The sequence below is a fragment of the Cololabis saira genome, chromosome 8, assembly GCF_033807715.1.
Source record: "Cololabis saira isolate AMF1-May2022 chromosome 8, fColSai1.1, whole genome shotgun sequence".
NCBI classification, from domain to species: domain Eukaryota; kingdom Metazoa; phylum Chordata; class Actinopteri; order Beloniformes; family Belonidae; genus Cololabis; species Cololabis saira.
In genome coordinates this window covers 5,903,418-5,975,278 of record NC_084594.1, presented here as the reverse complement: position 1 = coordinate 5,975,278, position 71,861 = coordinate 5,903,418, and the positions used below count along the sequence as shown (strand labels likewise).

At 37.6% G+C, this 71,861-nt stretch overlaps 3 protein-coding genes and 4 non-coding genes across 8 annotated transcripts; all 7 read right to left on the bottom strand.

The window, feature by feature from the left end:
- Nucleotides 1-3,725: 3,725 nt before the first annotated feature.
- Nucleotides 3,726-23,905, bottom strand: ahcy (adenosylhomocysteinase). Its single transcript, XM_061726622.1, has 11 exons — nt 23,747-23,905; nt 20,609-20,799; nt 17,326-17,401; nt 16,939-17,091; nt 14,629-14,741; nt 14,331-14,538; nt 10,890-10,977; nt 10,686-10,803; nt 8,246-8,368; nt 8,040-8,111; nt 3,726-4,839 (listed from the first exon to the last, which is right to left on the bottom strand). Exons 1-11 carry the CDS (start codon nt 23,772-23,774, stop codon nt 4,708-4,710), a joined length of 1,302 nt encoding a protein of 433 aa, XP_061582606.1. The 5' UTR covers nt 23,775-23,905; the 3' UTR covers nt 3,726-4,707.
- Nucleotides 6,244-6,376, bottom strand: LOC133449663 (small nucleolar RNA SNORA17). The gene has a single exon (XR_009783101.1). It is a non-coding gene; the product is annotated as a small nucleolar RNA SNORA17 (small nucleolar RNA).
- On the bottom strand, nt 10,487-10,618 carry LOC133449662 (small nucleolar RNA SNORA17). The gene has a single exon (XR_009783100.1). It is a non-coding gene; the product is annotated as a small nucleolar RNA SNORA17 (small nucleolar RNA).
- On the bottom strand, nt 15,800-15,933 carry LOC133449665 (small nucleolar RNA SNORA17). Its single transcript, XR_009783102.1, has one exon. It is a non-coding gene; the product is annotated as a small nucleolar RNA SNORA17 (small nucleolar RNA).
- LOC133449666 (small nucleolar RNA SNORA17) lies at nt 18,623-18,753 on the bottom strand. Its single transcript, XR_009783103.1, has one exon. It is a non-coding gene; the product is annotated as a small nucleolar RNA SNORA17 (small nucleolar RNA).
- Nucleotides 23,906-33,387: 9,482 nt separating the features above from the next.
- On the bottom strand, nt 33,388-55,427 carry LOC133448258 (charged multivesicular body protein 4b-like). Its single transcript, XM_061726621.1, has 5 exons — nt 55,099-55,427; nt 42,880-43,057; nt 40,696-40,810; nt 38,799-38,925; nt 33,388-36,984 (listed from the first exon to the last, which is right to left on the bottom strand). Exons 1-5 carry the CDS (start codon nt 55,280-55,282, stop codon nt 36,923-36,925), a joined length of 666 nt encoding a protein of 221 aa, XP_061582605.1. The 5' UTR covers nt 55,283-55,427; the 3' UTR covers nt 33,388-36,922.
- A 1,982-nt stretch (nt 55,428-57,409) lies between these two features.
- On the bottom strand, nt 57,410-61,630 carry LOC133449241 (ciliary microtubule inner protein 1-like). 2 transcript variants are annotated; one of them, XM_061728370.1, is made up of 4 exons: nt 61,544-61,630; nt 59,009-59,090; nt 58,414-58,512; nt 57,410-57,591 (listed from the first exon to the last, which is right to left on the bottom strand). In XM_061728370.1, the coding sequence occupies exons 1-4, from the start codon at nt 61,588-61,590 to the stop codon at nt 57,436-57,438; spliced, it is 384 nt and encodes a 127-aa protein (XP_061584354.1). In that variant the 5' UTR covers nt 61,591-61,630; the 3' UTR covers nt 57,410-57,435. The 2 variants fall into 2 exon arrangements, with proteins under 2 accessions (XP_061584354.1, XP_061584355.1); XM_061728371.1 differs by having other exon boundaries at nt 58,474-58,512.
- Nucleotides 61,631-71,861: the final 10,231 nt, after the last annotated feature.

Genomic DNA, 71,861 nt, shown 5'->3' with positions numbered 1-71,861 from the left:
AGCACAAACGAAATTTCTTTCTGCGCAAACCAGCACTAACGATTGAGAATATTTTCACTGAATTTTGCGTGGGGTGGGGGGCCAGCTTCACGCAGATTATTTTGATGCTTTTTTTTGCAGCAAACATGGTGCTGAGTTTTCTTCCATTATTCCAGACTTATTTCCCCTAGGAGTGTCCTACATTTCCAAGGTGCTCTTCGCCAAACTTCAGGCATGCAGCAATGTCTTTGGAGATCAGCAGCTTTTCCTTCTCAACCGCTTGCACATGGTGGACTCGTGAGCGGGAGACGTTTCCAGTTGCAGTGATTAGGAACATTGTATTCATCTGCTACTGTGACTCGGATGAAGATCAGCTCTCATTCGATGGCAAATGAAAGCAGAAGGCTAATTGATTAATTAACTACAAAGGTTCAGGGATTTTTATTCAAGGACTTAAAGCCTGTTACTGCTCTGGAAACAGAAAAGAAACAGAGAAGATTAAAAGCCTTAACCTTTATGCATTCTGCAGGAAAAAAAAAGAGATCTCAACGTCCCGACTGGATCACATCTGCTTCCCGGACATCTGGCTTGTGTCAGCCGACTGGTTTCACAGTAACAGGCGGTCTGGGTGACGCCTGTGGGCCTTCAGACTGATCCGGGGCTTTTAGCTGCAAACGTCCATTAAGCTCTGAGTCTGGACAGTGTAGTCGGTCTGACGCACAGAAATGTTGCTCTGAAAACTGTGATGTCAGTAAGTGAGTTAGGCTTCGTCACGAGGACGTAGGAGCAGCCAGAACCACCGTTGAACATCCTGAGTAGAGCTGGGTATCGATTCAAATGTCAAGAATCGATTCGATTCCGATTCTTAAGATTCAGAATCGATTATCACCATTTGATTCGATCCGATTCAATATTGATTTGGGTTTGTGTTTCATGGATTATATGACTGTAAAATAACTATTGAAATAATAATTTCACAATAATTATTGTGAAATAACTAAGAAATAAATAACTTAAATAGGCCTTTCAATATCCATTTAAAGTGCAAAAAAAGAAAGAAATTGCAACAGCTCAAGCAGTAAACAAATTATTTTAGCTTGTCTGATTTATTCTGTCACCAGACACAGCTGGACATGAAGCACCAGCATTTTTCAGGTATTTCATGACAAACCGTGTCCGATAACAGAGAAACCAAACAAGCTCTAGTAAATATAGATAATATGAACTTCATTGAACTAATATAACATTTAGAAATTTAAGCTGAAATGTCCAGCATTTTCTCTAAAGAAAAGTTAATTTAGTTCAGGAGTTTTCAAAACTACTGGGATTAAAGTTCACCAGGCAAAAATGTAATGATGAAAAAAAAAAAAAAATGTAATAAAAAAAATTCCAAGAACGTAACGGACATCTCCTTATATGGACATCACGCTATAGGTTCATCTTCCAGCTTTACAAACTGCCTTTTTTCCCCTTTTAGTGTTTCTAGTCAACGGTATGATTCATTTTATATTTCCAGTACTGGAGTTGAGGGGGGATGAGGGGGATGGCATCCCCCCCTGAAATAAAAACAGTCCAAATCATCCCCCCCTGTAAAACTGCCATCCCCCCTTTCCATCCCTTATGTCATTTCATCAATGAATGTGGTTTTACTGCTATTTCAACATTTAGAGTCATCACCAGAAAAATAACATCAGAAAAATAACTTATTTGACAATTTTCACCTGTTTCAAGTACATTTTCACTTGAAATAAGTAGAAAAATCTGCCAGTTGAACAAGATTTATCTTCTCATTACAAGCAAAAAAAAAATCTTGTTCCACTGGCAGATTTTTCTACTTATTTTAAGTGAAAATCTACTTGAAACAGGTGAAAATTGTTGTTTTTTCCAGTGATGAGTCTGGTTTTAAGTGTAATGAGATTTCTTTACTAAAATGAGACATTTTAACTAGAAATAAGACAAATATTCTTGTTAAGATTGTGAGTTTTTGCAGTGATCCATTTTACTTATCCTGTGAAGGACAGAATCATATTCATAAGTTCAGAAAAGTGTTTTTTATTGTTGTGTTTTGATGTATTTGATGTAAGCCCAGTGGATATTTAAAGCTTACAGAAGGCTGCATTTAACTGCTGCTATGTCATTCCTGCAGTATTTCTGCAGGTGTTTTGGTCACTGCTATTATTTGTAATATATTATATTATTTGTAATCAGCACAAATTATCTGTCCCCATATGATAAAATCCACCATCCCCCCTGATTCTTTTTTTTTTACAACTCGAGTACTGTATATTTCTATCTTTCTTAAAAAACAAGCTGAGTGAACTTTAAACTGAAACTATTTTGACAATAAGAAATAAAACTGTTCGCTCAACTGTGTTCATATCAGTTTGTGGGATGACCAAAACATTTAAATAATTTCAACATATGGATGTGTTATAGGTTAAAGTTCAGGTTTAAATGAGTTACCACTTCCTTCTAACTATTGCTTTAATGTAAATATTTAATATTAGAGTTGGTCAATTTTATTTATCCACTATCATCAGTCTCTTAATTAGTTTGAAAAGAAAAACGGCTAAAGATGACAGAATCTTTGCACGTCCCTTAATGTGTACAAGACCTCATTGTGATGTTTATACAAGATTAGAAGTGAACTTCTTCCCTGGCTGTCAAGAATGTCCGGTTGCCAGAGGTGGGTACTAACGAGTTACATTTACTCCGTTACATTTACTTGAGTAAGTTTTGGGAAATTTTGTACTTTTAGGAGTAGTTTTGAATCACTATACTTTTTACTTTTACTTGAGCAGATTTGTGAAGAAGAAACTGTTCCTCTTACTCCGCTACATTAGGCTACGTTGAGCTGTTACTTTTCTTTTATCCCTTTTATCCACGTACGCGTCAATCTCATGACATCACTGGGTGATTCTTTGGGAAAAATGTTTGTTTTTGCATGTTTTGTCACATTTACACAGACTCAAACACACACAGAGTTTCTATGAGTTCATGTTTGTTCTAGTTCTGCCTGGTTAAAAAAGAAAAGTACAAAGGCTTGAAATTTTATGCTACTTGTGCTTAATTTGTTTTTTTTTTATTCTGTTATTTTATTATTTATTAAAGCACTGGAATTTACTTTAAGATTATTTTAATTTAAGCATTTTTTTTAATTAATTTTATTGATGTAATTTGCCTGAAGATGATTATTTTGTACTTTTATATTTGAATGGCTGTGTTATTAAAATAAATCAGACGTTACTCAACAGTTACTCAGTACTTGAGTAGTTTTTTCACATGGTACTTTTTTTACTTTTACTCAATTATTTGGATGACTACTTTTTACTTCTACTTGAGTCATATTATTCTGAAGTAACAGTACTTTTACTTGAGTACAATTTTTGGCTACTCTACCCAGCTCTGCCGGTTGCACCTCCCCAGTTGCCATGGTTACTGATCCACCCCGATGCTGGGAGGGGCCTCCAAGTAAAGCTGAAGCACAGCAGAGAGGGACGGCTCTGCAAGCTGCATTCACTGGTAAAATCAGTGTTTTATTTTTACTTTTTTTTCTGTTTATCCTTTGCGTGGCTCCATTTTTATTTTTTTTCCCCCCAGTGTTTTATTTTAAAAACACAGATTTTACCAGCAACTTCACACCTTTGTTCAATCCCAAAACTTTATCAGATTCTTTTAGATGGTATAAAATGTATATTTCTATAAATAATCACAATCATATGAAGGGAAAACAGATGAACAGTTAATTCATTTCAGGTATTTTTTTATTTCTCTTCACATTTAACAGTTTCAACATCGAACCCTCACTCGTGAATGGCTGAACTCTTATTTCAGGCCGTAACCGTTGACAACCGTGACACTTTGACCTCGACCTGAGCCGTTTACATCCACGATCAGAAAAAACCCAAATGGATTTCACACAGACCAATGAGAGAGAAAATAAACCGAGAGAAGGAAGGATGGTGTGCATATTTGGCCCTCCGAGTCAAATTAAATAAAATCACAAAGAAAAGAAAAAGTAGGAAACAAAAAAAGAATAAGACTTTTACAGGTGAGGCAAGAACTGAAAAGGCTTTGGTGTCTTTGGCAGCGCCGCCTCTCGTCTCTCCTGGACCTGGATGAGCGGTGAAACGCCCGGGGAGCCGTTAATGAGCACGCCCACACAGTTCAAGTACAACGTTTATCTGACTAAGTGCTAACAGAAGGCAGCGTAGGAATAAATGCCTCACAGAAACGACGTTCTAACCTCCGATCCTTAAGCCTGGTACCAGGGTTTCTACTGTTCCACAAATGAAGAGGGAATGACAGACAACGAGAGGAATTATCATGAAAAACATCCACGTAGCACTTGATGGCGTTTCAGAAGAGCTTTGAGGCGAGAGAGACGGTGACGGTCGGTGCGTCGCTGAGCAGAAGACGAGGTGAACGTGTCTTAAAGCTGAAAAGCATCGCAAACTTTATCTTTACTAGGTCCATTTTTTAGGGAGGTTTTATGCTTTAAATGGCAAATAAAGATTTGCAAAAAATCACCTCAAATCAATAGATGAAAGTACATTTGTTACAAAAGGCCATTTATTGGGGGGAAGACACAACCGTCCCTGAATCTGAGATAAAACAGCTACAGTGCAACCTGGTTAAAAGCTCAAAGTGCTCCCAGCGACACCGGGACCCCGACCCCGTCGTGGCCTCTTCCTCCTCTTCCTCCTCCTCTTCCTCAGACTCCGGGGCTCAGTAGCGGTAGTGGTCCGGTTTGAAGGGCCCCTCGGCGGGCAGGCCCAGGTACTTGGCCTGCTTGTCCGACAGCTTGGTGAGCTTCACCCCGAGTTTGTCCAGGTGAGCGGCCGCCACCTGCTCGTCCAGCTGAGAGAGAGAGAGAGAGAGAGAGAGAAAACGGTTAGACGAGCCCGAACTCCCGGTAGCGCTTCGTTCCCCCGGTTACAAACGCTTAATTACAATTCCCTAGGGCTGAAATGATTCCTCGAATAATTCGATTACAAAAAATTATCGAGGAATTTTCTCTGCCTCGAGGAATCGTTTAATTTTGCAGCTCAAAGCAGGTATTTCGCCTGGGCTACGTTTAATGCGGCACAACGCGCTGACGCCGCGTACGTAAAGAAAGAGGCGGCGGATATGTTTGGTTTTAACTAAAAAAAAAGGCAGAAAATGTCAAAAGTGTGGCAGCATTTCAAGCGGGACACCAAGGCAACAGCAGGTCTCATTTTATTTTGAACACTGCCAAAACTCAAAATCTTATCAAGACTTTAACTTAAAACTTAACTAGAACTTAAAATGTGCTTGACACAAATGAAAGTTCAATTGAAACACGTGGGAAAACACCTAACCTTTTAAGGTATGTGTGTTATCAGGTGTAATGGCATTTTTAGGTTAGAAATAAGAACATTTCTTGGTAAGATCCTTAGTTTTTTAAGTGAAAGAAGTGAATATGGTCGACTGGTTTTTAAATGCACAGCCATGAACCTACTGGATTATATAATTTAGTCTTAGTAATGTCAATTAACATGTAATGTATAATTATAATTGCTCTTTGAACAAAAATATGTTTTATCCAATTACTTGATTAAACAATGGAATTTTCAATAGAATACTCGATTACTAAACTATTCGATAGCTGCAGCCCAAACAATCCCCTACATCTGGAAGGCTGACTGATCTCAGTTTCACCAGGAACAGGATTTACAGGGCGACCCACTGGTAATCTCTCCCCCATAAAACCGTTCACAATACGAACGCTTTTTGTTGGATTTCTCAGCTCGTCGCGTTTTATAATCTGGAAATCATCACCGAGACCTTCAAGAGTTTCATTAACTCGTCCTCTTGGTTTTATATCTGGGTTCCAGCATAAAATTTGCAGCCAAATTTACCCCCTTTAACAAAATTAAGATAATTAACACCCATTTAAAAAGTAAGGACAAATGTTTTTTTTTTTTTACACAGCCAACATCGTTTTAATCCTATTATGTCTAAACGCTCCTTCATTTATCACTCACACCGTGAGACGGGGGTTTGTGCATCCAGTGGGGATGGTTGTTGTTCTGGTTCGATTTTACCGTCGGCACGGTCAAATCAAACTGAAACGTCATCTGGCAGATGGACTGAAAGTACCGTTACCACGGTAACTGATGTGGGAGAGTCGAATAACTGTCAGAAATACAACTGTCGTACAAGGCAGTCGGTATATTTTTACGAGATGATGGGAGCAGAAACTGTTGACAGAAACTGAGCTGTGTGTTTTGTCCTAGTTATTTTATCGGTGGTTGGAATCTCCCCGGTACTCGGAGCGTGGAGTCCCGGTGCAGACCGACCACCGCTCGCTCTCTGCCGCCTCATGACACAGCCGCAACACTCACAGTCGGGCTGCAACGCCTCGAGGGGCATTTCAACAATCACGCAGTCATTTTCCCTACTGAAAAGCATCCCTTAGTCTCTTTAAATAAATTTTTTAAAAAGACTCTTTTTACTTGAGTCTGTTGGAAAGAAGGATAAATGTGGATCTGTGTGTTTTGAAGGAGATTTGAACGGGTTTTACAGGGTGTTTACAGGTTTGGCCAAGTTAAATTTAAGACTTTTTAAATACCATTTACAGAAACGATGAAAAAACAGCCCGAATCCTACATTTTCTATGTTAAAACCTTCAATTATTAAATGCGGAATAAATTTCAAGTCATAAGCAAAAAAAAAACGTTCAGGCTCCAAACAAAGATTACAATTAAATTGAGTAGCTCAAAGCAAATAAAATATCAGTGAGTTTATGGTGTACGTTTCTACGTTTCTCTACAATAATGGAAACTTTGTTGAAAATTTCTCCAAAATATTTAGTAAAAACCAGGAAAAGCAGCACAAATTTTATCAACCCGCCCAATTGGGCTGAAACCCGCTCAACCTGGCAACCCTGACTGAGGCGTCTAACAACTGTAAACAGGTTTATTTCTCCTCAAAACGATTTAATAAACTTTTCCCTTTTCAAAGTCTAAAAACTTTTTAATGACGATGCCATGATGGCAACTTTTTTGTTGATAATTTCTCCTAAATAGAAGATTTAGAACCACTGCAGGAGATTCTCCTCAAAACGATAAAATAAACTTTTTAATGATGACTGGATACATCCTCTCTAAAATTAAGACCCTTGGATTGAAATTTAAGACATTTAAAGGCCTTATTTTAGCAAAAATGGGATTTAAGATTTCTTAAGGAACCGCGGCCGTACTGATTTACAAACTTTTTTTTTCCTTTGTCAAATTTAATCATGAAACAATGACATCCACAGTTGGCCTCAGTGACCCACCAGTATGAACATAGAGCGGCTGATCTGATGCTACTGCATCAAAAATCAATAAATATTTATATACACACACATTAGGGCTGGGCGATATATCGAGATTTTAATATATATCGATATATTTTCAAACGCGATATGGTACGAGACAATATCGTTTATATAGATTAAAAAAAAAAAAAAATTTATTTCCTTTTTTATTTTATGATTTTGATATAGCTTATTTTGTGACAAACTGACTTGAATGTTTTATTTGAGATTTGCACAAATGTTTTGTTATTTGCACAACTGTCAACCTCAGTGGAAAAGTCTGCCTGTTACTGTCTACATTGTATTAATTGCACAGTGTATTTTAATTGTTAGGTAGGAAAGGGACATTTGTTTTATTTTATTCAAGAAGCATTTTTATTCTATATATGCAGGCAGTTTATTTTTATTTCATTTGTTTTATACATTTTGATATTGTGCAGACCTCTGTTAATAAAGGAACCTGTGTGACATTTGGCACGAGGCTTTGTATTAAAACTGACTGTTTTTTTAAGGGTTTGCCTCAGAAAAAAATGAAGCTAACAGAGATGCTATGCTATAATGCTTTGGGGGAAACCCCAATTATGGCACAGGAAAAATATCAATATATATCGATTATCTCCATTCAGCTAGAAAATATCGAGATATGACTTTTGGTCCATAACGCCCAGCCCTAACACACGTTAAATATTTTTTTCATGCATTTTTTGAAAAGAGACAATATAGTCAAGCTTCTTACCTTCTTGGGCAGGAAGTAAACTCCCAGGGGGTATTTGGCTGTGTTCGTCCACAACTCAATCTGAGCCAGCACCTGCAGGAGTGAGGAGTAAGAAAACGATCAACACAATGTTCTGGTAGTTTACAGTAAAACGGAGGATCAACACAGCTGTTAGCTGGTAGTTTACAGCCGGCAGCGTAAATGCTGAACCTCACACGCTCTCGTACCTGGTTGGTGAAGGAGTTGCTCATGACGAATGATGGGTGTCCCATGGCACAGCCGAGGTTCACCAGCCGTCCCTCGGCCAGGACGATGATGTGGCGGCCGTTCTTCATACGGAAGCGATCGACCTGAGTGAGAGAATCGTTTTAGACGCAGAGCAGACAAACAGACGGCCAGCTGATCCTGAGAGAGCGGTTCTCAACCTTCGTGGGTCCTGGACCCCCAAAAACGTCTGATCAACTGTTAGGACCTTTTTAATAATCGTCTTCCTTTCTTCTTTATGTGTTACTGTGCATATCTTCTGTTTTTTATACAAAAATGCAATTTCGAGCACCAACTTCAACTTTGCAAGTTAATGAGCGTTACCCCCAACAGCTTCCTGCAAATATTTCATAATAAAAGCATTTTTTAAGAAATGAAGGGGGTGTATGCCCACTGAAACTAGGGGGCTCTGAATTTGAAAAGGATGCAGATCCTGTAAGTTTGTATTAACAGTGTCAGGCAGGAACAGACTTAGTCTGTCCCCCTCTCTCTACCTACACTCTAAATAAAGGCCACTAGAGCCACAAAAACCTTTATTAAAAAAATTTACAAAGAATGATGATTGTGAAAGAACATGGTCATTTAGTTTAGGTGGATAAAGGTCTCGTTCACATTTGAGTAAAATATTAATCTATTTCTATAAATGTCAAGAGGATCTTTTAAAAAAAAAATATTTTATCACAGAACCTCTACGGCAGCGGTTCTCAACCTATTTGGGGGATTTCTTCTTAGGACCTCTTAATAATCTTCCTTGTGTTACTGTGCTTATCGTGTTCTTTGTTTAGTTTTTTTTATACATTACTGCAATTTCGAGCACCAACTTGAACTTTGCAAGTTAATGAGCATTCCCAACAGCTTCCTGCAAATACTTCACAATAAAAACATTTTTTAAGAAATGAAGGGGGCGTATGCCCACTGAAACTAGGGAGCTCTAAATTTGAAAAGGATTCTGATCCTGTACGTTTGTATTAGGGGTGTAACAATATATCGTGCCACGAAATTTCACGATACAAAAACATCACGAAACGTGTCGTGGAGGTGACAAAGTGTATCACGATATTTTGGTTATTAATATAGTGTTGACTAGTAACGCGCATCCGACCACACCTCGACCCGCGGACCAAAATCTGACTCCGCTCAGAAAAACTAGTACCGTTTTGCGGTCCCGCTTTGAGCTCTGAACTTTTACTAATGTAAGTCTGGTGTAGAGTTAAGCCTTACCTTATTAAATTAAACCTTTTTGGGGTGGTGAGTAGGATAAACACGGGGACAACTTCTGCTGAGTTCCAGTGTACTTTAATGTCCCTCAACAGTGTAGGATTTTAGAACATCAACACAGCACCTAGTGCCGTACTGTGGCGTATCACTCCGCCCAATCTAAAACAGACTAATCACTACAGATAAACTGACTAGTGTAATTATAGTCCCTGATTTACATCAGAATATAAAGAATATATTTATAAAATAATGAACCCTGAATTACCAAAATAACCTTCTTAACAAAAATAAATCTCCTCTTACACTTATAAGGTGAGCAGGAATCAATCTTTTTTATGATGTAAAAATGTATTTATTTACTTTTAGTTGTTAAATTTCTGGAAAAGAAAAAAGTAAAATCATACATGAGAGAAACTATTCAGTTTGTGTCTAAATATTATTACTTGTATGAAACTGAAGATGCATAATGCAAACCTGACATTTACTTTTAGTTCAGTTTGTGGAAAATGGTTGGCCTGGCTTTCTCTTTAAAACTTAAACAGTTATAAAGCATTACAAACTGTAACAATAGGGCAAACTCACAGCATTGTTTTGTATTTTGTGTCTTTCAAATAAGACAATTTTTTCCAGTCTTATGTTCCTCATTCAAGGTTGTTAAAAAAATACTGCTATAATATCGTATCGTTATCGTGACCTCAATGTCGTGTATTGTACTGTATCGTGCAATTAGTGTATCGTTACACCCCTAGTTTGTATTAACAGTGTCACGCAGGAACTTCAACAAGGCAAACGGATGAAAGATTTCTTATTAAAGTATCACAGCCCCCATGCAATTCCACTATGGACCACTAGGGGTCCGCAGACCCCCGGTTGAGAATCACTGCTATAAAGCATCAATCTGCTTCTGCTACAGTGTAACGACTTTTTAGACTTTTCCACAAGATGAAAAAAGAGACAAAAGAAGGTGTATGTGTGGATGTTGTCCAGGTGTCGGTGGTTGGAATCCCCCCGGTACTCGGAGCGTGGAGTCCCGGTGCAGACCAACCACCGTCGCTCTCTGCCGCCTCATGACACAGCCGCAACACTCACAGTTGGACTGCAACGCCTCGAGGGGCATCCGGGCCTCTAGTGTTTCTTTATTGCATCTGAACTAGTTTAAGCTCGTCCACGTTTCCGTCCACGTACCTGAGGCTTCACGTTGATCTTCTCAGCAGCGTTTTTGATGAGCCAGCTCATGTCGATCTCACAGTCGAAGTGCCCGATGTTACAAACGATGGCGTCGTCTTTCATGTTCTCGAAGTGACTGAGGGTGAAGAGACGACACTACTATCAACACTTCACCGGCTCGTGTACGTGAGCAGACGTTTTCCCTCAGTCTCAGGAACTCACCGGCCCAGGATGATGTCCTCACAGCCGGTGGTCGTGACGAAGATGTTTCCTTCTTTGGAAGCCTCGTCCATGGTGGTGACTTCGTAGCCTACGGAGCAGAACAGAGATTCTCCGGTCACTTCTACACCAGAGCTGAATACGTTTAAACTAGGGCTGGAGAGCAGAGAAGCGCGCAGTTTCCCCGACTTTTAGTGACTCCTCTTGCAGCATTTTATTTTCAAAACCAGCGCTTTGTTAATGCTGCTGCTGCTGCTCTTCAACGCCATGTTCATTGTTTGATTAAATGGCATGTCTACTGGTATTAAAGTTCACCGGGCGAAAATGCAATGAATTTATATAGCACCTTATTATTTTACACCTTATAAATATTATACCTAGGGCTGCAACTAACGACTATTTTAATAGTCGACTAGTCACCGACTATTGAAACGATTAGTCGACTAATCGGATAATTAGTAATTTTTTTTTAAATTTAGTATGAGGTTGCATTAATTATGTGGCAAATGATAATAAACACAAGAAAGATGGCACTAGAGCCCTGATATAGCGGGACTGTTTTCTTCATCCTGCTCCCACTGCATTTCTGACCATTACCGCCCGCAATGTGTTACACTCCCGCCCAGTACTCGAGTTGTAAAAAAAAAAAAAAAATCAGGGGGGATGGTGGATTTTATCATATGGGGACAGATCCTTTTTGTGCTGATTACAAATAATATAATATATTACAAATAATAGCAGTGACCAAAACAGCTGCAGAAATACTGCAGGAATGACATAGCAGCAGTTAAATGCAGCCTTCTGTAAGCTTTAAATATCCACTGGGCTTACATCAAATACATCAAAACACAACAATAAAAAACACTTTTCTGAACTTATCAATATGACTCTGTCCTTCACAGGATAAGTAAAATGGATCACTGCAAAAACTCAAAATCTTAACAAGAATATTTGTCTTATTTCTAGTTAAAATGTCTAATTTTAGTAAAAAGAATCTCATTACACTTAAAACAAGACTCATCACTGGAAAAAACAATTTTCACCTGTTTCAAGTAGATTTTCACTTGAAATAAGTAGAAAAATCTGCCAGTGGAACAAGATTTTTTTGCTTGTAATAAGAAGATACATTTTTTTTACTTATTTCATGTGAAAATTTACTTGAAACAGGTGAAAATTGTCAAATAAGTTATTTTTCTGGTGTTATTTTTCTGGTGATGACTCTAAATGTTGAAATAGCAGTAAAACCACATTCATTGATGAAATGACATAAGGGATGGAAAGGAGGGATGACAGTTTTACAGGGGGGATGATTTGGACCGTTTTTATTTCAGGGGGGGGATGCCATCCCCCTCATCCCCCCTCAACTCCAGTACTGCTCCCGCCCCTCCCGCAAAACTCTGAGAATTCATGCCCGCACGGCGCACAATAAATGCATTGATTTAGTGTCTTCTCCCGTCCCGCAAGAGAAAAGTCCAGACAAATCAATCTGATTTAATGTTAACATGATCATTGTGGAGTTTGATGGATAATTGACAGTTCATAGGCACCTGACTGAAAGTTAGATGCAAATCCATCAGCGCACAAGCCTTTTTTCGCATTTTGCGCTGAATCAATTATGTGACTGAGGTTATAATGAGAGTAGCTGAGAGTGGCTCAAATAATACTAATAAATAACATAAAATAAAGTTTAGAATGAAACTAATTAATTTAACAAATGAATCACTTGGCCATTACATTGTGGAGGGAGAGAATGTTTCTGACAGACTGCGGCCCCGTGCGTCTCTTCCAAAATGCGCCACAGACACTAAACGCAGTTTCTCCAAATATCTGACTTAATTTAATACTTTGTCATAGGGCTGCACGATTCTGGACATAATGAGAATCACGATTTTTTTGCTTAGAATTGAGATCACGATTCTCTCACAATTTTTTTCCAATATAAAATTTATTGCACTTATTACTTTAACTTTGCAACAGCTGAACAAAAATATAATAACAATAAACATCTCTTGTCTTCTTTACACAAACCTTTGAATAATTTAAACAATAATAACAATTTAACAATATTTGTTCCTCCCTGAGTTGAACACCCTTTCAGAAAGGGGACTTGTAACAGATCCTGTAGTTCTGAGGCAACAAATTATTCCTCTGGCTGCTTTTTGCTGTAACAGCTGACATTGAACATAAAAACAATAAACATCTCTCTTGTCTTTAAATAATTTTAACAATAACAATTTTAACAATATCTATGTGCAATATGTGTCAGGTGATGAGAAAGGTAGATGTTTCTCCAAATGTAATCCACAATCATTAACAAAATATAACAAACATGACAACATGATAGTTGACCATGACAGGACTACAACAACCTAGAACATAGGCCTAGTCCTTTTTTTATGCAGCCATCTTTAATTTTTTTTAATTTTTTTTTATTTTTTTTTTTTTTTTTAAATCGTCGTCATTTGGAAATGAGATCGCGTTCAAGCATGAATCGAGATCGCGATTTTTTAACGATTAATCGTGCAGCCCTACTTTGTCAGGCATAACGTTAAAGCTTTCTTTTAAAGTCAAAATACGCTTAATATCACAAAGGCCAGTCCGTTTCGTTCAGCACTCCGACGTGCTTTCTCTTCAAATCCATTACCGACGTTTTCCCGTGAAAAGCAACGTCGGCTTTGCAAACCTTGCAAGTCATCTTTTTATTCACCGTATCGAGGCTAAAATGCTCCCAAACTTTTTATTTAATTTTTTATCAAAGTTTTATTACCCGCAGCTGCGCTCAGACGCTGTCTTGCATGCGCAACAATCGGCAGAGATTGTATTGGAGTGAGACGCCTCACTCCATTGGAAAAACACGTCTGGCGACAATTGTCGACAATGGAATTCATTGTCGACAATTTTGATTATCGATTTTTGTCGACAACGTCGACGAATCGTTGCAGCCCTAATTATACCTCATTTGTTTGAGATGTTTGTTGGTATGATGAACAGAATCTAATGCCACCCACCCTTTTTTCATATGGTGACTATCTCACCCCTGCTAGAACTTTTTTTTTTGGTTGATTTTGATGGGGAATTAATATATTTTCGCTGCTAGATGTTCACCTCTAAAATTTATTTTGGTTTTGATGTAAATTCTGGCAAGACTTGAGTGTTAATCTTAATTTGTGAACATATTTAAATTGTTTGTGTTGCTTTATTGGCATGCTGAAGAAACTGAGATGATTATAAAAAATAAAACACATTTGATATTGCTGAAGAAAAAAAAAAAATGCAATGAAGAAAGAAAAAATGTATAAATAAAATCGATCTTTAAACATACAAATCGATTTTTTAGGAATATGAGAATCGATTTAGAATCTGAAAATACATTTTTTTAAACAAGTCTAGTTTAAACACGTGATCCCACAAGTGATCCCACAAATACCCGAGAGCTTGACTCACCTTCCATGGCCGCCTGCAGGGCGTTGATGGGGTCGATCTCGGTGACGATGACACGAGCACCGAACCCTCGCAGGGCCTGGACGCAGCCTTTACCGACGTCACCGTAACCCGCAACCACGGCAACCTTCCCGGCGATCATCACGTCGGTGGCGCGCTTGATGCCGTCGATCAGACTCTCCCTGCAGCCGTACAGGTTGTCGAACTTGCTCTGCGGGAGAGAAGACGGGAGACGCTCGTGCTCGGATTCAGACACTCAGGAAGCGGCTGACGGGAGACTGAAGCTGCTGCTGCTGGTTACCTTGGTGACGGAGTCGTTGACGTTAATGGCGGGGATCTTCAGATCGCCCTTCTTCATCATCTTGTACAGGTTGTGGACGCCTGTTGTAGTCTCCTCAGACACTCCACGGATACCTGAATATGAAAATGTATATGTATGTGGGTCAATGAAGAATAAGGATTTTCAACAGGTCAATTTTAAAATAATAAAAAAAAAAAAGAATATCTATTGCATTAGTTCAAACATTAAGAATGTTGTGTACACATAAATTCAAATACGAATTTTAAATTAAGTGATTTCAGAGTTTTTTGTCAAGATGAATTGGCACTAGCCTGAAAAAAGGTCATGTGGTGCAACCGTGATTCATATTAAAATAAATGAATTTCCTTAACATCTTGACATCTTTATTTGCAAGTTTTCAGTATTATACAAAAATGGTTGTGTTTTTAATGGTCGCCACATGACATTTCATAAAATGGACATCAGTCAAACTAGGGCTGGGCGATATATCGAGATTTTAATATATATCGATATATTTTCAAACACGATATGGTACGAGACAATATCGTTTATATCGATTTAAAAAAAAAATATTTTTTTTATAATTTTGATATAGCTTATTTTTTGACAAATTGACTTGAATGTTTTATTTGAGATTTGCACAAATGTTTTGAAATTTGCACAAATGTTTTGTTATTTGCACAACTGTCAACCTCAGTGGAAAAGTCTGCCTGTTACTGTCTACATTGTATTAATTGCACAGTGTATTTTAATGTAATTGTTATGCAGGAAAGGGATATTTGTTTTATTTTATTCAAGAAACATTTTTATTCTATATATGCAGGCAGTTTATTTTTATTTCATTTGTTTTATACATTTTGATATTGTGCAGACCTCTGTTAATAAAGGAACCTGTGTGACATTTGGCACGAGGCTTTGTATTAAAACTGACTGTTTTTTTAAGGGTTTGCCTCAGAAAAAAATGAAGCTAACAGAGATGCTAACAGAGATGCTATGCTATAATGCTTTGGGGGAAACCCCAATTATGGCACAGAAAAAAATATCGATATATATCGAGTATCACCATTTAGCTAGAAAATATTGAGATATGACTTTTGTTCCATATTGCCCAGCCCTAGATGAGAACAGAAACTGTTGACAGAAACGGAGCTGTGTTTTTTGTCCTAGTTATTTTATCGGTGGTTGGAATCACCCCGGTCCTCGAAGGCGTGGAGTCCCGGTGCAGACCGACCACCGCTCGCTCTCTGCCGCCTCATGACACAGCCGCAACACTCACAGTTGGGCTGCAACGCCTCGAGGGGCATTTCATCAAATAAATGCATCTTTAAAAAGACTCCTTTTACTTGTGTGTTGGAAAAAAGGATAAACGTGGATCTGTGTTTTGAAGCAGATTTGAACAGGGTGTCTACAGGTTTGACCAAGTTAAATTTAAGACTTTTTAAATACCATTTACAAACAAAATCTAAGACCAAAAAGCCCGATCTGGCAGGTTCCAGCCCAAACGCGAAGTAAAACCCAACGAAATAATGAAAAAACACCCAAATCATACATTTTCTATGTTAAAACCTTTAATTATTAAACGCGTAATAAATTTCAAATCATAAGCAAATGAAGCCAAAGAAAGTTCAGGCTCCAAACAAAGATTACAATTAAATTCAGTAGATTAAAGCAAATAAAATATCAGTGAATTTATTCTGTACGTTTCTACTTTTCTCTGCCATTATGGCATTTTTTTGTTAATAATTTCTCTTAAATATTTAGTGAAAAACAGGAAAAGCAGCCTGAATATATATTTTTCAGCCCAATTTGGCTGGAAAAAAAAAAAAGATTTCGGCTGAAACTTGCCCCAACTGGCAACACAGATTTAGAACCACTGCAGGAGATTCTCCTCAAAACGATGAAATACATTTTTTAATGATGACTGGATACATTCCCTCTAAAATTAAGACCCTTGGATTGAGATTTAAGACATTTAAAAAAGGCCTTAGTTTAGCTAAATGGAATTTAAGACTTTAAGACTTCTTAAGGACCCTTGGCCACCCTGATTTAGCACCAGACCAACACCTGCACCCGATGCAATGCGGATTTGGATTATTTCAGGGTGGATTTGATTCTAAGTGCTCACCTAGGACATCTGTCCATCTGTGATTATCCCTTCCCCAGATTTAGCAGCACCTGCAGAAGGTTCTTCAAACCGCATCACAGTCTTCCCTTACTGCTTTGTTTCAAGCTTTAAATGCAGCAGTTTGTTTTTAAATGCGTTAAAAACAGAGCACGGTGGTGATGCGAGCGTGCGTGCAGGAAACCCACCTGCCAGCAGTTTGGGGTACTTGGTGTGGACCATGTTGGTGAGGTCTCCGCCGTCGTCCAGGATCATGTTGAGGGGCTTGCCGTCTTTGAAGTAAATCGTCTGCTCGATGCACCAGACGTACTCCTCATCCGTCTCTCCCTTCCAGGCGTAAACTACACACAAACGTTCACTTTTAGTTTCTTTCTTTGAAAAATTCACGTGATAGTTCGCTGCTGAGTCATTCCTTTAAAATGCTCTTATCTGCATTTGAACAGACCTCCAAAAAAAGATCTGAAGGCACGAACGTTGACCTGATCTTAAGGCAGTTTTTCCACTGTGAAAACCTTGTGACTGTTTTTTTTTTCTTGTTATTGACGACACCAGCAAACAGCAGCGGCGTGTGTTACCTGGAATGCCGGCCTTGGCGATGGCGGCGGCGGCGTGATCCTGAGTGGAGAAGATGTTGCAGCTCGACCACTGAACCTGCAGAGGAAGAGAAGACGAAGAAGAAGCTCAGCAGAGGTCGATGAAGAGTTCACAACGTCAACGACACCAAATTAAAGTTTATATTAGGGGTGTAACAATACATCGTGCGACGAATTTTTGCGATACAAAAACGTCACGATACGCGTCGTGGAGGTGACAAAGTGTATTGCGATATTGGGTTATTAATATTAATCTATTGTGTTGACTAGAAACGACCGCGCCTCGACCCGCGGACCAAAATCTTCCTCCGCTCAGAAGAAACTAGTCCCGTTTTGGTCCCGATCACGGGACTCTTGCAGGGTTTTGAGCTCTGAACTTTTACTGATGTAAGGCTGGTGTCGAGTTAAGCCTTACCTTATTAAATTAAACCTTTTTGGGGTGGTGAGTAGGATAAACACGGGGAAACTCCTGCTGAGTTCTAGTGTACTTTAATGTCCCTCAACAGTGTAGGATTTTAGAACATCAACACAGCACCTAGTGCCGTACTGTGGCGTATCACTCCGCCCAATCTAAAACAGACTAATCACTACAGATAAACTAGTCCCTGATTTACATCAGAATATAAAGAATATATTTATAAAATAATGAACCCTGAATTACCAAAATAACCTTAACAAAAATAAATCTCCTCTTACACTTATAAGTGTTTTTTATGATGTAAAATGTATTTATTTACTTTTATTCATTTAATTTTAGTTAAATTTCTGGAAAAGAAAAAAGTCAAATCATACATGAGAGAAACTATTCAGTTTGTGGCTAAATATTTGTACTTGTCTGAAACTGAAGATGCATAATGCAAACCTGACATTTACTTTTAGTTCAGTTTGTGGAAAATGGTTGGTCTGGCTTGCTCTTTAAAACTTAAACAGTTATAAAGCATTACAAACTGTAACAATAGGTCAAACGCACAGTATTGTTTTGTATTTTGTGTCTTTCAAATAAAAGACCATTTTTTCCAGTCATATGTTCCTCATTCAAGGTTGTTAAAAAAATACTGCTATAATATCGTATCGTTATTGTGACCTCAATATCGTGTATCGTACCGTATCGTTACACCAAAAGTTTATATTAACTTGAACAAAACCAGGTCCTGGTGACAGAGGAGTCACAGGTGCAGAAGACGATTCTGCGTATCCATGGAAACAATAACAGTCTAAAGTAAGTCACAACAATAGAGGAGAAACGGCGAGTAACTAAGCAACGACACCATTTGTTGGCGGTGAAGAACAGAAATCACCCCGGTACTCGGAGCGTGGAGTCCCGGTGCAGATAAACCGCCGGTCGCTCTCTGCCGCCTCATGACACAGCCGCAACACTCACAGTCGGGCTGCAACGCCTCGAGGGGCATTTCAACCATCACACGCAGTAATGTTCCCTACTGAAAAGCATCCTTTAGTCTCTTTAAATGCATTTTTAAAAAGACTCCTTGACTACAGGTTTGACAAAGTTAAATTTAAGACTTTTTAATACCATTTACGAACAAAATCTAAGACCAAAAAGCCAGATCTGGCAGGTTCCAGCCCAAACGCGATGTAAAACCCGACGAAATAATGAAAAAAAACAAACAAAAAAAAAAAAACACCCAAATCATACATTTTCTATGTTAAAACCTTCAATTATTAAATGCTGAATAAATTTCAAGTCATAAGCAAATGAAGCCAAAGAAAGTTCAGGCTCCAAACAAAGACTACCGGTACAATTAAATTCAGTAGATTAAAGCAAATAAAATATCAGTGAGTTTATTCTATACGTTTCTACTTTTCTCTGCCATTATGGAATTTTTTTTGTTAATAATTTCTCCTAAATATTTAGTAAAAACCAGGAAAAGCAGCCTGAATATATATTTTTCAGCCCAATTTGGCTGAAAAGAAAAAGTTTTTTTCGGCTGAAACTTGCCCAACCTGGCAACACAGATTTAGTACTTCCGCAGCAACGCCTCGAGGGGCATTTCATCCTCAATTCCTCCTTTTGTTTGACTAAAACAGGCTAAAGGGCATCAGTGGCCACGTTTATGGTTAACCTTTAAGTAAAAAGAAGAAAATATCTGTGCAGCGAGACCTTTTCTAAACAGGAAAAAAAGAGAAAGACACGTCTTTGTAACTCCAGCTCGTGGGTGGCCAATTTGAAGAAATCATTGAATGGGAATAAACTTTCCACCGTGACTCTCTCAAGCAGGGAAAGCGGTGAAAAGTCAGTTTCAGGCTGAAACCTGTTCAAACAAACACAGATGTAAAAACTCTGGGGCAAGGGTGGTTGAGGGGGCCGGAACGATGCGGAGAAAACAGGCTGAAGCTCTGCCGGTTCTCAGGCTGCAGATCCTGCAGGATCAGGCCAGTTTGGGTCAGACTGATGAACAAACATGATAACAAAACCTGCTGCCCTTGAGAAACAGAAGGGAGGAGGAGGGGGGGTCTCTCACATTAGGTTTTACCAATATGTGGATCAATAAACCCGTCTCACAGGTAACTGAGCAGGTCAGAGTCTGACTGAGCAGCTGACAGAGAATACTGCTATCTCTCAAATCTGGAAAAACAGATTGAAATTACGAAAAAATAACTCGTGCTTGTTCTTATTATTGTATTTGTATTATTGTATTTTGTATTCAGTATCTTTTATCCTTTTGCCTGACCAGGGACAAAGACTGTCTTGTATGCATCATTTTTCATTCTTTGTGACAATGTTGAATGTATCGTCCCTGTTAAATAAACATTAAAATAAAAAAATATTATTCAGTAACAACACAACAGTCATTAAAATATACAGAACTGTCTCAGAAAATTTGAATTTGTGATTTTCTGTAATGCAATTACAAAAACAAAAACGTCATACGTTCTGGATTCATTAGAAACCAACTAAAATATTGCAAGCCTTTTATTATTTTAATATTGCTGATCATTAAGAAAAATGTCCTATCTCAAAAAATGTGAATATTCTGGGAATCTTAAACTATAAGCCATAATCAGCAATATTAAAACAATAAAAGGCTTGCAATATTTCAGTTGATTTGTAATGAATCCAGAATGTATAACATTTTTTTTTTTTTTTTTTTTTTTTTTTTTTTAAATTGCATAACAGAAAATAAAGAACTTTATCACAACACTCTAATTTTCTGAGACAGTCCTGTACATCGGTCGCCCTAGCAAATTAAATTAAAAAACGACTACATATGAGCGATCACTGGAAGGAGGAGGAGGTAAACGTCACCTCAGCTCCGAGGGCCGTGAGCGTCTCGATGAGGACGGCCGTCTGCAGGGTCATGTGGAGGCAGCCGGCGATGCGAGCGCCCTTCAGGGGTTTGGACTGGCCGTACATCTCCCTCATCTTCATGAGGCCGGGCATCTCGTTCTCCGCGATGTCGGTGGCCTTGCGTCCCCATTCAGCCAGGCTGATGTCAGCTAGAGAAAAGAAAAAAGGGGTTTAAAAACACGACCTTTGTGATAACTACGCTTCTCGTTCGTCTCACGGCCACCGTTTGCTTTATATTATAGATATAGTTCATGTCGTTACTGTAGTGATTTATTACTAGTATGCAGATTGCAGATGTAAGGCGATCAAGACGGTTGCCAGGCAACTAGTTCAACTCTTTGATTCTTGACTTTGCAGTCTAAATCCCAAGTTGTAGGGGATTTTCAAGTTGTTGTTGCCAGTCCATATAAAAGATTAACGCAAAAGCCAAAGATTGCAGACAGAATTAATCCATTAATACTTTCAAATGACTTTCATGCGCTGGTAATTATGTAATCTGAGAATAAAAGCGGCCGCCTCTCACCATGTTACGGAGGGAAAATTAACAGGACCACAGCTGTGGCAACACATTTGCCCCGGTCAAGTCCACACAGTGACTCCATTCATCTTAAAACAACCGTTTCTGCCGCGGCACATGTCGCAAATAAAAGTTCTCTCATCAGTACGGTGTGAAGAATGATTCATTCATATTTTTTTTTTAGTTCAGTTGGGACAAGAGGCGTTATAATCCAATAACAGCTAAGGAAAGCTGCAGTACAGCTGCCTGAACCCTGAACAGAATGAAGCAGGTGGATGATGTTCTGGTCCATTTTCAAAGCTATAAAACTCTCTCTGCAAACTCTTTATTCAATTTTCAGGACCAGAGATCTGATTAAAAAGGCCAATATAAATCTACGTAATGGTCGAGTATCTATTTACTTCACTGTGTAGAAAACAAATAAGTGCAAAACACTGACTCATCATTTTTATCTAACATAAAAGTAGGCCTGTGTTGAAAAAAATCGATTTTCTGATTAATTCCTAAAAATCGATTTGTATGTCTAAAGATCAATTTAAAAAAAAAAAAAAAATTTTATTAAATTTTATTTATTTTTTTTCATCATTACATTTTTGCCTGGTGAACTATAATCCCAGTAGTTTTGAAAACTCCTGAACTAAATGAACTTTTCTTTAGAGAAAATGCTGGACATTTCAGCTTAAATTTCTAAATGTTATATTAGTTCAATGAAGTTCATATCATCTATATTTACTATAGCTTGTTTGGTTTCTCTGTTATCGAACACGGTTTGTCATGAAATACCTGAAAAATGCTGGGTGCTTCATGGCAAGCTGTGTCTGGTGACAGAATAAATCAGAGAAGCTAAAATTATTAGTTTACTGCTTGAGCTGTTGCAATTTCTTTCTTTTTTTGCACTTTAAATGGATATTGAAATAACTATTTGAGTTATTTATTTCTTAGTTATTTCACAATAATTATTGTGAAATTATTATTTCACTAGTTATTTTACAGTCATATAATCCAGGCAACACTAACCCAAATCAATATCGAATCGGATCGAATCAAATGGTGATAATCGATTCTGAATCTTAAGAATCGAATCTTGACATTTGAATCGATACCCAGCTCTACATAAAAGGTATCCATTTTCTGTTTTTAACTATCCGTTTTCTCTACAACGGTACAAGCCACAAACATCCTATTAGTGTTAAAGGAAGAAAAGCTGTTGCATGGACTCATCCATCAATCCTCTCGCCTTAAACCCTTAAACCTTAAGGATCAGATGTTCACAACAGGGAGGATTAGTAGGCAATACAAAAACTTGCACTGACTGGTTACTTGTAGCGAATGAGTAATGCCCTGTTAACTTATACGTTAAAACTTAACAGTTGCTTAAATCCAAGTTAAACTCCGGACCCTTGACTGAATGGATCCTGTGGACAAATGTGCAGACTTTACCCCAGGTTTATCCGGTCTGTCAGGAGCAGATTGTGCAACTTCTGCACATACATAAGGTGTATGTAACCTTTCAGGAGCTTTTATTTTTCAAATTAACACCCAAATGCAGGACATCTGTACAGGACTGTCTCAGAAAATTAGAATATTGTGATAAAGTTCTTTATTTTTCTGTAATGCAATTAAAAAAACAAAAATGTCATACATTCTGGATTCATTACAAATCAACTGAAATATTGCAAGCCTTTTATTATTTTAATATTGCTGATTATGGCTTACAGTTTAAGATTAAGATTCCCAAAATATTCTAATTTTTTTAGATAGAATATTTGAGTTTTCTTAAGCTATAAGCCATGATCAGCAATATTAAAATAAGAGGCTTGCAATATTTCAGTTGATTTGTAATAAATCCAGAATGTATGACTTTTTTTGTAATTGCATTACAGAAAATGACAATATTCGAATTTTTTGACAGTCCTGTATGTGTTCACTGCCAAACTGAGTTTATATTTCAATTTCAATGCATTTAATTCAATGTAAAACACCGTTTTGTTTTGTTTTTGTTTTAATTCTCCACCATTGCAGCCAGTTAAACACATCTTAAACACTTGCTGAGCTTCATTATAGTTCAAAAATAATAAACCTTGACTAAATTTAATATTTATTGTATTGTATAATTTAAAAGTGAATACTTTAAAAATGAGCGGTATTAATGGAGCACGTGTTCAGGATTACTGGTATGTAGTTGCTGCTGCTTGATCTGCCTGTTCTTGTCAGTCAAACAAGCTGGCGGCGGAGCGCGGGGCATCACGGGAAATGTAGTTTAAAAACACGCGAGGATTCGAGAGACGTCACGCCTGTCAAGTAACCACTAAACTACAATTCCCAGAGGCGTTACGTATGGTGAAAAAAGCACACGCTCGACGCAAGCGCGGCGGTTACATGTCGATTCATTCTGAATAATGAGCCAAAGTCTGCACTTATTAATTCTTAAAACGTTAAATCACGTATAAAAAACGTATTTACATCGTTACACAAGTTAACTGTTGGAGCTGCTCCCACGAAAACGAGCCCCTGGCGCAGGAAACCCCGCAAACATTAACTCAAACACCGCACAAACGGGATAAAACTTTGCCACTGACCAACTTTGTAGGGTAGTTTCTCGGACATGATTGGTTTTCTGGTGCAGGTGGAGGTGGAGGTGGAGGTTGAATGAAGCTGTAGCCTGGCCGACGGACGGAGGCAGAGAGGGAGGGACCGCCTCACGACGGCGCACTTTTTATGGCGGAGGCTTCATTCAGACCGGTTTACTCCACACGCTGATTCGAACGCGGATTTACTCTGCGCTCCCATTGGCTGCCGGAGCTCCCTCCCCCCCAACGGACGATCTGATTGGTCGGAGCTCAGCCAGGGCAGCCAATCACGGCCCGAGGTGGAGGGATTTGAACGCCCCCCCGTTCAGGGAACGTGTTAGTAGCTGCAGCAAGTTTGGTCCGGACTGTTTCTGTGTTTGCTGAAGGTTCTGCTGTGAAAGCCGGGTGACTGGGTTGAATAAGATACCGCAGGTTACACAAGCACTTGCATCACACTGGAATCCTCCTGTATTTACTAACACGAGTGCTGGAGTGAATGTTCCCTCTGCAAAATTGATTGAAACAATTACACAAAACATCAGAAAATAATACAAATAAACAGTCATTAAACAAATCAAAGGGAAATAAACCTTCATGCCCGAAAAGGAGGAATTAAAAAAACTTATGAGGTTCTACCCTTTGTTTCTTTTTCAATTTTGCTCGAATACAAAATAAAAATAAATATAAATAAATAAATATAACAGCAAGCTTTACTTTCTCAAAAAATAAACCTGTTATTACATTATACAAATATTACAGCAATTCATTGCAATATTATACCTGAGCATTCTAAATATTATTATAATAAATGATATACCAGAGCAATTATAAATAATATGCATATACAACATAAATATCTTATCATATACAGGAATGTCTCAGAAAATTAGAATATTGTGATAAAGTCCTTTATTTTCTGTAATGCAAAAATGTCATACATTTTGGATTCATTACAAATCAACTGAAATATTGCAAGCCTTTTATTATTTTAATATTGCTGATCATGGTTTACAGCTTAAGAAAACTCAAATATCCTATCTCAAAAAATTAAAATATTCTGGGAATCTTAATCTTAAACTGTAAACCACAATCAGCAATTAAAATAATAAAAGGTTTGCAATATTTCATTTGATTTGTAATGAATCCAGAATGTATGACATTTTTGTTTTTTTAATTGCATTACAGAAAATAAAGAACTTTATCACAATATTCTAATTTTCTGAGACAGTCCTGTAAATAAATATAACAGCAAGCTTTACTTTCTCAAAAAATATACCTGTTATTACATTATAGAAATATTACAGCACTTCATTGCAATATTATACCTGAGCTTTCTAAATATTATTATAATATGTGATATACCAGAGCAATTATAAATAATATACATATACAACATACCGGTATATATCTTATCAGATATATATCTTATACACATCTTATCATAAACAATATAATCATTATCATATATACCATTTTATATACACATTATGCTGAATCCCCACACAATCACTACCTCATGTCTCCTCTTCCCTGTATTTGGCAAACATCTTTTCTTCGTATTTGCTTTTGAACCTGTAGATGGTTTCATTGTTTCAGCTCTTTACTCAGACTGTTCCATAGCCTCACTCCACTGTTGGAAATGCAACATTTTTTACTTGTAGTTCTAGATGTCTTTAATTTAAAATGAATTGGTTCCCTTAATTCATATCTCCCCTGTCTTTCCTGAAACATTTGCTGTATTTGTCCAGGTAAAGGCTTATTTCTGGCTTTGTATATTATTTGTGCAGTCCTTAAAAATGACAGAATCGTGTTTGAAGAATGGGGTCAAAATTAGTGTTGTTTCTGTCGGCCTGTTTAGATTTTAGTTTTAGTCTAGTCTTTGGGTCAAGCTATCATTTTAGTTTTTATTAGTTTTAGTCACGTTCATTCTTCTTTTAGTCGTGTCAAGTTTCAGTCGACTAAAAGTCTGAGCATTTTAGTCTTATTTTAGTCAGAATTGTCCAGGAACATTTTAGTCTAGTTTTAGTCAAAGATTGTATTTAGCCAAACCCATTTTACAATTCAAATAAGGTTATCTTATTATTATATTATTGTTACCTTATAGACTCAAGAATACATTCATTCCGGATACAGAAGACTTTAGTTTATTTAATTTATTTCTCCCCATCTGTTTCTTTTTCAACGACACATTGGGTTTTCTTTTCCACGTCTATGTAGGAAAGTGTATCAAAGATGGTAAGATTTTAGCAGAGTTTTTATTTTGTAATCTACATTTTAGTCTCGTTGTTATTCCTCTACGATATTGCATTATGGTATATATTTATCATCGTTATCGTCACATGACCAGCATTTTCATTGCGTCTCGTCTCGTTTTCCTCAGGTGATAAAGGTTTGTTGACGAAGATATTTACGGTAGTCATAATTTTCGTTGACGAAAGCAACTTTAGTCAAAAAAGGTCTTGTCTTGTGCAGATATTTGTGTATTTCATTAAAATGAAGCTTTATTTGTCATTGTATTATATACAGTGTATCAGCACGATAAAATTTAAAGGAGCTTGAGGCTCCTTTTAAGAAATGAGACTCTCTAGCGCCACCCTTCACCACGACGGCCGTCGGGGGTACTGCAGCCAACAGTGAAGTGAAACATTTACTCTGTTACATTTACTTGAGTAAGTTTTGGGAAATGTTGTACTTTTAGGAGTAGTTTTGAATCACTTTACTTTTTACTTTTACTTGAGTAGATTTGTGAAGGAGAAACTGTTCCTCTTACTCCGCTACATTAGACTACGTTGAGCTGTTACTTTTCTTTTATCCCTTTTATCCGCGTACGCGTCAATCTCATGACATCACTGGGTGATTCTTTGGGAAAAACTTTTGTTTTTGCATGTTTTGTCACATTTACACAGACTCAAACACACACAGAGTTTCTATGAGTTCATGTTTGTTCTAGTTCTGCCTGGTTAAAAAAGAAAAGTACAAAGGCTTGACATTTTGTGCTACTTGTGCTTAATTTATTTGTTATTAGTTATTTTATTTTATTTATTAAAGTATTTGAATTTACTTTAAGATTATTTTAATTTATCTATTATATAAAATCTATTTTTAATTGATTTTATTGATTTAATTTGCCTGAAGATGATTATTTTGTACTTTTGTCTGTTTGAATGGTTGTGTTAAAAAAATAAATCAGACGTTACTCAACAGTTACTCAGTACTTGAGTAGTTTTTTCACCAAGTATTTTTTTACTTTTACTCAAGTAATTATTTGAATGACTACTTTTTACCTCTACTTGAGTCATATTATTCTGAAGTAACAGTACTTTTACTTGAGTACAATTTTTGGCTACTCTACCCAGCTATGAGTTATTTAGTGATCGTATGGCCCAGGGAATCTGTTCATGAATGGGGTGGTGCGTTCCTTCATTGACCTGCAGCCGGCCAGAGGGCAGCAGGTTAAACAGCTGCTGAGCAGGGTGTGCAGCGTCTTTGAGATGGATCTATTCCTTTTAAGCAGCAGGAGTTGGCAAGCTCTACCAGAGAACGCAATAATAACATGTATTCAAATGAATGTAATTATGAACACTATGAATGGAGTCGAGTCACTGTAATTTGCATGGTTTGTTTATTTGAACAGGGGTGCTGCAATAAATCTGTGAAATCTTTGGTGGCCCCGGATGAATGAAGATTCAGATAAGTACTACATGGTAGTTCATTAACTATGCAGTAAGGCCATCCAGCCGTAGGAATACTTTACTTCAATGTGTACGTAACGTAGCTCAAATCTCACATCTGGACCAAAACAATATGTGTTTCAATGTCAGAGGAAACAGACATAATATTCAACTGAAATTGAAAAACCACAATAATTTTATCATTCAACATAAACATAAAAGCAAGGTTACAAGAAGAAAACAAATGAACAGGAGGACTGTCTCTTTCTCTTGCTCGCTCTGCTTTCCGCAGTCTATTTTTGATGTCCAAACTTTTTAAACGACATGTTAAATCTTAGTATTATGTCTAAGTCTCTCCACAGCGGACACTATGGTATGACTGAACTATGCAATAGATTCTGAGGGGCATCAAATGTTAAGACTATTCTTATAATTTTGCCAAGAATGCAGAAGTAAATCAAAATGTTGTTTCATTTGTAATTCATTTGGTTACAATTCTGATAATCCCAACATTACTACCCCTCATAATTAGTTTTGGGAGGACTTAAAAGGGACATTGCAACTACAGCCGTAATCCAAGCACAGGACCTACATGGTAGCTGGTTATCTTTGTATTTGCACCAAACACTAAATGGCCGTGTGAAACGTCCCAGCGACGCTGACCTTCCTATCGTTCACTTCCTCTGTAACTCATAACAACAGAGAAAGGGAAGACTTTTCTTATGTGAGTGAGAGTGGATAAAAGCAACAGTCATTGCTACAATCTCTGTTTCTTCCTGGATTTAAAGCAATAAAAAAAGAAGAAGTAGTAGAGGGATATGCATGGAAGAAAATGCAACGCTACCAAGCAGAGCAAACACATTAACTCCTGTCTACGTCAGCAGTTATATTTCTGAGAGTTATATTTGTGAGGAGGTGCAGCTTAGGTTCCAGCTCAGGTTATGATGTAGGGTCCACTGCTGCGGCAGACGTACAGCCATCTGAAGTGAAGGCATAATGAATGAATGAAAAACCTTTATTGTCCCCGTAGGGAGATTCGGTTTGTCAGCCAGCAACAGAACAGTTTAAGAAGAGTTCAAATAAGTTAAAAAGAGTTAAGTTAAAAAGCAGAGTAGATTAGTGGGTAATAAAAACAGTTTAAGAGAATAAAGCATGCTATACGTCTTCGTTTTGACGTGGAAAAATGAACCGCACTAATCTTGTCCCACCCGGCCCCAGCTCTTGAACGTTGACTCAGTTAGCCTTTTTTTGATTGAAAAAAGACTGAAATATCTTAAAGGAGCATGAGGCAGGATTGAGGCAGGATTTATGAAAAAAAAATTGTATACATTTTAAGTTTTCTAGTAATAATGTCAGATGAAGCGTTCCAAACCAAAAAGAATGTTTCCTCTAGTGTATCTCTCCTTTGCCTTGAACAGACTGTGTGCTGCAAAATGTGCTGCAATTCCGGGCCGGAATTTCCCGCGCTGTCCTGCAGATGTGACGTCACATGACGCTGCATGCACGTTCTCCCCGTTCTCCCGTGCCGGCTTCACTGTTGGCTGCAGTACCCCCAACGGCCGTCGTGGTGAAGGGTGGCGCTAGAGAGTCTCATTTCTTAAAAGGAGCCTCATGCTCCTTTAATAAGCCACTAATTTTAAAGTAATGTACTTTATTTATGCAGCACTTTTCAAAAGCCTTTCGGTGTGCCAAATGGCTTTACAGCAAGTAATAAAAAGGAGGATAAATAAGAACAATAAAAAACAATAAAACAATAAAATACAACAAAATCTGATGAGATAAAAGTGGAATCACGCTACTGGGTGATAATAACGATCTTAAATAACTGGGTTTTTAGCCAAGATTTGAAGATGCTGAATTTAGAGAAGAATTGTCTCTTATAATAATATTAAACAAATGCTTTTCATAGATAAATAGATGGATAGATAGATTCTTTTAAATTCAAAAAATACTTTATTAACCTCCAACAGGAAATTAATTAATACTTAATTGCTACTGCGAGAGAAATTCTGCAGACCATTTCCACTCCAGATTCATGAACAAACCACGCATTTATATTTATACAACTTTACAAAGTAGTAGAAACCGTACAGCCCGCGTGAAGGTTTAAAATATTGAAATACATTTAGAAAAACTCCAAACTCCACTTTCAAATAACTTTAAAAGATAAAAGAATAAAAAGGAGGTAAACCCGCCTGGCTGTGTTTACCCAGCTTTATCAGTAGTTGTATACAGAATTGACAATATAAAGGAGATATGGGACTTGTAATGGCCTCGTGAGAGTTAACCAGTAACCCGAGTCCCCTGCAACTAAACTACAGCTAATTTAGGAGCAGACAGGCCAGCGCCTCAACGCTCTTCTGGGTTAGTTTAATAAACTCTCACAAGTGGAATGGAAATTTGCTGTAAAGAAATATTTAACATTTATTTTGGGAAGAATATTAAGTTAACTTTTCCACTCAAAGTATAAAAGAAAATAAAAAAAATTTGAAAACCCTCAAATGAAACATGCTCAACATAGTGTTTCTGTGAAACTGAAGAAACAGCTAAGTTAAACGACGGCGAGCAGCTGCAAGTGTCACGTCCAACAGCAGCTTCTGTAAAAACCAGAGCAGGTCACGACGTTTAGCTGTTACTTTTATACCCATGCTGTTTTTTGGTGTAAAGTCTCAACTCTAAAAAAAGAAATAAAAAAGAAATATGTAATTAAATCAGGTAGGATGTCAAGTGGGCGCCGGTCTGGGGACGTGTTTTGCACGTGTCCAAACCAGAGAGGCCCACGGGGGTGAGAGGGTGAACCATAGACATACACATATATACGTGTATATGTCTATGGGGTGAACCAGCTCTGCTAGGAGCGGCTGATCAACGTTGCTGGGGAGAGGGAGCTCTGGACTTCTGAGCTTAAGCTATTGCCCTAAGCTAAGCAGAAGTAAAAGGTATAGTAATTTATGATAAAGAAAGGGGATGTGAAGTAAACGGTAGGGGAAGAGAAATAAATGTTAGGGTAAGTCAAATATAGGAAGAATAAGTGAAGTAAAAGGTAGGGTTAGTCAAGATAAAGGTAGTATAGGGTAAGCAAAGTTAGAGTTGGTGAAACTGAAGAAAGGGTATGTTAAGATAAAGGTAGGCTAAGTGAAACTGTGGAACAGCCTGAGCATGGAGCTAAAACAAAGTCAAAACATATCACAATTGAAAAAAAGATCACAAAGAAACGTTCTATTCAAAATACAGATGCGAATAAACATGTAGATATGAACATTTAGTCAGCAGCACACAGCAGGCAGGTGGAAGCAGCAGCGGGATGACCAGAGGGGGGTGGGGGACCACAGGCCAGAAGGCAGCTCCCGAGGCTCCGGCCTGCAAACATGCACAAAAGAGAAAAAAAGGGGGGCCGGCACAAGAAACTACAGGTACGATGGACAAAAACGATAGCTATGAGATACTTATAATAAATAAAAATGGAAATGGAGAAGAGAGGAAGGGAAAAGGAGAGGAGAAGAAGGGTGAGAGGCACCGCCCAGCGGATCATGTAGGTGCCCCCCTGCAGCATAAGCCTATAGCAGCATATCTACCACCAAGCTATATTTGAGACTAACTATTATAGTCTTGTTCTATAGCTGCAACTATGACCACTGACTCTAACACACTAGAGTTTACACTACCTAGAGATTTACCAACACCAGCTAGAGGTTTACTAAACACTAACTATAGGCTTTACTAAACAGAAAGGTTTTAAGTTTAGTTTTAAAGGTGGAGGTGGTGTCAGCCTCCTTAACCCAGATTGGAAGTTGGTTCCATAGTAATGGTGCCTGATAGCAGAACGCCCGCCCTCCAAATCTACATTTAGATACTCTAGGAACTACAAGTAAACCTGCACTCTGAGAGCGGAGAGCTCTGCCAGGAACATAAGGCACTATCAGGTCTTGTAAATACTGCAGAGCTAAGCCGTTTTGGGCTTTATATGCAAGTAATAGAATTTTAAATTGGATTCTGAATTTTACAGGTAGCCAAGCGACGCTAACACTGGAGAGATGTGGTCTAAATATATGAACCAGTATATATAGCAAATCTACTCTTATATAGTTATTCAAGTATCTTGTCATACCATTGATATAATACCATTGAGTATTATATCACTGTATTGAACAGTTATTGAAACTTGTCTTATTATATGTAAGAATGTATGTAAGATTCAGGGGTAGGACTGGATAAGTGGTTACTTCATTCCTACTCCGTTTCGAGCATGTTGGTGGATCCATGAACTAATATTATATGAAGTGCTGTCTATATATATTTGTATTGTTTTTTCACTTTTTTGTACACTTTTTTATGCATGTTTGAAATAAAATCTTCAAATAAAATAAATAAATCAAATAAGTGAAGTTAAAGGAAGGAAAAGTCAAGTTAAAGGTTGGCTAAATGATATTTGGGGGAGGGGGGGTTGAAGTTAAATGTAGGGTAAAGGTAGGGTAAGTGAAGTTTTAGGTAGGGTAAATGATGTCATAGGGGGCCCCCACTTTAAAACTTCCCTTAACCCATCTTTAACTTGTGGGGGTATTGAAGTTAAAAGTAGGGTAGGTGAAGTCCGAGGGTTGGGAATCTGTGCTAGGCTTTGCAAGTTAGTGTGTGTTTTCTTGGGGACCACTGAAGGGGGGATGGCCATCGAGATCCGGCTCCCAGTTTGATTCTGATAAATGAATAGGAGGATGGATAAAACTGCTTGAATGTATGCTTTTTTTTAAGGTGAAGTACAGAAATAAATATGGAATATCAATCCTAAAACAAACAAAAAAAGAACGAAATAGCAATTTGTACTTTGTTCTTCCCACTTGAGACACGGATTCAGGTCACGAACAATCGTCCTCACGATGCTCCGACTTTATCGCGCACCAGTTGGCAGATCAGCTTTTCGGGATGAAGTCTCGCCGTGAACTTTTTCATTTTCCATCAAATTTCCACCGTAAATGATGACGTGACAAGTTTTTCTTTTTCCTGAAGAAACGTTTAAATGCTTAAGGTTTTTTTGTTTTTGTTTTTTTTTTATATATTTTTATCCCGGTTTTTTCCCATTTTTACCACCCCGTGCTCCTACCTAAGTGACAGTCCTGGGCATTGCCATCCTCTACCAACCTGAGGAGTGAGCAGGCCGCATCTTCTCACCAGACAGGGTGGGGCTTCTCCGGCCGAACGTAGTGCGTGGAAGGATCACGTTATTCCGGCCGGATCCTCCCCACCCCATCTGGCGCCCCGGTTGGCCAGAGGGGGCAGTAGAGCCCAGGACTGTGTGCATGTTTTTGTGAGGGTAGCTCACATTAGCTACCCAAGGGAACACAGGGAGAACATGCAAACTCCACACAGAAAGATCCTTTCGCCAACCCCACCCAGGGTGTGGGCACTGAAGTCATGGGGGAACTAACGCCCACAGCGTCCCCCGGCGGGAATTGAACCCAGGACCTTCTTGCTGTGAGACCGCTGCACTACCAGCTGCACCACCGTGCCCCCGCTTAAGTTTTAATTCATGGAAAGATGCAGATTCATTATGACTTCCCTTTCTTCTGTTAAGGTGGTAATATTCTGTTTGGTCTACCTGCATGTTTCCATTTGATCTGTTTGTATCTACAGCTGAAATAGTTTATTAAACGTTAAGCGTAAATCCAGTCACCTTTTAGAGGACTATACAGCACATTTCAGTTTTTTAGGTTACATGAACACTTTCTTTTACTTCAAGAGATTATGTGCATTAATGTTATGCAGCTCACATTTGAAAAGTTAAATAAGAAAACCCGTAACTTGGATCGGGGCAACATTTCCTGCACAGCTGGATTAACTGGATCAGCGTGACTGAACTAAGCGGTGACGATGCTGGATGGTGCAACGGATGAATCATGAATAAAGTCCACAATATGATCACAAAGCAGCCTGAACATCAGACAACTCAACAGAGGGGTGAAAGTAAAAGTCATTCCAGCCCCAACATTGTACTGAATCCCAGTTTTATTTAGATAACCCCACATCAGCAACAGTCAGATGGCTACAACATGGAGAATAACCAGCGTCCAACCCTTACAATGTATTTCTGTACAGGCAGAAAGAGCATGAATGATATCTGAGGTATATAGAAAAAGTAAGAAACAATATAATGTTTTTTTTTTTTTCTGGATTGGGGTGAAGTTTTACATTTGCTTGCTTCTTCTTCTTTTAAAGTCATGTGAAAATTCAAGTGGACAACTGTTTGGTGCGTCGGACGAGCTCCGGCACACCGGGATCTTAATCAGGAAGACCAACGAGGAATAAATACATCCACAGCTCCTCACGCAATCATAGAGTCAAATGCATTTGCAGAAACTTCCCATCTCAGGCTGAATAAATTTGGACAAGCAGCTACTTCTTCAAAAGGCAGAAACACACACACTCACACACACACGTCGTGTAGGATTCTCTCCCATCTCGCCACTGCTATGCTACAGGCGGGATGCAGGTTTCAGGCACGAGTCATCTCAACTTCAGCCTCCTCGGTCCGTGTACTTCGCGGACATCCGTTTTTTGTTTTGAAATGACAATAAAAATAGAGAAATAATCCAAAATAATCAGTTTCCCCCTTTTTTTTTTGATAATAAAAAACGGAAAACGGATCGTTATCCATTATCCGTTATCCTATTTCATTGATGTGTTTGAAAATCTAATAAATGATGAAAGTTGTTTCTGGTTCTTTTCTTCTTTGATCAGATTGAAAATTAACAGTTTTAGATTTTTTTAATGTTGAAACAGAAAATAAATCAAATGTGAAACCTGGGAGTGAAACATGAGTTTAATCTGTAATCTGTCTTCAATCCGTCACGAAACTGCAGTGATGTTGTGACAGTCCGTTCAGCTGCAGCGTCCAAAAAAAAGCAGCATCCAATCAATAACATGTACTGAACTCTAACATACTGCCCCCCACCCAAAAAAAAAATGCCGAAAAATCATGACTGGATATCTGTCCACAAAAGGAGTAAAAGCATCTGAGGGCAGAGTAGGTAAGATGTTGAGAAGAGTTCATCAACCCTACCACACTGAAAGACAGCAGGATAACGGATAATGCATAATTTTTCGTTTTTTATTATCAAAACAAAAACCGGGATTATTTTGGATTATTTCTCTATTTTTATTGTGTCATTTCAAAACAAAAAACGGATGGCCGCGAAGTCCACGGACCCTCCTCGATGACGGGTTAACGCACGAATGGGAGCGAGCGACTGGGCAGCGCAGGGACGGGCCGCCGCTCCACGCCACACAAGCCGGAGAGGATCAGGAAAATAGTGTGGTCGTGGCCGATGGGGAAGCAGCAGAGACCAGGGTTTTAGCACCTCATTCGCTACGTGACACAACCTAACCCGCGTCTCTCAACGGCAACACCCGTGAGGGACGTGTATCGTTTCTAATGGGTATTAAGGGAGCGCTCTGGGGGAGGGAGGAGCAGCCATTCCTATCTGAGAGCCACTTAACCACGACAGCCACCTGCAGCCCCGCAGGTTTCAGCTCGCTCTTCCCGCCCGATTGTCAACGGATGAAACGTAGGTTTACATCCAAACTTCAAATAAAAGTGATCGGCGCTCTAAAAAAAAAAAAAAGGGGAAAGTTCAGGACTTTAAACGGGAGCCATGGAGATATTTCAGGGATCACCTGATGCCTTGGAGGGATAACAAAAGGGAAATTATAACCATTTTTTTTTTGCAGAAGTTAATCATGTCACAATAAAACCGTATTGGCCCGAATATAAGACAGTGTTTTTTTGCATTAAAATAAGACTGAAAAAGTAGGGGGTCGTCTTACATTCGGGGTCTAGACAATGCGGAAAATTAAAGAAACGCTGCAAATAAAAAGAAACGCCGCTGCAAATAAAATAAACGCTTTGCAAATAAAATAAACGCTGAAAATAAAAACAAACGCAGCTGCAAATAAAAAAAAAAACTACGCAAATAAAAAGCCACAAAACAAAAGCCACAACAGAAGTGAATTACCGGGGACTATTTTTGCTGATGCACCGGTGTTTTTTACGTGAGAGGAGAAGAAGACGACGAAGAGGACGTAAGTGAAAAGGAAGAAATAAGGAGAGCGAGGAATAAGAAGAAGAACGAACGAGAAAATAAATGAAAAGGTTAGTTTTCAACGTCGCTATGTGTCATTTTTAATGTGCAACACCGGTGCATCGACAAAAATAGTCCCCGGTAATTCACTTCCGTTGTGGCTTATTTATTTGTGTCGTTTTTTTATTTTATTTGCATCGTTTCTTTTATTTGGAGCGGCGTTTCTTTTTGTTTGCAGCATTTCTTTTATTTGCTAAGCGTTTATTTTATTTGCAGCAGCGTTTTTTTCTGTTTGCAGCGTTACTTTTATTTTCAGCAATGGCGGGTCTCGGCCACCGTACATTCACAACGCTAGATGGCGCCAGATATCTTTAAAGCGACCCCCTGTCACGAAGAAGAAAAATAAAAAATAGCGGAGAAAGAAAAGAGAAGAAAACAAGAGAAGAGATAACAGAAAATGGAGAAACGTTGCGACAATCTGGAGAAAAGTGGGTGGAAGATCGGCAGGTGAACCGGCAGCTGGGGAGAAATTATGATGTCGGTGCGGCGCGTGGCCATCACAGATGGTGAAACAATTGCAAAGCGGCTGTGAAATATGGTGTAAAGGATGTACTGTAATTATTTTCTGTATAAAATGGAATTTGGTGTTCAAAAAGTCTTTTTTCAAACTTGAAAACTTGAAAAAGAGGGGATTGTCTTATAATCAGGTTCGTCTTATATTCGGGCCAATACGGTAGTTCTGTATTTTTATGTAAATTCCACATTCCCCGTTTTCTTCTCAACGTTTTCCGACAGATTGAACAAAATGCTTGACAGAAGGATGAAACCCTGGATCTTTATACAACAGCACGTCCTCGTCTGATAATTTGACAGTAACTTTTCAATGAAAGAAAATCCTACAGTATATAATCTTTTGCTGCTTTGGGATTGAGCAGTGATGGGTCGTTGTTGTGGTGGCGGAGAGTTGCAGGAAGCAGAAACACGGCTCTCGCTCCCTCCTCTGGTTCTTTTTCTTTGTTTTTTGTTTTTTCCCGCGCTCACGTGTTGGTGCTTGACATTCTCCCCGAGACGAGCCTCGTCCTGTTCCTCCACACACCCATCCCTGGCAGTATGCACCCACGCGCTCATTCATGCTTTTCGTACAAAGGATTTTAACCAAATACAACCACGGGCTCTTTGGAGTGACTTTTTCTTCCACTCTTTGCCCTAGAGAAAGAAAAGGAGTGCACAGCGAGAGCAAAGAAATTCGTTCTGTAACATTAAAATCAGAAGATTATAGCCCGGGTTGATTCCAGCTGAGTCAGCATACGTGTGCACAAGTGCATACTAGAGGTTTGGGGTCTGGTTAAACATGGGGGTGAAGGCTTTAAGAGCGAGCAGCAGAGTCCCTGTCTCTCCTCCACAAGCCTGGAGCCAGCGTGGACCGACAGGAGAGAACCGGCAGCTCAGTTTGCCGCCCAGGCCTCCAGGTCCGCCATGTCGTCTTCCTCTTCCTCCTTCTTGGCGGCTGAAAAAACAAACAAAAAAACCAGGAATAAAACATTAAATTTTCCCATAAAAGCAGCTGATGGATGGTGTTCTGAGCCCAGTTGTTAGGGCCAGTCCCAAAACACACACTAGTCCTACTTTTCAGTCCTACCCCTAAATTTTGTGCGTTCCCGTGAGGGTAGTGGTGTCCCAATTCCTCTTTGCATGTAGGGCTAGTGGACATAACGAGGGCTAGTGTGTATGAATCTAGCCCTTCACAGTGAGGGATTTCAGATGCTGACTTCGCGACCCAGGGCCAGAAAAAATTCCCAGAATGCTTTACGTCAGGGGTGTCAAATGTGCGGCAGGAGAGAGGTTTTCATGCAAAAAAACGAAATGTTAATTTACTAAAAAGGAAGGCATAAATAATTGCCATGAATCGCAGCATATCCCATAATATATTTCTTCTACAAATCCATTGTTATTCCACAAAGAGAGCAGTTTGACATTTTTTCAGTTTTCTATAATGTATTTGCCGATTTTATTTCTTTGTAGACGGTTGTTTATTTTTATTAACTGACTACTATTATATATTTTTGCAGGAAAAATATCACTGCTAAAAAAGATGATAGAAGATATTTATTCTGAGAATTTCAACAAAAGTGACAAAGTAAAACAGTTAAAATTGGCGTAAATATCCGCGCCAATTTTTAAAAATAAATACACTTAATTGTACTGGAAAAATCTGTAAATCACAAAGAAACACTCTCGGATGTAATAAGAAAGATTTTGCTTTTAATTAAATTTTCTATAAAAAAGCGAAATATAAAAAAAACATACTTGTTTCTGTTTATCTTTGTAAAATGATATTAAAAGTATCTTACATAATTTGAAAAAAAACGAGATATTTCAAGAAAAGATCCTGAAGAAATATATTTTACATAATTAGAGTGTAAACAAAGTGCATATTTCCTTTAAAATGAACTAAATTGATATTGGATTAGATAACAATAGTAAAAAAAATGAAAAAAATAAATAAAAATAAATTTAAAACAAATTTTCGCACAGTTTTTGTTATTTTTTAGGGTGCGGCCCGCGAGAAAAAAATTGGTCAAATCCGGCCCCGCCAAGCAAAATTAGTTTGACACCCCTGGTTTACGTCATCATTTGCAGACTCAATCAACCAAAAAAACATGGCGGACATTTATAATTTTTAGTGAATAAAATCAATATTTTGAGTTAGTTTCTGCATAAAAATGCATTTTGATTACATTTCTAGCGAGAAATATATATTTTACTTTCATAATATTCATCAGTGAATGTACATAATCACTCGCTTGCTCATTGTTGCATTGTATCTTCAGATCTCGCCAGAATAAAGGCTGATTTATGGTTCCGCGTTACACCAACGCAGAGCCTACGCCGTAGGCTCTGTGCCGATTTAATGCAGAACCATAAATCAGTTCCCGAGCCGGCGGCTGTTCATCCCGAAAACATCGGAGCAAATTTTTAACAGGGTTTATTTGGATGAACTGAGCCCAGGTTGGGGATCTTAACGGTTACCTTTATGCCTGAAAAAATATTAAAACTTAATAAAGTGTCATATTAACAGCGCAACAGCGGAAATTAAAACAGCTTTTAGCTCTGGGCTTCCTGATATGGTGTGACGTATGTGCAAGCGTAACTACGCAGTCGCTTACGTACCCGAACGTAAACCACGCAGTGACATAGAAAGTGGTTCCCAATCCCTAGGGAACATTACAAGGGCCCTACGGGCTTCATTTTTAGGGCTAGTGGTAGAAAGTAGGGGGTGTATTGGGATTGGGCCTTAAACTTTGAGCTCTCGTGTCTCACCTGGTCTGGATGGAAGCGACGTCGATGGCACGCTGGGGAGAGTAACATCTTCTGTTCCTTCGATTTCCAAGAGATTTCTGTCCAGCTCTTCCTGCTCCAGCTCCTCCAGCTCCGTCATCAGCTCATCCTGCACAAAACACACAAATACAGGAATCAGGTTTGTCAACCATCACCCCTTTTACCACCAAACCGGTTCCTGTCTGTTTCATGATCCAACTCTGAGGTGCAGATGTTCATAAACCTGGTGGCTGAAGAGAGAATTAAAAAGGGATCTACAGGACGGTCTCAGAAAAGCCTTTTATTATTTTAATATTGCTGATCATGGCTTACAGCTTAAGAAAACTCAAATATCCTATCTCAAAAAATTACAATATTCTGGGAATCTTAATCTTAAACTGTAAACCATGATCAGCAATATTAAAATAATAAAAGGCTTACAATAGTTGATTTGTAATGAATCCAGAATGTATGACATTATTTATTTATTTTTTTTAATTGCATTACAGAAAATAAAGAACTTTATCACAATATTCTAATTTTCTGAGATAGTCCTATAGACGCTTCTTTCACTCTCATTTTTTAACTTGATATCAAACATAAGCCACAGACCCAGCAGCACATCTATCATCTCCTCCAGGTTCTACATCTTTGTCTTCTCCGTTTAGATCACACAATCAAATATGTCACAGCAGCTTCTCCAACCTCCTACTTCTGCTCTGGGTGTTTAAGACTACTCTGGTGATCAGACAGTCCTCTGAAACAACACAAGTGTGCTTTGTCATGTTGGCAAGACGATACCGAGGCGGAGAATGTATGAGCACAGAGTGGAAGCGGCCGGACCCGTTATTGCTGAGATCTGACCACAATCACTCTCCTCCACTGTTGCTTACTGGTTTATTTGCAAGGCTGGCAGTTTTGAGTTCCTCAAGCCTGCTGAGGAAAACATCCTGTCGTGCAACGGTTAACACGGGCACACAAATTAATTCTGCAGTCACCCGTGTGTCGGGCACACATCTGATCTAAAAACTGGAATTGATTATCAGATTTCAGATTTAAAGTATTGAAGGCAAAAGAAAAGGGTGTCCAATTGCTTTGACACCCGTTTCTACCAGCAGGGGGCGCCAGGCAGGAGGCTGTTGTAAACAAACGGCCAAAGGGATTGTTTTCAAAGGGAAAAAGAGAAAAATAACTAACTATAAAAATCAAATCCTTAAAATAGGTAAAAAAATAAACAATATTAAGGTTTAATTACTTTAAATCCGGATTAAATACTTTTTTATTTAAACTTTTTGTTTTAATATTGTTGCTGGTGTTTCTATATAATATATGCTGAGTCTGAGTTTGTTACACATTGACTCAAATATGTAATTTAAATTCTGATTAAATGAAAAAATTTACAATAAAAGTGGATTAAACTTAAATAATTCACCTATTAACAGAAAACTACAATTAAAAAAAATAAATTAAAACATTAAAAAAATCCTTAAAATATCTAAAAACTAAACAAAATGAAGGTTTAATTACTTTAAATCCTTAAAATATATTAAAACTAAACAATATGAAGGGCTAATTACTTTAAATCTGGATTAAATCCTTATTTATTAAATTTTTTAAATATTTTTGCTGGTGTTTCTATGTAATTTATGCTTAGTCATGCTTGTTAACCCAAATATGTAATTTAAATTGTGCGTTTCTACCAGCAGGGGGCGCCATGCAGGTGGCTGTTGTCTTCATTCTAAGGCTTATACAAGACTTTTCATTTTTTGCGACTCCAGACATATTAGTTTTCTTGTGTTTTTGGTCCAATACGGCTCTTTCAACATTTTGGGTTGCTGCCCCCTGCACTAGATGAAGCTCAGATGTCACGTTGCCGTGGTTACCGGAGAGTCACGCTCACCTCGTCAAACTCTTCGCCGAAGCCGATCGGTTTGGAGATGACGTCGCAGATTTCTTGAGCCACTTCCTGTTGTTCCGTGATGTCGGCCATCAGGTCATCTACTTTATCGATATCCCTGTAAGATGAAGACACAGAAAGAGAGAGAAGCCACGTAAATGTGACAATTAATGAAAAAATATCTCGGCATAAACCGATGGCAGACCATGTTACAGCTAACAGACCAAAACCTCACCCGCTTTTATTTTGATTTTAACACTTGATTGAATATATGCAAAAAATCACCTTTTTAATCCTCAGTCATTTCTAATCATCTGCTAAATTATTAAAAGATAAATATACTAAACATCAGCAACGCAAATGAAAACAAAAATACAGGAATGTCTCAGAAAATTAGAATATTGTGATTTTCTGTAATGCAATTACAAAAACAAAAATGTCATACATTCTGGATTCATTACAAATCAACTGAAATATTGCAAGCCTTTTATTATTTTAATATTGCTGATTATGACTTACAGATTAAGAAAACTCAAATATCCTATCTCAAAAAATTAGAATATTCTGGGAATCTTAATCTTAAACTGTAAACCATAATCAGCAATATTAAAATAATAAAAGGCTTGCAATATTTCAGTTGATTTGTAATGAATCCAGAATGTATGACATTTTAGTTTTTTTAAATTGCATTACAGAAAATAAAGAACTTTATCACAATATTCTAATTTTCTGAGACAGTCCTGTAAACTGAGACAGACACGGGGGGGCGACGCGTAGCTGTTGATGATTCGTTTCTGATAGGAGTGACAGCTGCTTGAACAGGTAGAAATCCTGGATTAAGAAATCCTGGATTAAGAAATCCTGGTTTTCAACCAGGCAAGCGGCACAAAATATATCTCCATGGCAACCGCACCCATTCTTTCTATGGTGCATTCAAGGCTAAGTTCACCCATGATAAAACACTTATTTAGGCTTAATCCGTGATTTTAGTCTCGTGCATCAGCTCTCAGGTCTTAAATTTAGGTAAATAAAACCTCTTATGAACAAAAGATAAGATAAGATAGTCCTTTATTGATCCCCAGAGAGGAAATGTGGGTGCTACAGCAGCTCAAAGTCGCACAACATGAACTCAGACTAAGTAAACGATAAAGATAAATTATAAGTATGAAAAATAAAAAATAAACCCTACTGGAGCAGGTAGACTCTTCAGGCTGAGAAGCGTCTCTGAAAACCTGAATTAAACTGCATCTGAAAAACCATCCAGACGTGGTTTTGATCTGGTTTCATGTTCTGATCGATGGCAACAAATCCAGCTGGACAGGACGTGGCAGTGGTGGCATAATCCAGTAGGAAGTCTTTAGGAAGTCTACTGATACCCAGCATTCAGGTGTGTATTAACTTAATGAATCCGTCTATAAGAGTCCATTTCTAAACAATTTATACACACATTATATATATATATATATATATATATATATATATATATATATATATATATATATATATATATATATATATATATATATATATATATTTACTAAGCTTTAACTATTTAAAAAAGGTACGTTTTTTCTTTTCTTTCATATCTAATAAGGGTCCAACTGAAAAAAATAGTATTGAGTTCGAGGGGTAGGAGTTCATACGTTTTTTGACTTTTTCCTCCTCCTTTTGAGCGTGACACATTTGCTACTACATTTATTAATTCTCGTCTACTTTGTTTATGATGGTACATTTATTATTTAGTTTTTTATTTATTATTATTATTATTATTATTATTATTATTATTATTATTATTATTATTATTATATTTATAATATTTATTATTCTTTTTGATTTTATTGATGTATTGTTCTGATTTTTTATTCATTCATTAATTTATTGTTGTGCTTATGTTTGATATAAAAGAAAAGATATAAATCTGGAGTCCACTCCTCTACAGTGAGAAATATAATTCACAAGTGTAAAACATTTAAGACAGTTGTCAACAAATGTCAGTGGATGTTTTGGCAAGTTCACCCAGAAGTCAGAGAAAGTTCCAAAAACAAAACAAATGAAAAATAAAAACAAGTATAGTAACAGAAAGAGGTGAAGATGGAATGAAACCAGCCGTGACATTGAAGATGAGACAGAAAGAGCGGGATTCCACATCTGAATCTAGAGACGACCTGCACCACATACATAACTTACATGTTTTCGTGTGCAGCCTTCATAGCCTTGGCAGCAAAGCCCATGTTCTTGAGCACTTCTGTGTTTGTGTTGGCGTTCTCCAAAGCCTCCCTCTGGAACTCGATGGTAGACAACGTGCCGTCAATCTGAGCCAGCTGCTTCTCGTAGCGCTTTTTTCTCTTCAGGGCCTGTAGCGCCGCTGGACGGAGACAAACAGGTGAGACAAAGTTAGTTCAGGAAGTCCTGAGAATCAGTGTGAGCGTGGCCTTTTTCTTCATTCTGCCGGATTTATACCCCTTTTTTCCCAGATGAGTTTCATTCCCTAAAGCAGATGTTTTCAACTAGTTTTCTCCCAGGGACCACCATTATAACCAAGAAGCAACTCGGGGACCAACTGCTTTTGGAGATGTTTGTTTTATTTTGCACCTTGCTTTTAAATAAGGGTATGTGCCTATATAGGCTATTTATTTGCATCAGTGTCTATTTTTATTTGCACCTTTTGCTATAAAAAAAAAAACAAAACAAAAAACTGTCAATAAAAAATGAACAATAGGAAGCCAAGAGGGCTTATAATATTACAAAGTTCACTCTGATTGATTTAAATCTTTATTTCGAGCATACATAAAAAAAAACAATTACACAAAACGACAAAAAAAAGAATATAAATAAACAAAATCAATGGGAAATAAACCGTCATGCCCAAAAAAGAAGTAGGAGGAAGTTGAAAAACTTAGTCCTACCCCTTGTTTCTATTTCAATTTAGCTTGAAAATAAAAATAAGAAAAAAAATATATAACTCTCACTCATTTGACATAATTTGGATGGGTAAATTATTCACAAAAATGAATATTAAATGGAAAATAAACTGAGTCTAAAGAATAAATATATATTTTTTAATTATTTATTTTTTATTTTTATTATTGTTTTCCATTTACACATTTCACGGACCACCTGCAATACCGCCGCGGACCACCAGAGGGCCGCGGACCACCGGTTGACAATCCCTGCCCTAAAGTATATCCTCCACTTTAAGTATCATTGAGGACAAATTCTAAAAGAAAGAAGATAAATTACTGACACAATTTGAACCGGAAACTCATTTTATAAAAAGGTAGATTTCCACATACAGTATTTCTATTTATTCAAATCTCTCTCAATCTGTTAAAATCATATGTTAGCCCAGGAAGGGCAGCTGCTGCGGTGAAGGACTTGTCTCTCCACAATCTCCATGTTTAATGAGTCCTGCAGGAAGCCTTGTCTCACAAGAATTACATGGGAAAGCTAAATATTTGGAAATCCAGAGGCGGCTGCTCGGCTGTGTGCAAGGCCGACATGGTACCGGGAAAAAAAAGGAAGGAGACCCACAGCGTGAATCAGCGCTCGGTTAAAACACTACACCGGTTCACCAAACCCAAACACGGGAAATTCCCCTCAGGTCATTATAGCAAAACCCCCTCTATTATGGTGCTGATCTCAGTATCTGCTGTCTACATCTGTTATAATAATCCCAGTAGTGCACCAGTTAGCCACTGTGTCTGTGTCTCTCCTTTCTCTGTTCTTCATTCTCTCTGTCTGTTCTCTTTTCCTGCTCCACCTGGCTGGTCTTCAGCAGGAGGTTCCCCCTTATGATCCAGGTCCTGGTCCAGGTTTCTACCCCCTTATGATCCAGGTCCTGGTCCAGGTTTCTCCCCTCCTAAAGGGGAGTTTCTACCTGCCATTATTTATGTTATGTTTATGTGATAATTGCTCGGGGGTCATGTTCTGGGTCTCTGGAAAGATCCTAGAAACAACTTCTGTTGTAATAGGGCTTGGTCACCAAGGTGCATTCTGGGATGCAGCGGCCGTGTTGGCAGCCTCGTGAGTGTAAACAAACAGCAGTGTAGTAGCAGAGAGTAGCACCGAGTGAACAGACGGAACGCAAAAAAAAGATGTTAAACTGCTGGAAAGGAACTGGAATTTACCGGGATACCTTAAACAAGGAAGCCAGGGAGCGGTATATGGAGAAAATAATGATTATTAACAGTTTGGATCCATATGAAATCCTTACTAAAGAGTGGATCTCCTCGTCGGAGCTCCACTCTTTATAAGGACTTACTGCCGCAGTTCTGCACAACCCACGTCTTCGGCTACCTTGTTTAGGAGTGTTTGGCAGCTGCTTTGGTAAATGTTTGACTCGCCATGTGTTTCAATAAATTTGTATAATAGTACAACATGCAGTACATGTTTTGTATTACTCTTACTTTTTTTTTCTTTTTCTTTTTTGACTGCTATATTATGCTGAAGAGGCTCCGAGGCGTGAGCAATATTTTTGTTTTCCTCGTGAGATTATTTTTTTCCTCTGAAGCTACAAATAGAGTTAATCCTCAGGAATCTATAAGATAAGGTGTGGGGTTCCCCAAGGGTCAATTTTAGGTCCAACTCTTTTTAATCTGTACATGCTGCCCTTTGGGGACGTCATCAGGAGACACGGCATCAGCTTCCACAGCTATGCTGACGATACGCAACTGTACATCGCCGTGTCTCCTGATGACACTGGGCCAATTGATGCCCTTTTTAACTGTATTTTAGACATCAAGTCATGGATGGCAGCAAACTTCCTACAGCTCAACCAGGGCAAAACAGAGGTTTTACTCATCGGTCCCGAAGTCCAGAGAGAGAAACTTTTACCAAAGTTACAGGATTTTAAACCCTCAAAATCAGTTAAAAATCTGGGCGTGATTTTTGACTCTGAGCTCACTTTTATTCCACATATTAAAAACATAACAAAGATCGGTTTTTACCATCTTAAGAACATAGCCAGAGTCCGCCCGTTTCTCTCTCAGGCTAGTACGGAGGTGCTGACGCATGCTTTTATCTCATGTCGTTTAGATTATTGTAACGCCCTGCTCTCTGGTCTTCCTAAAAAGAACATGTACAATCTACAATTACGACAGAAGTCAGCCGCACGCGTGCTGACGAGGACCAGAGGGCGGGAGCACATTACACCTGTTTTAAAATCGCTGCATTGGCTCCCCGTGCGCTTCAGGGTTGATTTTAAGGTTCTTTTACTGGTTTTTAAGTGTCTTAACGGTCTTGGGCCTTCTTATTTGTCTGCACTACTTTTACCCTATCGACCCTCGCGGACCCTGAGGTCCTCCGGGGCCTTTTAACCATACCAAAAGTTAGAACTAGGACACACGGGGAGGCGGCATTCAGTTTTCATTAATACGTTTTATGTTTATTTGTTTTATGTTAAGCACTTTGTGTTGCATTATTTGTATGAGAAGTGCTATATAAATAAAGTTTGATTTGATTTGATAATATCTTTTCCTCAACAATCTAGTTTTATCTGAACATTGGGGTTAATTGCACCGCAGAGAGCTGGCCAGCAACTGCGTTTAGCTGGAGAAGTGGGGAAAAAAACCTGTGTTTTGATCCGACCCCGGTCTGTGTGAGTGTTTGTTTGTGGTTTACTGTGGAAGGTTATGTTTGGTTGTCTTACAGCAGCGATCCAAGCGAGCCGACGACTCTTTTACTCTGTTATATCAGATACTTGACCTCCGTGGTTCTGCCTCCGAGCATGTGTGGAGCTGCTGCAGCTACAACACAGCAACGGGTTACCATGGTTACAGAATAACGGAAAGTAACAATTACAAGTACCGGTAGGCTAAAACAAAACGAAGAGGGAGCACGTCTGTACACAGTGCGCAGTGGTCCGAAGAGTTGCTAAGATAGCATCCAACATGGCGGCTCCGCCAGGTGATGACGTCGAGACGACCAAGCCCTATAGACACTATATAAATAAAATTGAGTTGAATTTAATGATGCACCGATTGTTCGGTAACCGAAATTGTTCGGCCGAAAATGGCAAAAAAACACTTTCGGTGTTCGGTGGAATAAGTGGGAAAAAAAAAACGAACAATTAATAACGGCGTTGTAAAATAAGGACATAGACTGGCCGCTCCGTAACTGTTGCGCACCACATAAATAGTTGGCCAACCAAAAACTAACCACATAAGAATTTTACCTAACATTCGCCAGCAGGTGGAACCAAAACAACATAAATCAATCTATTACAGGTGCGTTTAGATGACGAAATCAAACGTGGAAGAGCGTGGAGTGAAGTGGTGCAAACATGTCAGCAGTGTGGAAGTATTTTAGAGTGGCAAAGAATAATACAAGAATGGCTGTTTGCAATGAATGTTCTGCTCAAATATCTAGAGGGGAAACATCTGCAAAGTCTTTCAGCACTACAAGTTTGATTTATCATTTGAAATGATAAAAAACCCTGAGCGCTTTAATGCATTTTTATTGTTTTAAGGCCTATGTTACAATGTTCAGTCAGTTAAGCCTAACGTAAGCTCAAAGATGGCCAAAAAATGTATTTTGCTAATTTATTTATTTTAAGTTATTGTTCTTTGCTGGTATAATGTCTGCTGGAATATTTAAGAAATGCTGGGAAATTAAAAAATGTTCAGTTTTTTATGTTCAACAAATGTTTTCTACCTTGTAATTTTGTAAAAGATTTTTTTCTTTTAAAAGCATGCTTAAATCAAATTTATTTGATTTATGCAATGGTGAAAAAATTGGCAAAATAAATGAAAAACTGCGAAGAACCATGTTCGGTATTGTTCGGTATTCGGCCAAGTGTTTATTATTATTTTCGGTTTCGGTTTCGGCCACAAATTTTCATTTCGGTGCATCACTAGTTGAATTGAAAATTGAAAATCTTGGCCCGGTCTCTCTTGGAAGAGAGATTTTAATCTTAATGACACTAACCTCATTATATAACAGGTTTATTCAACATGATACCTCACTTGCTTTTTTTTTGCTTTTGATGCAAAATGTGTAATCATACTTCAAATGCATTTCTGATCTTTGTCTCACATTCAGAGGTTTTGCTGCTCCAGTCTTTTGTAAACCTGCCATTTATGAGCCCAGCTCTCGGTTAGCGTTCAAGGCGACCACGTATCAGTGTCTCCCACACACATAAACACACAGACGTCTTCAGAATCCCACTCTGGAGCTGGGCCAGCCCACCGTGAGCCCGGCAGCAGCTGACGGATCCAGTCTGACCAGATGAAATCAGCAACCAGACCTATTCCTACTCTGGAAGCATAATTCAATAGTCAACGTCACACAAATCATGATCAGATTAGGGAGGATACAGAGATGCCATTCAACTCCCATGGGGTTACTTTGTTTGTGTCTTGCTTTTGCTATCCCCATTTCTTTCCAGGACACGTTTTATAACCTCAGTACAAGAATACAGCAGGTTTTCTGCAGTAGGTAACACCTAGAGTGTCACAATTATAAAACCAGCCATACTCATGACAACCTTAACTAACTGACTAACACTAACTAAGCCATCCTTTCCACAAATAATGATCAAATCATATCCAAAAATAGATTAACTTATTCTGGCTGTGCCCCATTGTTCAAACTTTTTGGAGTGATATGTGTAATTTTGTGTCTGAAAGCATTGAAACTAATTTCAAATTATTTTGGAAGGATGTGTTGTTTGATGTTTTTGACCATGTTCCGATTAGAACAAAGCCAAAAGAAACATTTATTATTAATTTGTTGATTATCTTTGCAAAATTCCACATCCACAAATCCAAATTCTTACACAAAACACCCTCTTTTTTTAACTTTTCATTGTGAATTAAATCAGTATCTGGACTCTATTAAGTTTTCTACTAATTCAAAAGCAATCAAAACCATAAATGTATGTAAATGTTTTGGCTTTCTGTTATAATTTCATCCCCCCTGGCTGGTTATAATGTGCTTTTTGTTTTGTTCTTTATTTGAGTTATACTCTTTATATGTTATAATTCACCGTGAAATTGCATAATGTGAAGATTTGTAATCATTGTACTTTTTGCAAATGTTAAATTAAAAAAAAAAAACTATCCAAAAATAGAAAACATTGTGGAAAATTAACCAATTACACCAAATACATATGGGAAAAAAGATCTCATTGATAAACTGCCCTGTGTATTTTATCAACGCTGCACTTAAACCATCTAATTTAGTCAAATTTTGACAAAGGGGAGAAAAAAAAAAGATATTTTGATAGCAAGTTCTTCTATAAACCCGTTAAATTTGGGTTTGAAAGTATAACACAGATTCTACCATTACAGCAGGATTGGTATGATTGTTATTCAGTTATTAAGCAATGTGCATTCACGCTGCAGCTAATAATAACAAGGAAGTGATGAGTAAACTATGCTGAAATTCTAGTTTCACAGTTGGAGACAGATGTACAATCAAGGTAAGATTGGGGTTTTAAAAATAGCTGGATATGACTTCACAATGCTTGTGATGGTTAGAGTTACAGGGCTACCTGCAACCACAGCTGGTTATCCTGATTAACAAAGATTGAGATAATGATGCTGAACAGATCCAAACTGAGGAACCTAAAAAAATAAAGAAGAATTTGCTTGTACATAAAAACCTCTGCTGGATAACTTTTGACTACTTTATCTTTGGCATTTTCTGAGTGAGAACATGGGAAAATGTCACTGTTTTATTGTCAGCACACTATTGAGTCTTTCATTTAAAAATGTTACGAAAAAGTCCAACATACACCCTAACGGGGAAGTGTAGTTTGTCTATTCTAAACAAATATACAGTAAAGATTAATTGGTCAGCAAGATTTTTAAAAAACAGTGCAGGCGGGTTTCTGTTTCTAATGAGGTTCTTTCATAGGACTCCAACCATTGATGTGTGAGAAACTGTTTCAGGTGAGACCCTGAAACAAACAAGTTTTTGTGAACTTCTATGGGGCTGAATCACATCGTTTTAGTTTCTCTTCTTTGTCATCTTATTCTTATTTTTTGTTAACACACAGCAAAAAGGGTGCACTGCCATCACCGAGGGGTACAGGGTGTTCGCTTGTTAAGTCAGTGGATCTTACCAAAACACAAACAAATACCAAAGCTTCTAGATTTGAACCCAAATGTAATGAAACTTAAGTCTTAAGTTCCTTATTTGAGGCTAATACTTTCTTAAATTTGTGGTTAAAGACCAGGTCATGTTAGGATGTTTAGTTTTTAGTAAGATTTTTTTGTTTTTTTTTAAACAAAAGTAACTTAATTTATGCTCTGTATATATATATATATATGCAGGGAAATTGTCCATTAATGCTTTTTTTTATTATTGTTTTATTTTTTACCATGGAAATTACTATTGTTTTTAATCAAGAATGAAAAGAAAGTGTAAATGAATCATGTATATAACCTCACAAAGGCATACTTAATATTAAACTAACTTTTATTTTCATTACTTACGTCAATAACGATTATTCTTCGAGAAAAAATGGATACTTAAGAAGTGTTTATGAGTAATGAGTGGAAAAGTAATTTAAAGGAGGCACATCCGGGGGCTTGCGTGAATAATAATCGATACCATACAGTTCACAGAAAAAAAAAGGCCAGCCGACATAAAAGCATGTTAAAAAGAATATAATAAAAGCTTGTCCCATGTTAATTTATTCAAGCTCAGGTTGGTATTCAGCTCCAGTTTTGAGGTGTCATTTTACATACTAAGGGCCTGATTTACTAAGATCCTAAATAAAGAGTACTAAATTGCGTGTGCACTGAAAAAGTTTGCACGTGCTGTTGTGTGTTTTGCGGGTGATCAACTAAGATTGCTTGGGCAATTGATAACAGGTGCAAACAGCAGTATTTAAATGAGGTGTTGCGTGTCTTACGGTTTGCGCCATGGAGAGTCTGGATGGAAAGCAGGATAGTTGCAAGCGCAAAATTAAATTTGACGAGTTGGAGTTAGAGATATTAGTGGAAGAGGCAAATAAACACATTCATGAATTACAGCAAAGACATTTAAACATTACCAAAAGAAACGCAATATGGAAGAAAATCTGCGATAGAATAAATGCAGTTGGTAAGACAAAAAGAACGGCAGATGAGGTTAAAAGAAGGTGGCAAGATTTAAGGCGAAGAACTAAAGAAAAAGTGGCCTTTAATAAAACTTGTGCAACCATTTTTAAAATAGCATGCAGCAGAATAAAGACTCTCTCTCTGCGTATTCTTTGATTTTGGCGATGTCGCCTCCTTGCCACAATAACAGCAGCCATCGGTGCGTAATGCTGGGCAGATTAGCACCTTCCTTTCAAACGTATTAAATACAGACGCAATCACAATACCCGCAATTACTTTGAGGCTTGGTAAATCTCATTGCGTGTGGTAAATTAACCTATTTGCATTTTCCCCTCCCAGTATTTAGCGCTTTCTGGCGGGTACGCCCCATATTGATTATTCATCAGGGCAAAATGACTAAATGAACAGCGTGTGCTATTTTGCTCATTTGAGAGGCGCAGTCCTCTTTGCACGCTGTTAGTAGATCAGCTTGCACATTGGTTTGCGGGTGATGTCAAGTTTGCACACGTTTTTACGCACGCAAACCTTTAGTAAATCAGGCCCTAAGTTGACATTTCACGTGACTTCATGTTCTTCCTTCAAACTTCTGTTCTAACATTCTTATGAAAGGGTGTTTGGTGTCTCTAAAGGAGACATTTAAATTACATTTAATTTGTATTCTGTTTTTTCACTTTTTTGTACGCTATTTTATGCATGTTTGAAATAAAATCTTCAAATCAAATCAATCTTTCTTAAAAACAGAGAACATATTTCATTGACCTTAGAAACAGTTAAACGGTTCTCCCAAACCTCAGGTCAGCATCTGAATCTGGACACGTGTGAACTCATGAGTACTCATAACTGTTCTGACCTTTCACTGTATGATATGCCTGTTAAAAATAAGATAAAGTATTTAGGAATTTGGGTACCCAAATGTTTTGACACTAGTGACATTAATGTTAACCAAAATTGAATCATAATCCAGGTTAATCTATCCATCTTACTCTTCTGCAATCCCACCAAGGATTATAAAAGAAATTAATAGGGGTGTAACAATATATCGTGCCATGAAATTTCGCGATACAAAAACGTCACGATACGTGTCGTGGAGGTGACAAACTGTATCGCGATATTTGGTTATTAATATTAATATATTGTGTTTACTAGTAACATCTATTGGTGCAGCAGGATCACGTGACGACCGCGCCTCGACCAGCGGACCAAAATTTCACTACGCTCAGAAGAAACTAGTACCGTTTTGCGGTCCCGATCACGGGACTCTTGCAGGGTTTTGAGCTCCAAACTTTTACTTCTAAGGTGAGCATGAATCAATCTTTTTTATGCTGTAAAGATTGTCGTCCTCAAAGGTGGGAGCGGGATGAAACGATAACGGGGTTCACCTTAAGGCCTCAGGAGCATGTGGCTGAAGCTCTTAGCTCTGCCAGAAGATAAATAACAGTCATGTTGTGTTTGGAGTTTAGGACTTTTCATAGTTTATTTATTTATTTAATTTTAGTTGTTACATTTCTGGAAAAGAAAAAAGTCAAATCATACATGAGAGAAACTATTCAGTTTGTGGCAAAATATTTGTACTTGTTTGAAACTGAAAATGCTAAATGCAAACCTGACATTTACTTTTAGTTCAGTTTGTGGAAAATGGTTGGCCTGGCTTTCTCTTAAACTTAAACAGTTATAAAGCATTACAAACTGTAACAATAGGGCAAACGCACGAATGAATGGAACTTACTCCCCAAACACTTTGAGCGAACTACTAGCATAAAAGAATTCAAATTATTAGTAAAGAAACATCTCTTAAATAAATACATATAAAACTTACTCAGTTATTATTAAATGGCTATTGGTTTACTAAAAATGGTCATTGGTTCAAGTTACGATAAGTGATCATAACTTAAACGCATTGTCGATGACTATACACTGTTTGAACTGGTTGATGCTATTTAAAGAAGGTATGATTTTGTATTGTAATGCATTACATCTAAATGTTTAACAATGACTGTAACCTTAATGTGAGTGTCAAAAGGAGCACTGGTCTTATTTGACAGAAGTCTAAAGTATATTTTGTAGTAGAATTTCCTTTTTTCTTTTCTACCTCTTTAGGTTTGCTTTTAATTTTTGTCATGTATTGTATATTATGTGTCGGACCCCAGGAAGAATAGCTGCAGTTTTGCTGCAGCTAATGGGGATCCAAATAAAACTATAAACGCACACAGCATTGTTTTGTATTTTGTGTCTTTTCAAATAAAAGACAATTTTTTCCAGTCATAATGTTCCTCATTCAAGGTTGTTAAAAAAATACTGCTATAATATCGTATCGTTATCGTGACCTCAATATCGTGTATCGTACCGTATCGTGAGATTAGTGTATCGTTACACCGCTAGAAATTAATAGAATACATTTTAATTTCATATGGAAAAATAAACACCACTCTATCAAAATATAATATAATAAAATGAAATATTAATTAATTAATATTTATTTATTTATTTATTTAATATTTATTTAATCAAACAATATTTTTTTTATTAATTTTAATTAATACATTTAATTAATCTATAAATTAAATCCAAATATAATAAATAAATAATAAAAACTTGTTTTTTAGTGTTTGTCCTGCAGGTCACGTGGTTTTCATTATCGTGACCTCAATATCGTGTATCGTATTGTGAGATTAGTGTATCATTACACCCCTAGAAATTAATAGAACACATTTTAATTTCATATGGGGGTCAAAGACGTGACGCTTACTTTTTCTGTCCGATGAAACTTTTTACCTAATAATAAACATAAAAATGAATAAAAAATATAACATGTATGTCTAATACGTTCCTTCAACATGTGCCCACTCTTATTTTATTTAAACATGTTGGTTATTGGTCATTTTCTGCCATCTGAAGTGTGAAAACATCATGTGGGGTGACTGTCCGGCCTTGACTTCTGTTTGGACAACTGGTTTTAAATCACATTAAAACAATTTAAAAATAATGCTTGCCCTATTGGGCATACTTTCAAACGTGTTTTAGATTTATTGACAAAGTTATGGAACATTTGTACACACATTTCAATCATAATACACAAACTAATCTTGTCCGAATATGTTCATTGTCTGAATTATCATCTGGGGTGACCATGAAAAAAATATAATTGAGGGACTTTTATATTGACAATCATCTCAAAGAGGATGTTGCATCAGCCAGTTACTCCATGAGGGTCCCAGAGAGACAACCTGCAGGTCAGTAGTCTCTCTCTCCTTTACAAATAAATCCTCTTTCTAACTGCTGCAGTGTATACGTCACATTTTGATATCATGTGGGGTGACCACCCTAAAACTGTAAATAATTCGTTTTATTTGCAAATCTATATTTTGAAGGTACATTTGTTAGTGATAATGTGGTGAGAAGTAGCTAGCTTAGATCATATAGCTAACTGTTAGCCTGTTATATTTGATTAAACTTGAAAGCATCATGTGGGGTGACCACCTGTCATGTGGGGTAACCAACAAATGGCAATTCTGTATCAAATTCAAAATTGAATGTCTATCAGTTTTGGTTCAAATATAAATTATTGGTATAGCATGCATAAGTGGATACACCTTGTACACATTTTAAATCAGTTTTATGAATTTTAGAGTAAGTAAGAGGGTGACACTGCCTTTATGGATAGAATGTATTTAAAAATGGTTTTCAAAAAATGAAAGGAAAAATGTGTCTATCTTTCTTGAACAGTTAATTTAATTACTGATACTTATTAAAATATAAATTTTGTTATGGAAATCTATTAATTTTGAGATAAATGGTCGCCCCAAATGACGGTTTAAAGGTTCAAAAACACTAAAATACCTTTGTTTGAAGTTTTCACATACATGTATGTGTACACTACATTTCAAATGTTTGGAAAATGGCCAAAAATATCTTTATTTTAAGTATTTTAAAAATGGGCTACTCAAAGGCCTTATACGTCTTTGACCCATGGAAATATAAACATCACTCTATCAAAATATAAATAAAATTAAATATTAATTAATTAATATTTATTCATTTAATTAATTAACTAATATGTATTTAATTAATTTAATTAATTAAATCCAAATATAATAAATAAATAATAAAAACTAGTTTTTTAGTGTTTGTCCTGCAGGTCACGTGGTTTTTAATGTAGATCTTTACCTGGTTAGTTTTTAGTATAGTTCTTTACCTCGTTTGTTTTTACTATAAATCTTTACCTGGTTTGTTTTTACTATAAATCTTTACCTAGTTTGTCTTTAGTATAAATCTTTACCTGGTTTGTTTTTCGTCTAGATCTTTACCTCGTTTGTTTTTACTATAAATCTTTACCTCGTTTGTTTTTAGTATAGATCTTTACCTCGTTTGTTCTTCGTGCCGTTCTTCTTGGCCGTCAGCAGCTCCTGGTCGATCTTCTTCTCCAGGAAGTCCTGTTTTTTGGCCAGCATCTCCTCCGTCTCCCGGAGTTTCTGGATCGCCTCCTGGGGAGTCGGCGCCTTTCCTCCTTTACCGCCGCTCCCGAACAGTTTACCGAACAACGACATCCTGGGAGTCTGTGGAAACAATATCTAGGGTTTTAAACGCGCTGAACTGTTAAATGTCTGTGTTTCTGTTCTCTGGACTAACTTCGCCCAGCCAGGGCTGCTGTTGTTTTTGTCTCTTCTTCCGCGTTTACAGACAGGCCTCGTGATGTCATTACGTCAGCGCGCCTCGTGATGTCATTACGTCAGCCAACGTGACTCATCAATACGTCTTTTTTTTTGTGTGAAACTTTATTTCAATTTCAGAAAATACAATAACATTAAAATAAATGGCAGACATCATTCAATAATATACAGAGGTGTCTTCAGTATTCACATTCATTACTCAGGTAGAAGTATAGATACTAGAGTTTAAAAATAAGTTAAAAAAGTTGAAGTATCAACTCAAGTTTTTTACTCAAGTAAAAGTATAAAAGTACTGGTTTCAAAACTACTTAAAGTATAAAAGTAAAAGTAATGTAAGGGGGAAAAAAGCCATTGAATGCATCTTAGTAGTGTAATGCAAATATATTAAAGAAGCATATATGTGTACTATTGAGCATTAACATGTGTTTCAGAGAGCAGAAGATATGATGACTAGTTGCCTATAAGTATTGTAATGGTGCAAAAAGTCAAACTTCATGTTCATGTTATCATTTATCCTAACCTTTATTGGAATGTACATCCAAGTTTAGTTGCAGGAATCTGAGGGAACGGATGTAAGAACAAAACTGGACAAGAACATCTGAAACAACCACAACCAAATTCACTCTATCCGGATGGAGCAATTTAACTGGATAGTTTTTTTTAAAGGCCGAAATGAAATAGAGTAACGAGGCTGTTTTTAAAATGTAAGGAGTAAAAAGTACAGATAATTGCATGAAAATGTAAGGAGTAGAAGTAAAAAGTTGTCTGAAAAATAATTACTCCAGTGAAGTATAGATAACCAAAATTTCTACTTCAGTAAGATAATGAAGTATTTGTACTTCATTACTTGACACCTCTGATAATATAAAAACACAAACATACATAGGCATCATACGGAAGAGTATTAGGGCCAGGCAGGAGAAAAAATATTTGAGAGGGGAAGATTTTTTTTTATTGTGCACTTTGAGAAAAAAGTCGAAATTTCGAGAAAAAAGTTGAAATGTCGAGATTAATGTTGAAATACAATTTCTAGAAAAAAGTCGAAATTTCGTGTATAAAGTCGAATATTTCGTGAATAAAGTCGTAATTTCGAGAATAAAGTTGAAATACATTTCGACTTCTTTCTCGAAATTGTACTTCAACATTAATCTAAACATTTCGACTTTTTTCTTGACATTTTGACTTTTTTCTCAAAGTGCATAATGAAAAAAAAATCTTCCTCCTCTAAAATATTTTTATTTTTCTCCTGCCTGGCCCTAATACTCTTCCGTAAATTTTTGTGCAGACAAGTAAAAAAAAAAAAAGAAGTATCCTCAAGTTCTAGGAAATCCCTGTTATCAGTAAAAGTTGTGTGACGTCAGGTGAAGAGTCAACTGCAGAGACTGAACCGAAACACGGCTGCAGGTCCGGATAACGTCAGCCCCAGAGTTCTGAAAGCCTGTTTGGACCAAATATCTGGGATTCTTCGGCACGTCTTCAAACCTCAGCTTGAACCAGGAGATGCCTCCAGTGCTGTGGAAGGTATCCTGCCATGGTTGCCATGTATGAAAATATCATCCATCTTCTCCTAATGACTATTAACATGTATGCCTAAAATCCCAAATCATGAAAGTTCTGGAGAGACTTTTTTTTGGCCACCTTAATAAGCAAACAAGCCCCTCCCAGGAGCCACTGCTGTTCAGGGTGGGGTTGGAGTTGAAGATGCTGTCATGCACCTGCTTCAACAAACCCACACTCATCTGGACAAAACCGGCAGTACTGTGAGGACACCTCAGACTTCCAGTACAAGTGGGAGTCATGGATGTATTATATAACGGGTGGGAGTCCTGTCATCTGCAGAAATACTCAGACGTGCAAATATTAGACCAGATCAGTCATGTACAACAGAATAATTCATTTTAATTCATTTCATACATTTCATTTGAAGCTGCAATGTTCAGAGACATTTATTTGTTTTATTGACAAGAAATGAAATGAAAAGTCCCTGGTGTCGGAGTCCGTCATGAGTTGCACAGAAAGAGGACTCCCATTCAGGGGCGAGCGCCTTGAGGCCAGCCCAGCTCCTTGAGAAAACTACGTCTCCCATGATGCACCAGGCCGTACTTTTCAAACTGAAGATGTGAGTGACCTGAACGCCAACCGATGAGAGCCTGAGTGGTTGGTGGAACTGGAGGAGAGGGGCCGACCTGGAAGATGGAAACACACGCTAGAGATGGATAAACCTGCCTCAGTGGTTGAGCTATTTATTATGATGCATGTAAAAAGAAAACATTCCTGATACATTCTCCCATAATTCAAAGAGATTTTCTTTTAAGATTTCATTTTGTACATCTTGATAAAGGCACTGCTGTATGTAGCTCAGTTCACGAAAGCTGTAAAGTCTTCATGTATTTAGGGATTTTTGTTTCTACCTTTTAAATGTTTATTCTACTAAATTTGTATGTTGTGATTATGGTTGATGTTCATGTTGTATGTTGTATGTATGTACTGATGGTTTCTTGTTGCTGGACTCGCTAGACTACAAGGCCAATTTACCTTCGGTTACAATAAAATTGAACTGAACCGAAATTTGAAGAATTGAATTCATTTTTTTTTTCCTGAATTCAACAGACTCCGATTTGATTGACTGAAAACGGTTCAGACTTGCCTCGTTTTTCTAAAGGTTTCAAAGAATAATATTTTATAACAATATTACGAGCTGTGTTTGGAATTACATAAGCCTTTTAACATCAAAATGTCCCTTTATTTTATCTTTAACCCGATTCATCAAAGAAGAAGAAGTACAGTACCATAGATAGATAGATAGATAGATAGATAGATAGATAGATAGATAGATAGATAGATAGATAGATAGATAGATAGATAGATAGATAGATAGATAGATAGATAGATAGATAGATAGATAGATAGATAGATAGATAGATAGATAGATAGATAGATAGATAGATAGATAGATAGATAGATAGATAGATAGATAGATAGATAGATAGATAGATAGATAATCATACATGGATATATTTTTGTGGGGGGGTCACAGGTTGGACGGCCAGGTGAGGAGGAAGTCCCACCTTCATCTCCTCCTTCAGCTTCAAGCTCTCCGTGTGGTACTGGAATGAAAGAGTCCACATGTATAGTTAGTTAGTTAGTTAGTTAATTTATTTGTCCACAAGTGGAGATATGTCTTTTGTCTCATAATACAAAAAAAACAGTAACATCAACATCAACAAAGACTTAACATTTACACGCAAAACATTTTAGTGGCAAAAAAGGAGGAACAACAAGGGCATGTACATAAAAGACAAGTCTACCGAGACATCCCTCATTCATTGCTTTAATGGCGTTGGGAATGAATGAGTTTTTAAAAAAGTTCCGGTTAGCCTTTGGTAACTGTACCGTCTACCTGAGGGGGGACATTTAAACTCTAAAGCTGCAGAGTGGGTGAGTAGGATCATTTACTATCCTAGCAGCTTTTTTCCCAATCACTTCCTTAATGCTACTTAAGTTATGAGTATCAATGCAGTGTGTGTGTGTGTGTGTGTGTGTGTGTGTGTGTGTGTGTGTGTGTGTGTGTGTGTGTGTGTGTGTGTGTGTGTGTGTGTGTACCTCCCCGTAGGCTTCAGTCAGGAAGCCCCACTTGTTGGGCCAAACTTTTGCTGAATTCTTCTCAAGTTGTACATGCGCTTTCCTGGACACACACACACACACACACACACACACACACACACACACACACACACACACCCAACACGTTTGGTTTTACAAATTATAAAAAAGAAGTGAGTCATATTCCACTTCCAGCCTGTTGGAGACTGATTCGGTTCAGGTTTTACATCAGATACCTTTTTTGGCATAACTGTCATTTCCCCCAGTCTTTCAGTTTCTGTTTTGCCCCTCCTGTGTTCCATCTGCCCTGATTGTTCACACCTGTGTCTCGTTATCCCCTGTGTATATCTAGTCTTGTCTTTCCCTGCTCCCGTTCGGTCCGTACTGTTTGCTCCCTCCATGTTCTCCTCTAGTTTATGGATCCCTGTTTTCGTTCTGCCTTGTTTGAACCTGCTCAGCAGCGCTTTTGGGTTTTGGTTTTTGTTACATAAACCCTGTTTTTGGAACTGCTGCCTCCTGCTCTCCTGCATTTGGGTCCTCAACAACCACACTGTGACAATAACCTTGACTAGGGTTGCCACCCGTCCCGTAAAATACGGAATTGTCCTTTATTTGAGAAAAAAATGTTGCGTCCCGTATTGAACTAATATGGGACGCGATTTGTCCCGTATTTTCATTAATTTTTACACCATATTCTAGTTGAATTATTGAAATAAATTAACTTTTACACCATATTCTAGTTGAATTATTGAAATAAATTAACTTTTACACCATATTCTAGTTGAATTATTGAAATAAATTAACTTTTACACCATATTCTAGTTGAATTATTGAAATAAATTAACTTTTACACCATATTCTTCACCTGTAGGCTATATTCTACATCTGGGCTGATGTGGACATACGTAGCATAGGAGGCTATTTCAGTTGCTATATGGTTGTCTGTCTCTACAGTCATGAAAGTTCAATGCTATTAAAGCATTTTAAACTTTAAATCAAAGCATTTTGTTTTTCATATAAAATAAACACGTTTTTATGCAGTTTAGAAGTTTTAGGGCTTTTTTTTTTTGGCTCCTGCGCTGCTGAAATCAGGGCGTCCCTTATTTCTATTTCTGAAAGGTGGCAACCCTAACCTTGACATAACCTTGGCATAGTTTTGGTGTTTGGGCTTTTGAGTCCTTTTTTTCTGCTAAATGGGAAAATTTCCTCCGAACTTCACAAAAAGGTTTCAATCTTTTTTACATGAATCTTTGTGCCTCATTAAAAGCCACACTTGTAATCATAGTGAGTCAAAAGATATCTCTTTAAAAGCGTAGCTTTCTAAGTGAATTAACACAACTCACCTGACCTGTTTTTGTTTAACCCTTGGGCTGTCTTTGGGTCAAGAAAAGAAGGAAGGAAGAAAAGAAGGGAGAAAAGAAGGAAAGAAGGAAAGAAGGGAGGAAAGAAGGAAGGAAGGAAGAAAAGAAGGGAGAAAAGAAGGAAAGAAGGAAAGAAGGGAGGAAAGAAGGAAAGAAGGGAGGAAGGGAGAAAAGAAGGAAGGAAGGAGAGAGCAGGAGGAAGGAAGGAAGGAAGGAAGGAAAGAAAGAAAGGAAGAAAGGAAAGGACAAAAGAAGGAAGGAAGGAAGGAAGGAAGGAAGGAAGGAAGGAAGGAAGGAAGGAAGGAAGGAAGGAAGGAAGGAAGGAAGGAAGGAAGGAAGGAAGGAAGGGAGGAAAGAGGGAAGGGAAAAAATAAGCAAGGGAGGAAGGGAGGAAAGAAAGAAAGGAAGAAAGGAAAGGACAAAAGAAGGAAGGAAAGAAGGAAGGAAGGAAGAAAAGAAGGGAGGAAGGAAGGAAGGAAGGAAGGAAAGAAAGAAAGGAAGGAAGAAAAGAAGGGAGGAAGGAAGGAAGGAAGGAAAGAAAGAAAGGAAGGAAGAAAAGAAGGGAGGAAGGAAGGAAGGAAGGAAGGAAGGAAGGAAGGAAGGAAGGAAGGAAGGAAGGAAGGAAGGAAAGGAAGAAAAGAAGGGAGGAAGGAAGAAAAGAAGGGAGGAAGGAAGGAAGGAAGGAAGGAAGGAAGGAAGGAAGGAAGGAAGGAAGGAAGGAAGGAAGGAAGGAAGGAAGGAAAGAAAGAAAGGAAGAAAGGAAAGAAGGAAGGAAAGGACAAAAGAAGGAAGGAAGGAAGGAAGGAAGGAAGGAAGGAAGGAAGGAAGGAAGGAAGGAAGGAAGGAAGGAAGGAAGGAAGGGAGACGGAAGGAAGGAAGGAAGGAAGGAAGGAAGGGAGACGGAAGGAGAGAGCAGGAGGAAAGAAGGAGCAGGAGAACTGTCTTTGACCCAAAGACAGTACAAGGATTAACAATAACAATACGTGCACCAATAAAGGCGAGTGAAATAATGCAAACCCCTCGTGTTCTGGACATCTATCAATGATCATCTATGTTTGTTCAGACTCGAGTCAAACACCTCAGCAAAGTAAAGAGTTACATATTTTCATGAAAAAAATGACCTAAATGAAAACAATTACACGCAGGAATAGTAAGAGTTAGTCAGAAACTTTACCAGATTTCATCTCGATGTACAAAGTTGACGCGGTTGGAGGAATCCATCTGTCCTGAGCAAGTGTGTGTGTGTGTGTGTGTGTGAGGCTTCTCCGTCTTTGTCTAACGTTTCATGTGTTTACCGTTGCCATGGAGACGGGGAGGTCTCACACGTAGGTCTTCTGCCTGCCCCGTGAGTGTAACCGTGGTGACGATGGGAGGGAAGAGTCGTAGGGTCGTAGGGTTTTCAGTCAACCTCCAGTCTCAGTGGCAGGAAGTCAGTAAAGTAATAAATAAGTAATACAGGCTGTAGCAGCTTTGATCACTCTATTATAACATGGTGACGTAGAATAGCTGATGACCAAACGTGTCTGGTTCCTCGAAAGATGTATTAGGTGTTGAGTAAACAGCACAGAAATGACAAGGAAGCATGATTAACAGAATGACAAGACTGCAACCGTTTTAACACGTTGTATTTGTCAGATTTTATTACGCTAAAATGGTGCTTATTGACTGAGTTGTTCTGAATCAGTTCAGGCAGACAATTTACACTCAAAAGTTTCACAATAAAAGACCGAAGATTATGGGAAGCTTGAAAATCAAGTTTATTTTGGTAGAATTCAAATTTCAACTCAAACCAGACTTTATTTATTTATTTATTTATTTATTTATTTATTCGGTTTAAGATTGCAGGGACAATGCACATTAATAAACATATTTGTAAATGTGCCAGTTTAGTCATCCTGGCTGATTTTCAACCGCAGTCCCTGGGCAGGTGTGATGGCAACTACACTGTGCACTTCATAAGGGCACATAAGAACACAGAAGAGCACATAAAACACTTAATAATAAAAACAATAAATACATAAAACATTAAACAAATAAAACATGCTTCATGTTATTTGAACAGGTCACAGAGTATGGTCACACGCTTGATTGTCTTTTAACCTTAATTTTATCTAAATTTTAAATGAATGATATGTGTCATTGTTACTGATAGATGTTGGCGGACTGTTCCATGTATGAGATGCTCTTACTGAAAAAGCTGACTGTCCAAAAGTAGTCCTCCTCCTCCTCCTCCTTTATGTGACTGTTAGAAACTATTCCAGTAATATTTTATATAATAATTTGCTGCTTTAGTGGCAACATAATCACTTTTGCAGGCAGTAAAGGTGACGTTGTACGACTGAGACACACACGAGTCTGGACATACAGGTAATATTTAACCGTCTTTTGATTTAGTGAGTGTAACTCTAGTTGTAGTCCACTAGGTGTCACTATTTCTCTGTTTCTCAGGATTTAACTTTCTTTATATCAACTACTACTACAGTAGTACTACTACTGTCATTTAGCAGACGCTTTTATCCAACGCATCTGAGTCTGAGACACTCACACCATTTAGCAATTAGAGTTAAGGCCTTGCTGGTAGTCTCGTAAACATCAAAGACATTTAAATATTAAAGATATTTACCAGATTTCGACTTTAACCACAAACATCCTGATTTCAGATGCAGCTCCACATAGAACCTGCAAACGTGCAAAAATGTACCTTTATTTTCCCTCTGGGAGCCGTTAGTCGTTAGTTTTATTATGCATTTTTTATATGGACATAAACTGATTCACACACTTTTCATGACATCACAAGATTTTATTTCTTTCATTATTTTTTACCTTTCTTCGGGGAGGTAGGTTTTTTTTATCCTGTTACCGTCACTTTGATATTCACAAACTCATGTGAAAACAACTGGACTTTCCAGAGATAAACTTTGTTGTGGTTCCAGAACCAGAACCTAAAGGTTCAGCAGCGTTCAGTTATTCTGCTCCTCACCGGTGGAACAAACTTCCTGTAGACCTGAGGTCTGCTGCAACTGTAGATCCTTTAAATCAGGGTTTAAAAAATTACTGTTTACTGAAGAGTACTCTTAAATTAAATACCTACCTGCTGGACTCTACTGCCCTTACTTTTTAATTATTTTACCTCTTTTCTAATTCAGCAAAAACTCTTTGTAAGCTTTATCATTAATAGTAAGTACAAGACTATCCACCAAAATACTTCAGCTCAAAAACATGTTGCAGAAAAACATGTTGCAGAAAGTAATGTTTATATTTTGAGTTTCCTTCCATCGTTTTAACATTGTAAAAGCCAAGGATTAATCCAGTGAAAACGCTGCTCCTGCTCCTAAAAGTTCTGTGTCCCAGAACAAAATGCCTTTTCCTAAGTGCTCTGTAATATAACCTCAAAACAATACACAGCTAAACTAGCTGTAACTACATTGAGCAAATAAAGAAAGAAAACGGTTGGATAAAACTTGCTCAAAAACTAACCTGGTCGCTATGGAAGTAACGGTGTACCTAAGTATCTGATAAAGACACAAGGTGGAGCTGTAGTAAAATACTTTATTCTTATCCAGTGACTCTATGTCAGTTTTATCATTTGAATCAGCATTTTTTTCTAATTGGAAAAACAACTTGGTCTTCAGGAGCTTTAACAGGGTTGCCAAGCAGGCTGGTACATAAAAGAACATACTAAAATAATAATAAACTCATAATGAATGAGTTTATTACAGTATATCTAATCTGGGGTTGCACTCACAGCCAAGACATATAAGATATTCCGCTACTTCTACTGCTCTACAGCTACTGGGTAACTGGAAAAAATATACTTTATTCCATGGCAACAACATCAAATTAAACTTCTGGGATTGTTTGAACATAAATCAGTGTTTTGTGCGGTATAATGTTTATAAATAGGGCAAACACGTGAGGACCAGAGAAGATAAATGTGTTCTGGATGATGGGGATGATGGGGATGATGGGGATGCTCTGGCTCATTTTCAGCCACTCTGGTTCTGGAAGGAGACGCGTGACGCAACTCAACATGTCAACAGGGGTGTCTTCAGTATTCACATTCATTACTCAGGTAGAAGTATAGATACTAGAGTTTAAAAATACTCCTGTAGAAGTTGAAGTATCAACTCAAGTTTTTTACTCAAGTAAAAGTATAAAAGTACTGGTTTCAAAACTACTTAAAGTATAAAAGTAAAAGTAATGTAAGGGGGAAAAAAGCCATTGAAATTGAATGCATCTTAGTATAATGCAAATATATTAAAGAAGCATATATGTGTACTATTGAGCATTAACATGTGTTTCAGAGAGCAGGAGATATGATGACTAGTGTCCTATAAGTATTGTAATGGTGCAAAAAGTCAAACTTCAGAGGCATGTTATCATTTATCCTAACCTTTATTGGAATGTACATCCAAGTTTAGTTGCAGGAATCTGAGGGAACGGATGTAAGAACAAAACTGGACAAGAACATCTGAAACAACCACAACCAAATTCACTCTATCCGGATGGAGCAATTTCACTGCATAGTTTTTATTAAAGGCCGAAATGAAATAGAATAACGAGGCTGTTTTTAAAATGTAAGGAGTAAAAAGTACAGATAATTGCGTGAAAATGTAAGGAGTAAAAGTAAAAAGTCGTCTGAAAAATAATTACTCCAGTGAAGTATAGATAACCAAAATTTCTACTTAAGTAAGGTAACAAAGTATTTGAAAATTAGAATATTGTGATTTTCTGTAATGCAATTTAAAAAAAACTAAAATGTCATACATTCTGGATTCATTACAAATCAACTGAAATATTGCAAGCCTTTTATTATTTTCATATTGCTGATCATGGTTTACAGCTTAAGAAAACTCAAATATCCTATCTCAAAAAAATAGAATATTCTGGGAATCTTAATCTTAAACTGTAAGCCATGATCAGCAATATTAAAATAATAAAAGGCTTGCAATATTTCAGTTGATTTGTAATGAATCCAGAATGTATGACATTTTTGCATTACAGAAAATAAAGGACTTTATCACAATATTCTAATTTTCTGAGACAGTCCTGTAGGTTTTAGCAGCCGTGCTGTGTTTTGCTGATCTGGTTTGTGCAGATTTATATCCGTCTATCACAATCTTCTAGGAACAGCTCTCATTCAGAGCTGCGTTATCAGCGGTGCGACCTTACGTCAGTGCACTTGGTACTTTAACCTCCTCCTCCGACCCTCTGTTTGTTTCAAGGATTCATGTTTTGCACAGCTCGGACTCAGATCAGAGGACTCTGTTTTGTCTGTTTTCTCTGTGCTGCTGTCGTCACTCTAAAGAGCAACAAAGGTTCACTAAATGATGCAATACAAATGTGAAGTTGGTTTTCACTGTTTTCTTACACAGAGACCAGTGAGACAGTTACCATGAAGTGGTTGTGATCCCTGCAGAGGTTAGTGTACTCTAATGTATGCCCCAGCTCTTTTTTCAGAGGCCTAATAACACCCCTATGTAGAAGTGATATGTGCAACATATTAAGTACAAAGAAGCAGGCTGCAATAGTGTTTCTTTCTCCTCCTAAGTTGGATATTTAAGCATGAGGATCAGTGTAAATGAACCTGCTTATGATCAGTCTATGAACTGCAGCTTTTTTTCTACTCAAGAGTTGAACTGTTGTCGCTTGCTCGGACTTCATCCAGCTTGCTAAATGGACTTGTTTTTTATATTTTATATATATTTATATTCTTCTTTTTTTTTACCTTGACCTAAAGTATTTGGGGTTAATTAAGGTGAACGACAAGGGCCAAACGCACTGCAACGGTCTAATGCGTCTCAGTTAAGGAAAACGGCTTCAAGTACAGAAACGATTCAAATTCACAAACTCAAAACGAGGTACAAAACGAGGAACGTGGTGCAAATGAAAAAATGTGCTGCAAAAAACAAAGACAAATGCAGCATCATCAAACGGGGGCGCTCTCGGCGTAACAGCTCAATGGACAGACCATGGATCTATTATATTACTGGATAGAATACCGGAAAATGGCCGCCGTTCATTTCAATGTAAATTGCTCACCAGCGGATACGCCGAAATTAGTTCCTGACTTTCGGGTTTAAAGACCGATGTGCAGCCTTGTATCGTCTGGTGTAAAATATAATAAAGAAACTTCTCGTAATGTACAGCGTTGTACAGTGATATAAACGTCGTACATATAAATAGTCAGATAAAAATCACATTACCGTTCCTGCTGTATGTTAAAACCATGGAAGTAAACCCTGTGGTTCAGTCAGCAGCGCCCCCTGCAGGTTTGGAGCGTTTTTCTTTTGAAGATGGTTTCTTGTTTTATATCGTTTTGTGCTTTGCATCGTTTCTCTATTTGCAGCGTTTGATGATGCTGCATTTGTCTTTGTTTTTTGCAGCAGGTTTTTTCATTTGCACCACGTTCCTCTTTTTGTACCTCGTTTTGAGTTTGTGAATTTGAATCGTTTCTGTACTTGAAGCCGTTTTCCTTAACTGAGGCGCATTAGGCCGTTGCAGTGCATTTGGCCCTTGTCGGCCACCGTACTTAATGGCTTGGCCCTGGGAAGTCCATGGTAGTCGACTGTCTGTCATCTAGTTGATATTCACTCCCACTAGTCTGGGCTCCAGCTGTTCTTGTTCCAGATGTTGTGTCCATAGCAACATCATAAATGAGGATGGATGGACAGATTTTGATCAGACTTAATCTAAGGCAAATGCTCACATTTGGATAAACCAGGGATTGGAGTCGTCATCGGCTTAAAATATGATCCTGGAAAAGGCTTTGAACCAACACTTCAGAGAACCTGAGGCGGTCGTTTGTCCTGTCAACTTTATTCACCTGATGCTGAAAACCGCTTTGACTAAGACTTTGGGAGAAGTACTTTATTTATGTCAAACATTATATGACCCCAGGGCGCCGCATTTATCTGTAACTTAAAGTGCTTGGAAGGTTGGACCTCAGTTTGGTTGATAATCTTCCTGCAGTAACGCCGTCCGGGCTGCACCGACTGTAAACCTGCAGAAAAACAATGGCGGGATGACATAACGTATAGTTGATGTTTGACGCCGGTGTATATACAGAACACAGCCCGTATCAGACGGTGTCATAATCACTGTGAAATATTTTCTACTCCCATAAAAAAACAAGTCGGGCTACAAGTGGTAAAAACAAAGTTATGTAACTGAAAGAGAAGTTAAATCAGTGTCCTTCTTAGTTAATGTAATTCTCTTATTGGTTAAATACCACATACATTTTTGTTAAGTGGAGAAAAATTAAGCCCTCTTTCCATTTTTTTATAAATGATTTCAAAAGTTTTTTGTTTCTTTAAAAAATATTAAGTCAAATAACTCTGCCAAAAAATTAGTAACAGATATATCAAAGTATCTTTTATTTTAAGTCTCTTTCTGAAATGTCGATGCTATTTGCTTGGAAATGCCTTACTGTTCCTTTGTATTGACTTTACTTGTCTCTTTTTTTGTTTATATGCCTCTTGTTCATAAAACCTCCAGGATGTTCTTTTTTCTTATATTTCCTCTACTAGTAGTTTTGTATAAAGTGTGTTTTTTCTTGTTTAAAAAATTCTGTTCAATAAAAGAAGAAAAAAAAAAAAACTGAAAGAGAAGTTATGTCCAAGATTGGTTTCTGCTTTAACTCTCCTATTAAACCCAGACCAGCGCTGATCACAAAGTCTTCTTCATGGAGGGATTAATGACACGGAGGTGGAAGCAGAGTTTGTCTTTGTACTGAGCTGCAGGTGTGGGCAGACCTCAGCGTGGCGTCGCTGTTTGCAGCCGCTGGCAGCTTTTGTTTGCACGAGTTGAACAAATCTGTTTGATTTGTGCCACTAATGAATCTCTGCTGAACCAGCGTCAAACACACCTCAGCTGACCTCCCATTAAATCACATTAAAAGCATCCTCGCCCCTTTGTGTTTGTCACAGAACCGTTCTGTGAATCTGCACCTCATGTTGCATAACAAATTCATTCCTAGTTGGACGTACACTTAAGTCCTGTCCAAGCCCAAATATCTATATATAGCTATAGGCAGTACTGGAGTTGTAAAAGAAAATCAGGGGGGATGGTGGATTTTATCATATGGGGACAGATAATTTGTGCTGATTACAAATAATATAATATATTACAATAATAGCAGTGACCAAAACAGCTGCAGAAATACTGCAGGAATGACATAGCAGCAGTTAAATGCAGCCTTCTGTAAGCTTTAAATATCCACTGGGCTTACATCAAATACATCAAAACACAACAATAAAAAACACTTTTCTGAACTTATCAATATGACTCTGTCCTTCGCAGGATAAGTAACATGGATCACTGCAAAAACTCAAAATCTTAACAAGAATATTTGTCTTATTTCTAGTTAAAATGTCTCATTTTAGTAAAAAAAATCTCATTACACTTAAAACAAGACTCATCACTGGAAAAAAACAACAATTTTCACCTGTTTCAAGTAGATTTTCACTTGAAAAAAGTAGAAAAATCTGCCAGTGGAACAAGATTTTTTTGCTTGTAATAAGAAGATAAATCTTGTCCCACTGGCAGATTTTCCTACTTATTTCAAGTGAAAATCTACTTGAAACAGGTGAAAATTGTCAAATAAGTTATTTTTCTGGTGTTATTTTTCTGGTGATGACTCTAAATGTTGAAATAGCAGTAAAACCACATTCATTGATTAAATGACATAAGGGATGAAAAGGGGGGATGATTTGGACCGTTTTTATTTCAGGGGGGATGCCATCACCCCTCATCCCCCCTCAACTCCAGTACTGGTTGTAGTGTTAAACATTGAGCGGTTTGTCCCGTCAGGACTTGACTGAGGCTTAAAATAGAGTCGAAAGACAGACTTTAAACAGATGATAAGGCTGAACAATAATTATCAAAGGGATTATTGCTGTTGAGGCAAGTTCATATCATCTTAAAGAGGGACGTGTCTGAATGGATGGACATCAGAAAGATTGTAGCTACAGGATATCAACTCTCTTCCCATGTTTAACCTTTTACTGGACTCATTGATCTGGATGATGACCCCTTGTTTTTTTTACATACTTTATATATTGCAAATATATACTTGTGCTTTGGGAGATCAATGAATCGTCATTGAGAGGAATGGAGAAGCTATTGAGTCAAAGAGGATCAGACTCCTCCCAACCTCAAATCTGGACTTTTTATCCTCCCACATCTAATATTCCCACCTCTACGCGGGTATTTTGCGGGTATTAAACGTTAAACCAGAGGTTCTCAACTGGTCTGGCTTTAGGACCCATGAAAAGCCATGACCCAAATCATGAAAAATTAAACAATGAAAAGTTTAAACCTCAAATTGTACAGAACTGACGCAAAATAAATAAGTGCATTAACTGAAAAGTACTTCCAAAAAAGCTTAGAAATATTTAGCTTTAGTTGACTACTCACTAATTGAATATACACAGAGCTGGTAGAGTAGCCAAAAAATGTACTCAAGTAAAAGTACTGTTACTTCAGAATAATATGACTCAAGTAGAAGTAAAAAGTAGTCATCCAAATAATTACTTGAGTAAAAGTAAAAAAGTACTTGGTGAAAAAACTACTCAAGTACTGAGTAACTTTTGAGTAACGTCTGATTTATTTTTTTAACACAACCATTCAAACAGACGATTAAATTAAATCAATAAAATAATAAAATGTATTAAAATTAATAAAAAATAGCTTAAATTAAAATAATCTTAATGTAAATTCAAGTACTTTAATAAATAAAATAAATAAAATAATAACAGAATAAAAAAATAAATCAAGCACAAGAAGCACAAAATCTCAAGCCTTTGTACTTTTCTTTTTTAACCAGGCAGAACTAGAACAAACATGAACTCATAGAAACTCTGCGTGTGTTTGAGTCTGTGTAAATGTGACAAAACATGCAAAAACAAACATTTTTCCCAAAGAATCACCAGTGATGTCATGAGATTGACGCGTACGTGGATAAAAGGGATAAAAGAAAAGTAACAGCTCAACGTAGCCTAATGTAGCGGAGTAAGAGGAACAGTTTCTTCTTCACAAATCTACTCAAGTAAAAGTAAAAAGTATAGTGATTCAAAACTACTCCTAAAAGTACAACATTTCTCAAAACTTACTCAAGTAAATGTAACAGAATAAATGTAACTCGTTACTACCCACCTCTGAATATACAGTATAACAAGCAGTGCACTAGTAAAGCTATTCAATCAAGATTATAAAGCTGACGTAGCAATCAAAACATCATTAACAGATTCAGTTAGTGTTGTCCTGCAGAATACATGAAATAAAAAAGTGCAACAACTGAGAAGTGGTTCCAGAAAGACTCAAAAATACGTAGCATTACCTGAGAGCTTTCCCTTTACCTGCGGAAAAGGCCAGCGACCCACTAAAGACAAGTCCACGACCCACCAGTTGATATTAAACAAGGTCAGCTCAGGTCAAAAGTTAAAAGACGTTAGAAAAAGTTAAAATGTTTTCAGTTTCATCAATCTTGTATCTACTAAATCAATATGTATCTGCAAAAGATGCATGCAATGCAAAAATAATTTGAACAAAAAATGCAGATAAAATGGTAGAAAAGCCATTTATCTGCTTTTTCATCACACATGAAAAAGGGATTGAAGATAAAAACATGCTAAAACAGGAAGCAGCTGTAACAAAACACTTTAACACCTTGAATGTTAAAAACAAGGCACCGTTTAGATCAGGGGTCGGTAACCCGTGGCTCCAGAGCCGCATGAGGCTCTTTAGCGCCACCCTAGTGGCTCCCTGGAAATTTTTCAAAAATGTTTGACCTTTTTTTTGCTTTTTTCTCTTTTTTTATTCTTTTTTTTCCCTTTATTTTCTTCCTTTTTCCTTTCCTTTTTAATCTCGACATTTTGACTTTTTTCTCGAGATTTCGACTTTTTTCTTTCGAAATGTTGACTTTTTTCTCGACATTTCAACTTTTTTCTCAACATTTTGACTTTTTTCTCAACATTTCACCCCTTTCGCCATTTGCCTTCATTCTAAGGTTTATACAAGACTTTTCATTTTTTGCGGCTCACGACATATTTGTTTTTTGTGTTTTTGGTCCAATATGGCTCTTTCAACATTTTGGGTTGCCGACCCCTGGTTTAGAACGATCTAGATGTTTCTTACTCAAGTCCAGTTTAAACATCCAGCACCTGCAGGACCGTGCAGTGACAGACATGTGAGACCTTCACCTGATCAATCAATCACCTCAACTACGACCACAGAGCTCGCTCAAAAAATCACTGAGTTGATGCAAAGTTCACACGTCCCGTGCAGAAACTCCTGCATACAGTAAATCATACTGTTCATGCTATCAGCTGCATGTCTGTCTTAAAGGGGACCTATTATGGCATCTAATGTCTATTTCAAACAGGCCTTGAATCAGTGGCGTTAATTCAGTCAAAGCTAAGGTACGGCAAGGTTACGAGTCACATAACTTAACTAGAGTATCAATCAACACGTCCAGCAAATACTCATCACAG

Excerpts from the sequence above, each read along its gene's own strand:
- LOC133448258 (XM_061726621.1), bottom strand. The coding sequence starts at position 55,282 with ATGTCGTTGTTCGGTAAACTGTTCGGGAGCGGCGGTAAAGGAGGAAAG. Across the intron at positions 40,811-42,879 it reads AAGGCTGCACACGAAAACAT|GGATATCGATAAAGTAGATG; the intron begins GTAAGTTATGTA and ends TTCATCTTACAG. Across the intron at positions 38,926-40,695 it reads TCGGCGAAGAGTTTGACGAG|GATGAGCTGATGACGGAGCT; the intron begins GTGAGCGTGACT and ends TGTTTTGTGCAG.
- ahcy (XM_061726622.1), bottom strand. The coding sequence starts at position 23,774 with ATGTCCGAGAAACTACCCTACAAAGTTG. Across the intron at positions 14,539-14,628 it reads TCAACGACTCCGTCACCAAG|AGCAAGTTCGACAACCTGTA; the intron begins GTAACCAGCAGC and ends TCTCTCCCGCAG. Across the intron at positions 10,978-14,330 it reads CCTGCAGGCGGCCATGGAAG|GCTACGAAGTCACCACCATG; the intron begins GTGAGTCAAGCT and ends TCTGCTCCGTAG.
- LOC133449241 (XM_061728370.1), bottom strand. The coding sequence starts at position 61,590 with ATGGATTCCTCCAACCGCGTCAACTTTGTACATCGAGATGAAATCTG. Across the intron at positions 59,091-61,543 it reads GTACATCGAGATGAAATCTG|GAAAGCGCATGTACAACTTG; the intron begins GTAAAGTTTCTG and ends GTGTGTGTCCAG. Across the intron at positions 58,513-59,008 it reads TGACTGAAGCCTACGGGGAG|TACCACACGGAGAGCTTGAA; the intron begins GTACACACACAC and ends CTTTCATTCCAG.